Source organism: Lactuca virosa, chromosome 4, assembly GCF_052849685.1.
Source record: "Lactuca virosa cultivar CGN04683 chromosome 4, Lactuca_virosa_CGN04683_v6, whole genome shotgun sequence".
NCBI classification, from domain to species: domain Eukaryota; kingdom Viridiplantae; phylum Streptophyta; class Magnoliopsida; order Asterales; family Asteraceae; genus Lactuca; species Lactuca virosa.
Window position 1 is genome coordinate 125,117,033 of NC_136429.1, and position 72,089 is coordinate 125,189,121.

Here is a 72,089-nt window from a genome sequence, read left to right on the forward strand (position 1 = left end):
TATATACGAATAAAACTACATATACTATCTTTAAGCATGGAAAATACTTGTACATTTCGGTCATGGAACATTTACAGCTTACATCTCATTTATTAGAAAAATATCGGATTTTCTAGAACAAACATTATCATTTTACAATTGAACGGCTTACATCTCATTTATTAGAAAATATCAGATTTTCTGGAACAAACACCCTCATTTTACAAGTGAACGGCTTACATTTCATTTATTAGAAAATATCAGATTTTCTGGAAACAAACATGATATCTTTTCACGGAAAGGCTTACTATTTTTCATAACAAACTCTTATGAACTCACCAACTTAATTGTTGACACTTTTTCAAACAACCTGTATTCTCAGGAAATTAGTAAAACAGGTAACCACCAGCTTTTGAGGATGGGGCGCTAAGGCGTCAAACAAGTCTTTTATCATAATATTGTAATTGACTTTTTAAACATGTAACACTTACAATGATGTAACTTTTTCAATTATATATATGATGCTTATGTTTGCTTTCTTTACTATTACACAATTGTTATGATACAATACATGAAAGTCATCCACCTTCGGACGTTTCCGCCATCCTGGTTTGGGGGTGTGACATTTGCAGAATCTAAGAGAAAGAATGAAGCGTTAGAAGAGTAAGCTGAATCTGATCGTGAGAGATGGATTTCGGCCGCATGGTTCGATGATCAGATTTTGGAAGCTGCTGCTTAGGAGTTATGATAGATTAATAGATTACTTAGGAAATATTTAGAAACATAGTTTTTGTATTTGCATTGTAAGGACAAATTTTTCCGCTTATTATCAATAAAACTGAGTTTTTGGTTTATTTACTTTATGTTTCCTTGCAATGGCATTTATAAAAAAATTGATGGTTATATTTCTATTATTAGCAATGTTAAATGTGGATTGATTCTTAATTATATCATTGGTGGAAATGTCATAATCAACCAAGTAAAAAGGAATTCTCATCACCTAAGTTTTAGTTGGATAGAAACTTGGAGTCATACAATTCGAATTGTGTGATGTATGAGAATCCTGATCATTGGAAGATCATGACTAATTCGTTGATCACATGTTTATGTGAGTCAATTGAAGGACTAAACGATCTAGTACACATTGATGTGGACTATTCAGATTCACCACAAATGACGATAAGTCTATTCGTCATGATTTACTGATGGTTCAGTAAATATGGTTATGCTTATAAGATTAAATGTAATTCTGATTCTTTGAAAAGTTTCAAAGAGTAGTGGAACAAATATGAAGAATTTATTAGGAAGAAAGATAAAAGTTTCTCCAATATGAAAGGAAAGGAGAGTACTTTAGTATCATCTTTTTATGATCATCTTAATGGTTATGGAACTATATCACAAATGATCCTCAAATAATGTCTTAGTGCAATTGTTTTACTAAGAAGAGGAATCGAATATTGCTGAAATGGTTTAATCAAGAGATGAGTCATACTTCGTATGAAATCAAGTTTTAGAGTCATACTCTAGTAACTGCAAATCATATCTTGAAACTTATTTCAAACTAAGTAGGTTTATAACATGTCATAAAATGTGGAGTAATAATTTTTTTTACTCCGGCACATTTAAAATTGGTAGTTGTGATGTTTTGGTTAAAACAAAGGATAAACTAAGACCAATTATATGAAGTGTTCTCTTGTCAAGAATCCTTACTAATTTTTGAATATTTGTTTTGCTCGTTAAAGAATGTCCCTTGAAGAGATAAATCTTATATGTCAAGAAGTCAGTGGGAGCCTTATTGATCATGAAATGTTTCAGGAATCAATTGAGAATAAACCTTTTATTTATCACTAGCACACGACATAAGGTTGATAATCTATCGTGTTAAGTTGACATATTCTTGTTTCTGTGCATCTTTTTGTTGTGTTGGCAATGCTTATGAGTTCTATGGTTCTCATTCGACTGCAAAAGGCAAAGCACTGGTAGGCCCTCGTGCTACCAGTGGGCAATAAATTAACAACAAACAAGTTCAGTCCATGAAGGGAAAAACCTAAATTTGATTTTGGTTTTGTCCTCTACCTTATCTTATGATTGTAGGTTGGAATTGATAAATTCACATGAATAGTGTGACATCCCCATTTTCACGGCTAGAAAAGACCGCTTTGTTTATGCTTTATTTTGAAAATCAGAGTAACCTTTTAAAGAAAAGTGTTGCGGAATTTGTTCCCAGAAAAACATGATAAATACGTTATCAAAGCGTTTCCGAAGAAATGTATTTTTATTCATTTTAAAACATTGGTATGTCATCGTCAATACAAAAACATAAGCATAAACATAACTTACATTCATTATCACTACTGATTTATATCTCCTTAATCCCTCAGTGTAATGTAACCTCATATCGACACCTGTGATACAAATAAATTGAGTGGGTCAGGTTGGGAAACCTGGTCAGTACATAGGGTTTTCAACCCACAGTAATATAACTATTATGTTTAAATGTTTAATCATCAAACAATTAACCAAATTACCCATCCCCATTATCTTCTTTGTTCTTAAGGGTCTACCCTAAGAATCAACTATTCCTCGTTCATTCATTCCTAAGGAATAAACACGAAGTCCGTCATCGCCAGTGTTTATACAACAGGCACTAAGTCCATAGTTGCCAGGGTTTATACGACAGTCACTAAGTCCATAGTCGCAAGGGTTCATACAGCAGGCACTAAGTCCATAGTCGCCAGGGTTTATACAGTAGGCACTAAGTCCATAGTCGCCAAGGTTTATACAGCAGGCACTAAGTCCATAGTCATCAGGGTTTATACAGCAGGCACTAAATCCATATCTGCCAATGCTCGTTCGTAAAGCACTAATTCCATAGTTTCATTCATTGGGTACTAAGTCCATAGTTGCCAACGTTTATCTAATAGGTACTAAGTCCATAGCTACCATCGTGTATCTAACAGGCACTAAGTCCATAGCTGCCGATGTTATTTATTAGGCACTAAGTCTATTGCTGCCAATGTTCACTCATATCATCTTTCATCTCTCATCATTCATCTACACATGTTTTACCCTACATATTTGTAGATATAAAATACATATACAGTTTAAATTATTTAAAACATTCATAAAATCGTTCATCCAGCATAGATAACAAGTATACAGGTTATATGCACGCATAGCACATAATTTATATAAAAATACTTCATATCTATGCGTAAGATGAAAGTAACTATGTACTCACTTCTTAAAGTGACGACTCGAAAGTCGAGCAGCGCTTCGTTTCTTAACAATATGATTTCCTTCGACGAAACCTATTATTATTACCATTAGATTTTAGTCTAATATTTATTACGACTAATTATTAGTCTAGATTCGTCATTAACTCAGAGTCTACTTCATGATCTATCAAGTAAGGATCAGCTAGGCAGGACAGTTGGGAGGCAGGACCATTTCGGCATATAGCTTTTCTGAAATCCAACAATTAAACCCAACGTGACCATTCTAGACACCTCTCCCGTAAGTACTTCAATCAGTATCACAACTTTGAATCACTGATAAATCTTATTTATAGGTTCATAATAACGATATTATATTTATATATAAGCTATATTTAAAGTGTGGTAGGCGTATCTCACTTACAGCGAGTTTTTATTAAAAACCAGGCTTTGCTGGAGCAGCATGTCCGAGCGGTAAAGCTCTTTTTCTCGGAGCCGTCGGGCGCCCCGGAGCTTCCTTCTAGTGCTAGGGGTGGGTACCCTAGGCTTTGGTGGCGGGGGGGGGGGGGGGGGTGGGGGTGAGATAGTCTAGAGAGAGAGTAGAGAGAGAAAGTAGAAGTGGGAGGTGTGAAAAATGGAGGTTGCCTCGCAACCTATTTATAGGCGCGAGGCCTCGCACTATGTTGGGTGTAGTTCCAAAGTACGTTGCGCGTACACCGAAGTTCGTGCAACAAGCGTCGGTGAGCTGCTGGGGCGACGTGGCTCAATGTGGACCGAGGAAAGCGAGATCACTGGGCGTACCGAGCTCTGACGCGAGGCGTTCTCATACGCTGGGCGTCGGATGCGAACGCTGGGCATACGCGAGGCCAGGTGTCACGATCCGAAGCGAGGCTGTGGGCAGCAAGCATTGGCCTAGATCATGCCACGTCATCAACTTCGCAGATTCGCCTCCGGACTTCTAAAATTCGTAACTTTCGCATACGAGCTCCGTTTTCGACGTTCTTTATATCCACGCGTAGGCGGGACCGTAATCTACAACCTTAGATTAGACTCCGTCGGCTAATTTTGAATTTATTTTTAAAGTTATATTTTTAACATGCCGGGACAGGAATAGTCCATTAAAAATTCATAACTTCTTCATCCGACGTCCGTTTTCATCTGTCTTTTTATCGTTACGCTACTATTAACGAGATCTTCGATTCTCATTTAGGTTGTGTCGGCTAAAAATCGCTTGATCAAATATTCGAACTCCGGGTTGTGTACTGCTAAGACGAAACTTAGAAAAATCATATCTTCCTCATACGTAGTCAGATTTGGGCGTTCTCTTTATGCACTCTCTCGGTTTAAGGTATTCTACGACTTTCGTTTAGATTGCTAAGGCTAAAAAGCACTCTATCGTAAATTCACTACTTACGTCATGCAGTGTCATGCCGGTTTTGCCGTGAAACTTCGGCGGGCCATAACTTCTTCGTTATAACTCAGATTTCGGTGTTCTTTATATGTACGGAACCCTTGTGACATATGCTACAACTTTTATTAAGATTATTCATTCTAAATAACCTTCTATCAAAAAGTCATTTTCGACACTTATTGTCTCTAAATTTCCTAGCCCGGATCTACGGGCGTTACAATTATCTCCCCTTAGGATGATTAAGTCTCGGAATCATCAACGAGACAGGGCTTGTATAACGATTCCATATGTGTTCTCTTCATCCTAGGTAATAACCGTATCTTCTATGTTTCTTTGAACGAGTATCTAACTCCTGGATTCCTCGACTGCAGGCGGTGCTCGATCTTGTACCCGATTTCTATCTCATGTTAGACTCCAAATTATGACCTTCAAGTCACAATCTCGATCCTTATTAGATACTCCTTCTTCTTCTTAAGAAACTTAAGATAAATTGTTTGATTTCCACAATAGACCGATGGGTCACGTTCTAATGACCTCTCATCGTATGTTGCAACGCTTAGACTCAGGTCTCTTAGAGTCAAATTCCAAGACAGAATATACCTTCCTTCATGTCCTAATGTGATATAATCACCTTTTGGTATGTAGCACTTCTAGCTAGAAGTTTCTTACTTTAACAGTGATCGCGATACATCTACTGATCGCTTCGATTATCTTTCATTCCAATCTTCTGGCTTAACTCAAATGCTACATCGATCTTGGTTCTTTGAACCTAGTAACATACATATCTGAGTCGGACTCGATTTTATATGACCACTAGGGTCAAAATAACAATCATCTTCTTAGTCATCACTGAAATAATGGTGACGACATACATGAACAAAACGGAATCATCTACTGGCTTCTTGGTAACGTTGTGACTTTCCCTGATCCAAGCGTGAGTCATGTGCTTCCGGTAGTATAGGCCTCTACTACCATTCACACCTACTCATACTCGTCCCAAGTATTGTCACGCGGTTTTTCCAAGTCACCATACAAGAAAATCACATAACAACTTAACACACCAGATAACAAAACGAAGGTTTTATATTATTCCTTGAAAGAATTACATAGGTGTTCAAGTTCACCCTAGATTATGCCTCTAATAGGCTACATCATATGATACTCTTCCTTTGGCTACTTCATAACTCGATCTTCGGATATGAAGTCCTCATCCTCGATTCCTCGCGTTGTTATCTACTTCGTCGAGGATCATGTGGAATGCCCTTCGCCTTGGTGGTGTATCTGGCCTTGCTGCCTTGTTTTTCTTTGGGCAGTCTCTAGAAATATGCCCTTCTTTGTTACATCCGTAGCATGCCCTCTTGTTGGATGCGCACTTGCTGTCGTAATGCCCTGTCTTTCCACATTTGTAGCAAGTAACCTCCTCGCTACATTTCCCGAAGTGTTTCTTTTTACACTTCTCGCACCACTTAGCTTCACCACCTCTTCCTCCTCCAGACTTTAAGAATTTGCTCTCCTTGTTGGACTTTGAAGATCCTTCATACTTCCTCTTCTCACCAACTTCAGCTTTCTCCAGACCCTTTTCCCTTATTTGGGTCTCAATATTTTTGGCTGCCCAGACGGCGACTTTTAAAGTGGTTGCTTGTTTAACCATTGGACCAAAGTCTGCGGGTAATCCATTGGCAAACTTGTTGATCTTGGAGAGTTTAGTTGGATCTAGGTAAGGAACAAGCTTCATCTTCCTTGTAAAACTTGCAGCATAGTCGGTGGTTTGGATGCCATGAAATCCTTGTACTTGCATCCTCGTCCGTCGTTTCCTCCGTCTTGGATATTCCTTCTAACCATTGGCTGTTCAGCTTGACCAACGGTCCTACTGTAGTTTCCCTCCTCCGACTGCCCATCATTCAGCTCAGGCTGTTCAATAGGTATTGTAGGTTCGTCCCTATTTTCTTGCAACATTTGCATCATCTCTTCTCTTTTCTCAGCCAGCATAGCCCGGATCGTGGCTTGTACTCCAGCCATTGTGATTGGCTCAGGTCCAGCTGCTGCTACTGGTACTTTCTCAATTACTTGGGGTTGAGGTTGTTGATTCCTATTTCCGTTCGCGTTTTGAAATCCGCTTCGGGTTCTTGCCATTTCGATCTATACACCAAATCAGGCATTCAGTGCGTAATGAAGAGAATTAAGATAGGAAAGATTTTATTTATGATCGACGTGTAAATCTCCTTATCACTCTAAAAAGTTACATGCTAGTTCTAATACCGTAATTATACATTTAGAAATCTAAACACATAAAATTTCCAGATCCCGTTGGCAACAGACCATAGACCCGATCATACGATAGCATTATAAAAATCACAATTCATTTAGCACATAAAAGCATGTTAGGCATTTTCCCTAAATTAGCTAGTGCTTGTGTCTATTTACGTGTACTACCTAAAATATATTAGACACACTCCTCACGGTCATCGCTTAGCATTATAAGTTTAAGTCTAGAAATAAATCATTATTCCTAGTTCGCTTAAACTAATGCTCTGATACCAACTGTGACATCCCCATTTTCATGGCCAGAAAAGACCAATTTGTTTATGCTTTATTTTGAAAATCAGAGTAACCTTTTAAATAAAAGTGTTGCGGAATTTGTTCCCAGAAAAACATGATAAATACGTTATTAAAGTGTTTTCGAAGAAATGTATTTTTATTCATTTTAAAACATTGGGATGTCATCGTCAATACAAAAACATAAGCATAAACAGAACTTACATTCATTATCACTAGTGATTTATATCTCCTTAATCCCTCAGTGTAGTGTAACCTCATATCGACACCTGTGATACAAATAAACTGAGTGAGTCAGGTTGGGAAACCTGGTGAGTACATAGGGTTTTCAACCCACAATAATATAATTATTATGTTTAATCATCAAATAATTAACCAAATTACCCATCCCCATTATCTTCTTTGTTCTTAAGGGTCTACCCTAAGAATCAACTATTCCTCGTTCATTCATTCCTAAGGATTATCCTAAGGAATTGGCGTGAAGTCCATCGTCGCCAGGGTTTATACAAGATGCACTAAGTCCATAGTCGCCAGGGTTTATATGGCAGGCACTAAGTCCATAGTCGCCAGGATTTATACAGCAGGCACTAAGTCCATAGTCGCCAGGGTTTATACAGAAGGCACTAAGTCCATAGTCGTCAGGGTTTATACAGCAGGCACTAAGTCCATAGTCACCAAGGTTTATACAGCAGACACTAAATCCATAGCTGCCAATGCTTGTTCGTAAAGCACTAATTCCATAGTTGCATTCATTGGGTACTAAGTCCATAGCTACCAACGTTTATCTAATAGGTACTAAGTCCATAGCTACCATCGTTTATCTAACAGGCACTAAGTCCATAGCTGCCGATGTTATTTATTAGGAACTAAGTCTATAGCTGCCAATGTTCACTCATATCATCTTTCATCTCTCATCATTCATCTACCCATGTTTTACCCAACATATTCGTAGATATAAAATACATATGCAGTTTAAATTATTTAAAACATGTATAAAATCGTTCATCCAGCATAGATAGCAAGTAAACAGGTTATGTGCACACATAGCAAGTAATTTATATAAAATACTTTATATCTATGTGTAAGATGAAAGTAACTATGAACTCACTTGTTAAAGTGACGACTCGAAATTCGAGCAGCGCTTCGCTTCTTAACAATATGATTTCCTTCGACGAAACCTAGTATTATTTCCACTAGATTTTAGTCTAATATTTATTCCGACTAATTATTAGTCTAGATTCGTCATTAAGTCAGAGTTTACTTCATGATCTATCAAGTAAGGATCAGTCAGGCAGGATGGTTGGGAGGCAGGACCATTTCGGCATATAGCTTTTCTGAAATCCAACAACCAAACCCAACGTGACCATTCTAGACACCTCTCCCGTAAGTAGTTCAATCAGTATAACGACTTTGAATCACTGATAAATCTTATTTATAGGTTCATAATAACGATATTATATTAATATATAAGCTATATTTAAAGTATGGTAGGCGTATCTCACTTACAATGGGTTTTTATTAAAAACCGGGCTTCGCCAGTGCAGCGTTTCCGAGCCGAAAAACTCTTTTTCTCGGAGCCGTCGGGCGCCCCGAAGCTTCCTTCTAGTGCTAGGGGGTACCCTAGGCTTGCGGGGGGGGGGGGGGGGTTTGGGATAGTCTAGAGAAAGAGTAGAGAGAGAAAGTAGAAGTGGGAGGTGTGAAAAATGGAGGTTTCCTCGCAACCTTTTTATAGGCGCGAGGCCTCGCACTATGTTGGGTGTAGTTCCAAAGTACGATGCGCGTACACCGAAGTTCGTACAACAAGCGTCGGTGAGCTGTTGGGGAGACGTGGCTCAATGTGGACCGAGGAAAGAGAGATCGTTGGGCGTACCGAGCTCGGACACGGGGCGTACTCGTATGCTGGGCGTCGGATGTGAACGTTGGACATACGTGATGCCAGGTGTCACGATTCGAAGCGAGGCCGTGGGCAGCAAGCATTGGCCTAGATCATGCCACGTGATCAACTTCGCAGATTCGCCTCTGGACTTCTAAAATTTGTAACTTTCGCATACGAGCTCCGTTTTCGACGTTCTTTATATCCACGCGTAGGTGGGATCGTACTCTACAACCTTCGTTTAGGCTCCATCGGCTGATTTTGAATTTCTTTTTAAAGTAATATTTTTAACAGACCGGGACAGGAATAGTGCATTAAAAATTCATAACTTCTTCATCCGACGTGTGTTTTCGTCTGTCTTTTTATCGTTACGCTACTATTAACGAGATCTTCGATTCTCGTTTAGGTTGTGTCGTCTAAAAATTGCTCGATCTAATATTCAAACTCCGGGTTGTGTACTGCTAAGCCGAAACTTAGAAAAATCCTAACGTCCTCATACGAAGTCAGATTTGGGCGTTCTTTTTATGCACACTCTCGGTTTAACGTATTTACAACTTTCGTTTAGATTTCTAAGGCTAAAAAGCACTCTATCGTAAATTTACTATTTACGTCACGCAGTGTCGTGCCGGTTTTGCCGCGAAACTTCGGCGGGCCATAACTTCTTCGTTATAACTCGGATTTCGGTGTTCTTTATATGTACGGAACCCTTGTGACATATGGTATATCTTTTATTAAGATTAATCGATCTAAATAACCTTCTATCAAAAAGTCGTTTTCGACACTTATTGTCTCTAAATTGACTAGCCCGGATCTACGGGTGTTACAGATAGGAACGCATACACCATAAAATATAGGTAGGAAAAGGTTTCTCTCTACATGATTATGAGGGGACACTTTAGCTAGCAGATTTTAAAGATTTGATAAATATCATTATGATTAGTGGTTGTGATAGTTGCATTCTCAAATTTGCAATACGATTACGACATCCCTTTTCATAGTTCGAATTGTGAGAAATGGCAAGAAATAGTTTGAACGTTCAGGACTTATAGCTATAAGTTCTGAAATGGTTTAAACACACACATATTGTCACACCCCCAAACCGGAACGGCGGAAACGTTCGGGGGTAGAGGACGTCATGTCAAGTATCACAACACATGCATTATAGTAATCAAAGTAACAACAACCATTGTATTGATAATATAATATTTACATTGTGTTTAAAACATTACTTGAAATACATGAAAAGTATAACAAAAGGTAAGATGTAAAGCTTCGTCTTCACAACACCTGGAAGAGAGTACCTGTCTACTAACGACCCTGAGAATACAAGTGGTTTGAAAAAGTGTCAACATTAAAGTTGGTGAGTTCATGTGTATTTTTTTTATAGAAAGTATATCCTTTATTCTTTTAAAAAGTTCGCCAGTTCTTCCAGAAAATCCTATATTTTCTGCTGTATATAAATGATAAGTAAAACAACTCGTGATTGTTCCTTCTACGAGTACTTAGTGAATACAAGTCATATACATTTAGATCGAACAAATAGTCGATTGTGTGGTTCTGCCCTAAGTCCACAACCAAGCAAGGAACAGGAAATGAGGCGGAATCCACACATCCCACTATCTGTCGGATCTTCATGTATATAACCCTGATGTATTTACTAAGTACATTAAGTTTAATGATCCTTTAATTTGAAAACGTTCCCTTAAGAAAATCCTATATTTTCTTAATAAGTAATATGGCTGTAGTTAATCCTTCTGTAATCATTCAGTGAAACTAATTATATATAATACAGATCGATTAGACAGTTGAATGGGTGAATCTGCTTAAGCCCACAACCAAACAAGTAACAGGAAATGAGGCGGAAGTCACACATTCCACTGTCTACCGGATCTTTATTATATATAATCCTAATGTATTCATCAAGTAATTACATAATTAACATTAACGAATCTCCGGTAAAATGGCAATCATAATAGTTCCTTCTACAATTACTTAGTTTATACTAACTATATATAACCTAATATCGAACGGACAGTTGAATGGGTGAATCTGCCCTAAGTCCACAACTAAACAAGGAACAGGAGATGAGGCGGAAGTCACACATTCCACCGTCTATCGGATATTATTTATATATAATTTGAATGTATAAACTAAGGAATTATAGAATTAACCATAAAGGTCCTTTATGTAATATTAGTTTAATAAGAAGTATTAAACCTTTTGTAAATCAGTTTCTAGTTCCAGTAACTCTATTGTGAAACATTGATTTCAGAAAGTTCTATCGAAAACTGTTTATCTTCCAAAATAACGATGTAAACCATAGAAAATCCTATATTTTCTATAAAACTGATTTGTAGTCTTAAACGCTCCAAGACCGAGAAGCACAAGTATAATTACCATACTTAGCTTAATGATACCTAGTTTTGTTTATCAGTAATCCCATCTGAACATGTAATTACCCTGAAAGTTCGACGTGACGATACTACCCTCCTATGATCACTTAGTACACACGAGTTGTATAATACCGAGATCGAATAGACAGTTGAATGGGTGAAGCTGCCCTAAGCCCACAACGAAACAAGGAACAGGAAATGAGGCGGAAGTCACACATTCCACTGTCTATCGGACTTCAATTTTATCTAACCCTATTATATATACTGAAAAATCATATAGTTAGTATCCCTTGGGAAAGTTCAGGAAAATTATATCTTTATGTAAATAATTAGTTAATACTATTGTGAATATTCATTATAACCATACTAATACAAATTTAGTCCTGTATAGATCTATACACCAACTCGCGCTCCCCCTTATGAAGACTCTGGTTATAATTAAGATTCGAACGGGTGCCCTGAATGGTACATCTAGTGGTTCACAATCCTGTATTAATTATTTACATAAAATGTAAAACCTTTTTATAATTAACAAGTAATTTTGTGAAAAGATTTCCTTTTGTTTCATAAAGCATATTTATAAGTTCATTTCCATGTTTTAACCTTGACTTTTGTAAATTTGTTCCTATGATCCATAAACCATACCTATTATAGTTTATAAGTTGATTTCTATGACTTTAACAAGTTTCAAGTTTAAATACATTTTAACGATAAGAAAACATAATAAATAAGTTATGTTTTCAAACACAAGCAATCTTGTGTTTTACTTGTATTCCCCTGCCCCCTAAAACATTTTAAAAAGCTTGAAAATATGGGGGTATGAACTCACCTTATGTTGGAGATTTGATTGAAGATACGTTATAGAATATTTTGGTATGCCAAACGGAGTCCCAAGCACAATTGGATCCTAATTGGCATATATATATATATATATATATATATATATATATATATATATATATATATATATATATATATATATATATATATATATATATATATATATATATGTGTGTGTGTGTGTGTGTGTGTGTATAATTAGTGTATATAACAACTAATCATGCAAGGAAACACCCTTGAGGACTAGGAAACACTTGAACTAAGTGTTACAATCACATGTGATTGATCAAAGGGGGTCTAAGGCCACAACATGGAGTGTACAGCCAAGGGTGTACGGCCATGGAGTGTACGGCCGTACACTCATGGAAAAATGCAAAAGAGGGTGTTTGATCCATGGGGAAACTAGTGTGACGAATGTACAACCAAAGGAAGAAAAAGGCTTTGATTTTGGAGGGTTTTGAGGTGTGTACGGCCACACCAAGTGTGTACGGCTATACACACTCCAAGATGGTGAAATTTGGGTCTTGATTGAGGGGGATTCAAGGGTTCAAGAGTTCTAATGGATAGCAAGTACCTAGAAGTGTTTAAGGCTCATCGTTATGAACTAAACAAGGGTATACGGCCGTAGAAAGAGTGTACGGCCGTACACTCTTGATGATCATGAAGTTCATGTTGAAACATGAAGAATCAGGGCTTGGATCAAGTGGTATTTCAATTATAACAAGTTTAAGGATGAAACACTTACGTTTTTTAGGCTTTGGAGTGTTCTTAGACGAAGCTAGTTGAGAGAGAATGGAGTTGTTTGCGGCCAAAGAAGGAAGTAATGAAGAAAATGAAGTGATCTTATATATATAGGAGCTGGTGTACGACCACCTTGGGTGTACGGCCGTATACTCCTCCTGATGGAGTGTATGGCTCGAGTGTAACACGAAGAACTTAAGTTAACATAGCCCTATACCAAATCCTTAAGTTTACTAGGCTTAGAACACTCAACAGGCTCTAAACGATGCTAAAAGTTAGCAGAAATAAGTTTGGCTCTCGATTGATTGGTTGGGATCACAAGGCAAAAATTTTTGGGTTGTCACATTATCCCCCAGTTAGAGGGAATTTCGTCCCGAAATTTGAATTTTGAGTGACTACTACGAACTAGGAAAGAGGTAGGTACTTCGGTTCTATCTGATCTTCTGTTCTGATTGATGGAGAGTGTGCGAGTTTGGCTTATTTGACTATGTTTATTCAACTGGTAGGATGTCTACTCGTAGTTCTGGACAGCTTTGTCCTGAAGTTCATGGTAAGACTCATACTTGGTTCATCCATCATCGTCTCGTATATATACAAGTCGTATATAATTAAGATTAGTAAGATGGTCAGATGTGCGACTCTGCCCCAGGTCCACAACCAAACAAGGAACAGGAGATAGGGCGGAAACACACATCCTAGGTCTATAGAATCTTAATTATATACCATTCTCGCGTATACACTTAACATTGATAGGTTAACTGTATTTGTCCTTAGCCTCTGTGCTTGAACTTGACTTGCTGTATAAGTGGCATTCCTAGGAGATCTATTGGAAATACTTCGGAAGAAATGGAGACTTTCAGAATATCATCGGTGTCTCCCTTCAAGTTCCTTGTCTACGGAGTAAACTAGAAATACGTGCTACCCCTCGCATGGGTACTTCTAAGTGTTGAAACGAGAAACGATACGAAGGTTTAGGTCAAGTTTGTCGTTATAGATTGAAAAGATTTTGTTAGACGGTTGATTAAAGAGAAGGGTCTTTATGTAACACAAGAAATTAGTATAGTAAGGACCAAACCAATATATTTCGAAAGACAACATCAGAACTTCTTATCGTGACCACTGTTAAGTCGAACAAAACAACATACTATTCTATGTATGTGTTTTCAGTGCCCTCCAGTTTTATCCTTGTTATTATTACTGCAAACAATATGTACCGCATTAAGCGAGTACTAGCAGTATGAGTGTTCTGATATTTAAGACTGATTAATTTTCATAAGAAATTCCCTAGCAGATCTTTCTATAATCGCTTGATGTATACAAGTTATGTACCATTAAGATTGGAAAGACAGTTGACTAAGCAATTCTGCCCTAAATCCACAACCAAAAAAGGAACAGGAAATAAGGAGGAATTACTCACTCTAAGCCTACAAATCTTAATTATAAATTACCCTAATGTATACACTAAACCATCACAGCTAATCTGCAAAACGGTTCTTAGTTTCTTTTATGAATGATGTATTTTGTTCAGTTATTTATAATTATTTATAAAAAGTCTTAAGTTTTTTTTTAAAAAAATATTTTCACTGGGAAAACGTACCACTGTTAACTGGGGTTTCGGGACAGTCTCCCCTGCGGTAATCATCAGTACTCTTCCATCCTCGCCCGCATTCTTAATTATTGGACAATCTCTCTTGAAGTGTCCAATTTCACCGCACTAGTAACAAGTTGGGTTTACTCCAATATCGGGGACTTGGTTAAGGGGTTGTGCTGGTGCCCTACAGAAACGGGCAGTGTGCCCCTTCCTATTACAATTTCTACAGTGTAACTCTCGGCAGGCTCCATAATGATGGAAGTTACACTTATTGCATTTTGGGCGATTCCCTGCATATTGTCGTGCTGGCGTTGGCGTGTCAGGTGTTGTAACAGCATGAACAACTACAATTTGTTGTCTTTTCGAGGTCTCTTGTGTTGACAATCCTTTCTTCTTGCTCCCAGACTTTCTCTTGTTGTTGCCCTCTTTTGTTGGCTCGGGAACAGGGGTCATTATTCCTTGGCGAACCCCATGGTCCATGAGACTCTGCGCCAATTGTTTTGCGCTATCGAAAGTAGTTGATTTGCAGGCTAAAACACTTGCTTGAATCTGCGAAGGTAATCCCCAGATGTACCTCTCTATTTTCTTGCTCTCCGGGGTAACCATTTCAGGGCATAGTACCGCTAGGTCACTAAATCTATTAGTGTAGGCCATTATGTCTGAGCCCGTCATGGTGAGACCCCAAAGCTCTTCCTCTAGCTTTTGTATTTCGCCTCTCGGACAGTATTCTTTCATCATTATTCCAAGCCCATTGAATTAACCACTTCCAGTTCCATTGGCACCACTTGCGTGGATATGAGACATGGCGGTTGTTACGGCAGCAGTCACCGCAGCCTGGAACATAACAGGATCATACTGTGGAGGTGGTGTCATAGGATTTGTGGTTGCATTGTTATTACGCCTGATATTTCTACGAGGCGGCATCTTTCTGACATAAAGTTTAAACATGAAAGGTTGGTAAGATATTGGTAGTATAAATCGAATGATATAATACCAAAATATTGAGTGTATCATGTTTCCGAGAGTGTTTTGAAATCAATTCATAATAGAAGTCTATGTGAACATAAACTTATGAATTTTTCAATAATGAATACCCTTACTGAAGTTTCGTGACTGGATTTGCAAGTACTAGTTGGGATGAAATACGTGATAAACTTAACACCTGATGTGAGTAGTGTAATCACTAAATCACTAAGTTAAATTAGTTTCTTACTTATTAGTATGATGTATATGGTACTTTTTAGTTTGTTCCTAATAAGGTAAGGTTTGATAATGATTTCTCTAGGACTTTTCTCTTCGCTCGATCCTTTCTCGGAATTCTCCCTGAAAACCCTCTTTTGGTTCTGTCTCGACTCCTCTGTTGACTGATTGCGAGGTCTAGGTGTATCGGTTGTACGAGAATAGAAATGACTAAAGAATCTATGAGATTAATAAAACACTTTTATTAAAAATAGATTCTTACGAGAACGATCCTTACAAGGTTTTTCTATAATCACTTAGTGTATACAGATTATATATATTCCAAATCAAATAGAGCTTTGAATAAGTGATCCTATTCTAAAACCACATCCAAACAAGCAAAAGGAAGTACAGTGAAAATCACCGATTCTAAGTCTATAAAATCTCAATTATATATAACCTTATGTATATACTTAGTAATTATAACCTTACCAGTAAATATCCTTTAGTTTTCACACAAGTTATTTATAATACCTAAAAATACTCCTTTAGTATTCTATGTTTGATTCTAAGATTCCTTTGTGTATAGGGTTGGTAAGTTTTAGACTTGCTGCAACACCACTATCACTCCCAAACACATGTTGGTCATATCTCAAATAAATATAGTTGATCAGGTTATATTGATCCCAGATATGATTACATAACTGTCCAGGTTTGACTGTAGTGTCCAGCATCCAAATACTTTTGTTTCGTTCTTCTTGTGATACTTGTTTTAGTATATATATATATATATATATATATATATATATATATATATATATATATATATATATATATATATATATATATATATATATATATAATATTGTTATATTTTAAAGTGTAATTCTTGGTCAGAGTGTTTTAGTCCCATTATATTTATAGTTGTATATCTTTTATAGGTTGATATACTTAGTTCACTATAAACAATGCTCTGATACCAATCTGTCACACCTCCAAACCGGAACGGCAGAAACGTTCGGGGGTGGAGGTCGTCATGTCAAGTATCACAACACATGCATTATAGTAATCAAAGTAACAGCAACCATTGTATTGATAATATAATATTTACATTATGTTTAAAACATTACTTGAAACACATGAAAAGTTTAACAAAAGATAAGACGTAAAGCTTCGTCTTCCAAACACCTGGAAGAGAGTACTTGTCTACTAACGACCCTGAGAATACAAGTGGTTTGAAAAAGTGTCAACATTAAAGTTGGTGAGTTCATGTGTATTTTTTTTATAGAAAGTATATCCTTTATTCTTTTAAAAAGTTCGCCAGTTCTTCCAGAAAATCCTATATTTTCTGTTGTATATAAATGATAAGTAAAACAACTCGTGATTGTTCCTTCAACGAGTACTTAGTGAATACAAGTCATATACATTTAGATCGAACAAGTAGTCGATTGTGTGGTTCTGCCCTAAGTCCACAACCAAACAAGGAACAGGAAATGAGGCGGAATCCACACATCCCACTATCTGTCGGATCTTCATGTATATAACCCTGATGTATTTACTAAGTACATTAAGTTTAATGATCCTTTAATTTAAAAACGTTCCCTTAAGAAAATCCTATATTTTCTTAATAAGTAATATGGCTGTAGTTAATCCTTCTGTAATCATTCAGTAAATACTAATTATATATAATACAGATCGATTAGACAGTTGAATGGGTGAATCTGCTTAAGCCCACAACCAAACAAGTAACAGGAAATGAGGCGGAAGTCACACATTCCACTGTCTACCTGATCTTTATTATATATAATCCTAATGTATTCATCAACTAATTACATAATTAACATTAACGAATCTCCGGTAAAATGGCAATCACAATAGTTCCTTCTATAATTACTTAGTTTATACTAACTATATATAACTTAATATCGAACGGACAATTGAATGGGTGAATCTGCCGTAAGTCCACAACCAAACAAGCAACAGGAGATGAGGCGGAAGTCACACATTCCACTGTCTATCGAATATTATTTATATATAATTTGAACGTATAAACTAAGGAATTATAGAATTAACCATAAAGGCCCTTTATGTAATATTAGTTTAATAAGAAGTATTAAACCTTTTGTAAATAAGTTTCTAGTTCCACTAACTCTATTGTGAAACATTGATTTCGGAAAGTTCTATCGAAAACTGTTTATCTTCCAAAATAACGATGTAAACCATAGAAAATCCTATATTTTCTATAAAACCGATTTGTAGCCTTAAACGCTCCAAGACCGAGAAGCACAAGTATAATTACCATACTTAGCTTAATGATACCTAGTTTTGTTTATCAGTAATCCCATCTGAACATGTAATCACCCTGAAAGTTCGACGTGACGATAGTACCCTCCTATGATCACTTAGTACACACGAGTTCTATAATACCGAGATCGAATAGATACTTGAATGGGTGAATCTGCCCTAAGCCCACAGCCAAACAAGGAACAGGAAATGAGGTGGAAGTCACACATTCCACTGTCTATCAGACTTCAATTTTTTCTAACCCTATTGTATATACAGAGAAATCATATAGTTAGTATCCCTTGGGAAAGTTTAGGAAAAGTATATCTTTATGTAAATAATTAGTTAATATTATTGTGAATATTCATTATAACCATACTAATACAAAGTTAGTCTCATACAGATCTATACACCAACACACACTCTCCCTTATGAAGATTCTGGTTATAATTAAGATTCGAACGGGTAACCTGAAGGATACCCTGGTTATAGTTAATTTACATAAAATGTAAAACCTTTTTTAATTAACAAGTAATTTTGTGAAAAGATTTCCTTTTGTTTCATAAACCATATTTATAAGTTCATTTCCATGTTTTAACCTGGACTTTTGTAAATTAGTTCCTATGATCCATAAACCATACCTGTTATAGTTTATAAGTTGATTTCTATGACTTTAACAAGTTTTAAGTTTAAATACATTTTAACGATAAGAAAACATGATAAATAAGTTATGTTTTTAAACACAAGCAATCTTGTGTTTTACTTGTATTCCCCCCCCCCCTAAAACATTTTAAAAAGCTTGAAAATATGGGGGTATGAACTCACCTTATGTTGGAGATTTGATTGAAGATACAATATAGAATATTTGGTATGCGAAACGAAGTCCCGAGCACAATTGGATCCTAATTGGCATATATATGTGTATAATTAGTGTATATAACAACTAATCATGCAAGGAAACACCCTTAAGGACGAGGAAACACTTGAACTAATTGTTACAATCACATGTGATTGATCAAAAGGGGTCTAAGGCCACAACATGGAGTGTACGGCCAAGGGGTGTATGGCCATGGAGTGTACGACCGTACACTCATGGAAAACATGCAAAAGAGGGTGTTTGATCCATGGGGAAACTAGTGTGACGAATGTACAACCAAATGATGAACAAGGCTTTCATTTTGGAGGGTTTTGAGGTGTGTACGGCCACACTAAGTGTGTACGGCCGTACACATTCCAAGATGGTGAAATTTGGGTCTTCATTCAGGAGGATTCAAGGGCTCAAGAGTTCTAATGGATAGCATGTACCTAGAAGTGTTTAAGGCTGATGGTTATGAACTAAACAAGGGTATACAGCCATAGAAAGAGTGTACGTCCGTACACCCTTGATGATCATGAAGTTCATGTTGGAACATGAAGAATCAGGGCGTGGATCAAGTGGTCTTTCAAGTATAACAAGTTTAAGGATGAAACACTTATGTTTTTTAGGCTTTGGAGTGTTCTTGGATGAAGCTAGTTGAGAGAGAATGGAGTTGTTTGCGGCCAAAGAAGGAAGTAATGAAGAAAATGAAGTGATCTTATATATATAGGAGGTGGTGTACGGTCGTACACCCATGTGTACGGCCGTACACTCCTCCCGATGGAGTGTATGGCTCGAGTGTAACACGAAGAACTTAAGTTAACATAGCCCTACACCAAATCCTTAAGTGTACTAGCCTTAGGAAACTCAACAGGCTCTAGACGATGCTAAAAGTTAGCAGAAATGAGTCTGGCTCTCGATTCATTGGCTGGGTTCACAAGACAAAAAATTTTGGGTTGTCAGACATATGCTATCTAATGAAGGTGTATGAGCTCGAGAAGTCTAGTTGAAGACTTATCGAAGCATTACTTATCAGAAATTTACACTTTACTAAGAAAGTCAAAAAGTATTGTTTTATGGGTACATGTCAAAGCTAGTGGGAGCATAATTGTTATGCTAAGTGTTACAAGTTGGCAATACTATTTGTAGGAAACAAAGTTTTCAAATTTGCAAAATTGTAAAGTTTGGGAATTGTTTCACTACAAAAGGATTTAGGGGAGAAGGCACTTATACTTCATTTAAAATCTAAAAGTTTAGATTGAAGGATTTTAATGGAACTTAGTCATGAACATATATGAATATCGTGTTGACGTGATTCAACATAGGAAATTCGATATATGGAAATATTATAGCAAGAGACTGATCAAGTATCATGTCTTTATGTAAGACATTATGTATCGAATCCCATATGCTTCATATATAAGATTGATTATATATGCTATAATATTCACTTGTTCTGATTTTTCCAAATGCCTAGGGCATTGAGAGGAAAAAGGACTAGAACTTGGTGCGAAAAATGTTGTTAAACAACTGCTAAAGAACAGTCTAAGGTTCACTAAAGATTGGTTGCTTGTGGACAGTTGGAAGTATAAATTTGGAAGGACCATAGTGACATGTTTCAGATTGGGATAATTCTTGATCAGAATTGATAGTCATATGGGAATATGGAAATGTTTCCATAATGGGAGTTGATCATTAAAATCTAAATGTGAGTTAGAAACCTTAACACAAGGAAGGTGTTCAAGATATTACCTTGAATTTGAAACTTCATTACCATGAAACTGTTTTAAGTAATAAAGTTTCAATGGAGCATTTTGTGACATCGTTGGCGAAATCTCAGTGACTTTGACGCCACATCATCACAAAAGGATATTGCGTGCATGGTTAGACTCTAACACATTTAGTGGTAACAAGAATTTGGAATTCTTACACTTGTAATAAGGATTTGGGATTGTGAAATAAGCATCATTGGAAGTATGTCCAATTGATATGTTTACAAAGGAAAGACCATAGAGAGACATAGTATGCATGTTTATAATATGGCATGACTAATGTTTAATTCAAGTTTTTAGTTGATTACTCGAAACATTATACAATGAGTAAAGTCTAATTAATATGGTGATTAAGTAATAAGAGTATTATTTATATTCAACTGTTTTGAGACCATAGTTAATTAGGTTATTATTGTGTTTCACTTCGCATGTTTTACTTCCCGAATAATTGGATTATTCAAACATCCACAATCGATCATACTTTTGGAAGTAAGTAGTGAATTAAGATTGTCATGAATCAGACTGTAGATTGTCTAAGGGATTAGACATAGCAATGGTTTGTTGTAGTATTCACGAGTACTTTTGAAATGGGGATTTAAGTATTGGATTAACCCACGCTCAACGAATTACTTCATGGATTTATCTCGAGTAATTTTGAGACGATAATATCTTATATTCTTGAAACGGGGATATATGAGTTGTTGCTTACAAGTCAGTTGTGCAATGATAATACGTAAACGCAGCAATAATTTGATGTTATAAAACGTATTGTTGTATGCGATTTGATGAGTGAATAGTGCAAGCATATAAGTCGAATTTTATCCGTTCCTTTTTCCCTAACGGGAAAAGCAATATATGTGGGCCCCTCGATGATTTGATGATGACATCTTAAGCGCTTGGCCAAGCCTGGACTGGATTGATGTGTTCAGTTAGTAGTCTGATTACGGTCGTCATAAATCAGAAATCAAGAAACAAATTTTGGACAGTGAGAATAATTATAATCCATGTCTCATGTTCATACGATATCTTGTAGAACGGAGTAATATTTGATCACTTATCTAAGGACACGTTACTGAGTAGGTCAGACTTCGACAACGGCTTTTGGTAGCTTCAATTTGATGATCAATTTGGTAGTTATACTGGCAGTTATAGTTATTAGACTTATCCAAGTGGGAGACTGTTGGATTAGGTGTCTAAGCCAATAACTATAATTGGTATAAACTTGAATTGATATTAGCATAGTCCTTTTGGGTTGCCTTCAAACCTGGCAATTGAATAGGATAACTGTTAGAGAGAGAAGAATGATTTATTAATTTATTACTTGGTTAATAAATTTATTAGAAATCAAAATAAATGATTTATTAATGTGTTATGGAAATAATATATTAATTAGAAATCATATTGTTTAATTAATATTTAATCAAAAATTAATTTGGAATTAATTTCGAGATTAAAGGAATTAATTAATACTGCAGGGACTAAAGGTGACAATGTTCAATATTTGAGCATTGGGTAATTCTAGAACCTCCCTATAGTAAGGGGAATGGAAACTAGATGCTCCTAGGGTTTCCTTGGGCTCTAAGTGTGACTTGGATGCCTTAGGGAGGAAGTTAAAGGATTAGGGTTATCTTGGATATACCTGCCTTATCCGATACCTTCCTAACACCTATATAAACCCTCCTTAGGGTTAGATTTCGTCCATGCACACCTCAAAAGGCTTAGAGCCAAAATTCTTCTTCCCTTATCTCTCTCTATAGTATTGCATGGTTGCTTGAGTTTGTTTGTGAACCATTAGAGGCGCGACACTTGTAACGCTTGCTACCAAAGGTCTTTCAGGCAAGGATTCAAGATTGTTTACAATAACAATCTTAAAGGTATGTATTATAACCCTATTATTTGTTTATTATCCATAGCTCTAGGGTTTATACTTTGTTGTTCATTATTGTATGTTCAATTAGAGAAAACGTAGATCTTCAATTACGGTTGCGTGCACACATAGTATTGTATGTTATGCTCAAAACCCTTCAATTTTGGGAAAAATTACTTGAGCTCAGTCGATTTCATGCACCACACCCCTTTCTTTTATTAGAAATTCCTATAATTAATACAATTCTTTTTATGAAAAATATATCATACTCTCAGTTTGAGTTAAGACACATCTGAGAGTATGCCCGAATCCCTCAAACCAAGGCTCTGATACAAACTTGTAACGTCCCAAAACCCAGAACCAAAATTTTGTTTTTATATTAAATAAAACATCAACCAAACGCGTTTATGAAAACCATAAGAAAGTCATAGTGTATCCATAATTATCCAAAATAAATCAGAGTCAATAAAGCAGAAAATCAGGGTGTGTGCGATGCGATCATCCCGAGCCCTTACGCTTCGATCCAAAAGTACCTGAAACGTAAACTGAAAACCGTAAGGAAAAAGCTTAGTGAGTTCCCCAAAATACCCCCATACCATACATGCAGTGGGCCTTGCCCTACAACCATCACGCCCCGCCCGATATCGAGCCCCTCCGGGAATAGATCTGTTAGTAACATGCGATGGGCCCCACCCAACACACTCATCAGGCTTCGCCTGGCATTGGGCGTCGCCCGGTATAGATACAACACATAAAAGACATGAAAGAGTCATACAAACAACTAGCATACAAATGAAAATAATCCATGGGTCGGCATTGGTGTCGGCGACCCGCCAAACACTGGGAGGAGACTCACCTCAAACTGTTGAAAAATCAGATAAATGATCGAACTACAGATCCAGGAAATCTCCGCACTAAATATGATCAAATAATACCCTAATTAATAATTAGTTTATAAACCATAACCGAGAGCCCAAGTCCATAATCCCGACTATTAGGGTAAAACACTATTTTACCCCTCAAAGCTAAACCCATTCAATCAAAGCCCAAACCCTCAAAATGGACCAAAAAGCATCCTAGGCCTTCCGCACCTGACCCACAAATTGGAACAAAAAAGTATCCTAGGCCCTACGTACCTGACCTATACGCCCCGCGTACTCAAAAGATTTCCATCAGGCCGCATACCCAGTATGTGTAACATAATAAGAAGCAGTGTTGCAAAACTCGGTCTACTCGGGCGAGTACTCGGAATTGGCCCTCCACCCAGGCGAGTCATGTGAACTCAGCAAAAAAATCAGATTAAGTCAAACTCGGTCAAAAATTGGTCAACCTCGGTCAAAACTCGGTCAACATATCTCTAACTTGGGCCTACTTGGTATTATTTGGTCTTACTCGGGCCTACTCGGTCAACAAAGTCAAACTCAGCCAACTCGGTCAAACACAGTCAAAGGGTCAAATTTTTCATAAAAAGAGAAAAAATCAAGAATTTCAAGATTAATATGTATAATACACTTAATGATTTATTATTTAACACACACATGTGATTGTTACTACATTTATATATATATCTTAAATTTTTAGTAATTATTCATGAAGTGAGACAATTGTGTGTATTTCAGTTTTTATGAATTCACATGTATCTAATTTTGTTATATATTTCAATCAAATTAAGATTTTAACTTATGATTTTGACATATATAATTTTCCTAAAAAAATTTCTAAATGAATTACCGAATCCGAGTACTCCCCGAGTACCCCCGAGTACTCCCGAGTACTCGTTAGTCGATAGTCGGCCGAGCAAGTACCGAGTAGCGAGTTCTACAACCTTGCCAAGAAGTACGCCGGGCGTACTGGCCAGAGCCCAAATCCTTAACCAAAAGTCATAATCTCTTGATACCTTAACGTCTAAACCTCATATCTATGTTTAAATAAGGTATTAATAAATAAAGTTGGTAACTTTACCCATTTATACGTCTTAATGGGACCCAAAACTCGTTTTTGTCCATCTAGATCCATAATATGAGAACCAGCTCTAGCATGCTTCATCAACACCCATCAAAATTGTAACACCCGGTTCCTGTTGGAGAAGAAGAAGGAAGCTTGGAAGTTCAAGTAGAAGCTAGTAGATCCAGATGTTGTGACTCATTTTCAGCTTATTTGAGGAATTTAGGAGTTGAGACGAGTTGATTCTCGTACCGAGGACAGTTCAGACACTGCACGACATCGAGGTGAGTTACCTTCCAGTACAAGTGGGTCTAAGGCACCAAGGCCGGCCCACTAGTAGTTGGTTATAGTCGAGATAATTGTCTTTGTGATAATTGTCTGGTTTGCTACTACCTGATATGTTATATGTTAGCATGATATGTTATATGTGATAGTGGTAGTAGGAGGGGATTAGTCCCCGAAGTTCGGTTGTTAGGACCGAAGGGTAGGACAGCACCCCAGAATGGCTTGACATGGGTAGGTCAACACCCCAAAATGGCTTGACATGGGTAGGTCAGCACCCCAGAACGGCTTGACATGGTTAGGTCGGCACCCCAGAATGGTCGGACCGGGTAGATCGGGCACCCTAGAATTGCCCGGCAATATGTATGCTATGTGAATATATGGTATGTGGTATGATGGGGGAACACACTAAGCTGTGTGCTTACAGTTTTTAATTTTGTTTCAGGTACCTCTTCAGCGAAGGGGAAGGAGCCGGCCCGGTAGCTGCACATCACACGCACATCAGTTTTCCGCATTTTGCGATTCATGGGATTGTACTCTGATTTTTTTACTACTTGATGATATGATTTCGGAAACATAATTGCTATGGTTTATGGAATGTTATGTTATCAGCTACGTTTTGAGAAATGATTTGTATAAGTTATTTAATTTAAAATGAAATTTTTGGCTTGAAAATTTGGGATGTTACAAGTTCGTATCAGAGCCTTGGTTTGAGTGATTCGGACACACCTTCGGGGGTTTCTGGACTCAAATCGAGGGTTTGAAAGATTTTTCACAAAAAAAATGTTTTTCCAAAAGATAAAGTGAGAAGTTTTGAGAAAGAACGAGGTGTGTGATGTGCGCGACCGGACGAGCTCAAATAAGTTTTCCCCAAGATACCCATACATGTTATGTTATGATATGATATGATTATGAGAACTGCATGCTAGATTAGGACTAAGGATCTTGGAAGGATGCATTATATTCCTATGGCCTATGTATGAGAACTGCATGCTAGATTAGGGCTAAGGATCTAGGAAGATACCTGATATGCTTGATATATGTGCTTTTTGAGCTGCAAGATATTACTGATTAGTCAGTTGTATGATAGCTTGGATAGAGTATGTATGATTGGGTTACTCAATGCTCGAATGTTGTTGCTTTGTGCTAATAGGAGTTCTAACTATCTTTAGTTAACTAATAAATGAATACATCACATTACATATTGCGAGGATTGAATAATTTCAGAAGGTTAGGTTTAGCCCTATTTCACAGCTCTTGTCCGAGTCCAACCGTTGTAGGGTAGGACCCCTCATTCGAAGAATTATCTGATCTTAGTGACATGTAATGGTATTCGTTAGCTAGTTAGGTAAAGGTAGCATGAACTTCTTACACAGCTGATGGGGGAGAGTGGATTGGAGAGTTACCCTAGGGGTAAGCCTAGGATGAGATTAGCAAAGAGTGCAGCAGTAGTAGAAGGGACTTGGTGAAGTAGAAGCAATCCTTGAGGAAAGTACAGAAAGATGTGGAAGGTAGTATGGGCCCATACTACTGAAAGCAGAGGATCCGTACTCGAGTCAAGGAGGGCGGAGATGAAATCAGGGAACTGTAGAGTGTATGAGATCCCCCGAGGTTTATGTATGATTCTGACGATTATGTGTTTAGTTTCAGAATGGTGATGATCACACGTCATGGAGGGGGAGGTTCAGGATCAGGTTCGGGGGCAGGTTCCGAGCCAGTGGATGAGGGACTACGCAAGTTTATCACGTCTGAGATCACGAGAGGTATCCTTTAGTTGACCCCGGTGATTTTCGGGTCGATCAAGGAAGGGATCATTGAGCTGATGGAGGATCGCCTCAGAGCGTTCCGGAGTGACATGGCGTCTAGCCAGTCGCGTACGCACACACTGTCCTTTAAGGACTTCAGATGAGTGGCGCGCCGGATTTCCACGGGGTGAAGGACCCTATTATTTATAGGAGATGGATTGGAGACATTGAGTCTGCACAGTTGACGAGCTTCCGCCCAGAAGGGTCGAAGGTCCGCTATGCTGCGGCATGTTTGAGAGACAAGGCCAGGGATTGGTGGGAGTCAGTTGGTGACTCATTGGGAGCCTCAGCTATTGAGGCTATGACTTGGTCGGACTTTGTGCCCAGGTTTAGGGCCGAGTTTATGCCGGCCGTGGAGCTCCAGCGGCTGGCCTGGAAGTTCCTTGATATGAGGCAGACGACAGAGACAGTGGCGGAGATTACCGCCAAGTTCCGGGAGAGGGCCTTATTGGTGCCTCAGTATGCAAGAGATGAGGATATGCGGAGGACCCGCTATCACGACATGTTGAGATCCAATATCCGGAAGCATGTCAGCTTCTCAGCGTGTCCGACCCTAGATTCCATTATTGCCAGGGCGAGGGAGAGGAAGATTGATTTGGAGCACATCAGGAAGAGGAAGGCAGACACTGAGCAGGTTACTGGGGCTTCGGGGAAGAAGCCCAAGGGATCCGACACTAGGCCGAAGAACCAGTGGGGCCAGGGCCGCTGCAGGAAGTGAGGCAGGCCGCATGAGGGATCTTGTAGAGTGGGATTGTCTGGCTGCTACAAGTGCAGAAAGACGGGGCATTTCAGTCGGGACTGTACCGCCCCTGCGCCCACTGTTCAGACATCAGAGTTGCTATGTTTCCACAGCAACCAGCGAGGCCATAAAAAGGCCAACTGCCCGAGATTGACAGCAGCAACAGCGTCAGTGGTGGCGCTAGCACCAGCGACCCTGCGGATCACTGATGGCCGACAGGGCAAGTCAGAGGCTCCAGTGGTGAGGAGCTGAGCCTTGCAGTTGACTACCGAGGAGGCACGCGTCCCACGCGATGTGGTGACGGGTATGATTTCTTCTCCCTAGCTTTTATTTTATGTTGCTTATGATATTGATGTGCCATGTTATATGTGTTGTTTAGGATCGTTCCATGTGAACGGTATCCCAGTTCAGGTGTTGTTTGATTCGGGGGCTACCCGATCATTTGTCTCTCTTGCGCTTAGCAAGAGGTTCCCTGAGTCTTCGGGCATGTTGGATTGCCCCTAGAGGTCGAGATTGCGGACGATCGATCAGTGCGAGCATCAGAGGTTTTCAGGGATTGGGTTTTGAGGTTGTTTGAGGAGCGTTATTTGGTAGACTTGGTTCCAATCCCGTTGCGTGAGAACAAGGTGATTATAGGCATGGATTGGTTGAGCCGCAATGGGGTGGTGATAGATTGCGCGCATCAATTAGTGCGTGTCAGGACCCCAGGTGGGGGAGAGCTGGTGATTCATGGCGAGAGGCCACAGCGTGGACCAACATTATGTTCAGCAGTGAGGGCTAGGCGCTACCTTCAGCAGGGTTGCACTGGGTATGTCGCCTATGTTATGGATACCCTGGAGGCGGGCAAGGTGTCGGTGAGCGATGTACCCATGGTGCGAGATTATGCGGATGTATTCCCCGAGGAGCTGCCTGGGATACCTCTGGAGCGACAGGTGGGGTTCAGGATCGACCGAGTCCCTGGTGCGGCTCCGATAGCCAAGGCACCATATCGGTTGGCTCCTCCCAAGATGCAGGAGTTTTCTGTGCAGCTGTAGGAGCTGCTAGACAAGGGTTTTATAAGACCGACCAGTTCACCCTGGGGAGCCCCGCTACTGTTTGTGAAGAAGAAGGATGGTTCGCATCAGATGTGTATAGATTACCGGGAGCTGAACAAGGTAACGGTGAAGAACCGTTACCAACTCCCGAGGATTGATGATCTATTCGACCAGATGCAGGGAGCATCTTGGTTTTCCAAGATAGATTTGCGTTCAGGCTACCATCAGATGAGGTTCAGAGACGAGGATGTACAGAAGACTGCATTTCGGACTCGCTATGGCCACTACGAGTTCGTAGTGATGCCCCTCGGGCTCACCAATGCTCTTGCCGCGTTCATGGACCTCATGAACCGCGTATGCAGACGGGTGTTGGATTGGTATGTGATAGTTTTCATTGACGACATCTTGGTTTACTCCCAGATGCAGGAGCAACATGAGGAGCACTTGCGGGAGGTGTTGGATACCCTGAGGAGGGAGAGCTTGTATGCCAAGTTCTCCAAGTGCGAGTTCTGGTTGCGCGAGGTGCAGTTTCTTGGGCACCTTGTCAACCAGAACGGGATTTTAGTTGACCCGACCAAGGTGGAGGCCGTGATGAGATGGGAGGTTGCGAAGTCTCTATCTGAGATTCGGAGATTATTGGGATTGGCAGGCTATTACCGGAGATTCATTCAGGATTTCTCCAAGATAGTCGTACCCTTGAACCGACTGACGAAGAAAGCCATTGTATTTCACTGGGGGCCTAAGCAGCAGGCTGCATTTGAAACGCTGAGACGGAGATTGTGCGAGGCGCCAATCTTAGCCCTGCCAGAGGGCATGGATGATTTTGTGTTGTATTGCGACGCGTCCATCTCAGGTTTGGGCGCAGTGTTGATGCAGAGGGGGCATGTTATCGCCTACGCTTCGAGGCAGCTGAACCCTCATGAGGCGAACTATCTGGCGCATGACTTGGAGTTGGGGGCAGTTCTTTTCGCCCTCAAGATTTGGCGTCATTACCTCTATGGGGTCCGCTGTACCATTTACACGGACCATAAGAGTTTGAGGTACTTTATGGATGAGCCGAATCTGAACATGAGACATCGTCGATGGCTGGATGTGGTAAAGGATTATGATTGTGAGATCCTCTACCACCCGGGGAAGGCCAATGTCGTGGCCGATGCGCTTAGCCGCAAGACAGCACCGATCAGAGATATTTGCATGAGGATGACCGTGGTGACTCCGCTGTTGGAGCAGATTCGAGAGGCCCAGCAGGAGGCCGTGAAGGAGGAACATCGTAAGAGTGAGCGTACTGTGGGTCAGGTTTCCTCCTTCAATTACGACAACTATGGGTTGTTGACTCTACACCGTAGGGTGTAGGTCCCGTATCATGGAGGTGTGCGCCTGGTATTGATGGAGGAGGGGCACAAATCCAGGTTTTCTATCCATCCCGGAGCGACGAAGATGTACATGGATCTTCGTCTTGATTATTGGTGGCCCTGCACTAAGAGGGATGTAGCTTGGTTCGTTGAGAGGTGCCTGACCTGCAGGAAGGTCAAGGCCGAGCACCAGAGGCCTCACGGCAAGACCCAGCAGTTGGATATTCTGCTGTGGAAATGGGAAGATATCACTACGGATTTCATCACGAAACTTCCCAGGACCACGCGGGGAGTGGATTCAATTTGGGTCATCGTGGACCGGTTGGCTAAGAGCGCCCATTTCATTCTGATTCAGGAGAGCATTTCGGCCAAAAAATTGGCCGACATCTATATCAGAGAGGTAGTGGCTCGGCACGGGGTGCCCGTTTCGGTGATTTCCGACAGAGATGTGCGGTTCACTTCTATATTCTGTAAGAAGTTTCACGACGAGTTGGGTACTCGTCTGCACTTCGGCACTGCTTTTCACCTACAGACGGATGGTGTGACAACCCAAAATTTCTATCTTGTAAAGTGAATCAATTCAATCAAAAGTCAGACTTGTTTCTGTTATATTTTAGCATTGTTAAGAGTCTGTTTGAGAGTTTTAAGCCTAGTACACTCAAGGTTTGTGTGTTAGGATGTGTTAGCTCGGGTTCTTTGAGTTGAAATTGAGCCGGAAACTCCATCAAACGGGGTTCACGGCCACATCTAGACTCCTGGCCCTGAACAAGTCCCTAATATATATAAAAATGGTTCATTTTATTCACTTTTTCAAATCCTTCAACCCTAGCCGTGAACACTCCTCATTCTCTCTTAACTTCTTCAACCGTGAACACCACTCAAAGCTACTAACAAGTTAGTATCTCTTCCATTAGCTTGTTGTCCGTTAAATCACTTGATTTCATCCATGAAACAAGCACCAAATTGCAAGATCTTGAAGAGTTCACGACCGTGAACCCTTCATTGGGACGTAAACCCTTCATAGGATCTTGACATGGTCGTGAACCCTTCTTAGATGCAAGGTTAGGTCGTGATCACTTTATCCATGGCTGTGAACACCTCATGGAATCAAGGTTGGGCCGTGAACACATCTTCTGTTCATTGGCTGTGAACCCTCCTAAGTCCAAGAACATCACTTTGTTTGGCCGTGAACTCCTTTAGAACAATCATATATGATTGTAACACTTCATTCCAAGTGTATCCTAGTCCCTAAGGTTGTTCGCTATCAACATTAGTTGTTATATACACTAATTATATCCATATATGTGTCATTATATGCTTAATAGGATCTGTTTGTGCTCGGGGCTTCACCTGACACTTAGCTTCCTATATCGATCTTACATTCAAGTCACTCACTACAGGTGTGTTCATACCCCTAACTTATCTTTTAAATGATTTTAAATGCTTTATGGGGGGAATACAAGAAGAAAACATTATAGTTGTTATATCAATCACATGTGATTAATAACTATGAAACAAGTGGATTTTCTTATACTTCAAAACTGTGTTATCAAACAAATTGTTTCAACTCATTTTATAAACTCTTTTATATGCTAAACTCTTTATCAAACTCTTTTAAACTGATATATTGTCAAAATCATGTCTATATAGATATAGTTATATAAATAGGGTTGAAAGGGCTTAGGACTGATAACTCGCTTTATTTCCTGTTCCTTGTTTGGTTGTGGACTTAGGGTATCGGTTGTTTGTCCGAGTGTCATTTGAATCTTAGTTATATATTATGTATATGTGTATAGATATAAAAGTTCTTCATTCAGTTCAATACCTTTGGATAGCAAATGTGTGCAAACATGATCAGTCATTCAATCAACATTAGTAGTAAACTATAATAGGTATAGTTTAGAGGATTACTACTCACTATTTCTAGAACAATGAAACATATAAGAGTCAGTTTATACATGAGTCAGTTCAAACATACTATAATGAGAAACAGAAAGAACATACTAAACACTAGAACTGAGAGAACATACTAAACAGTAGAACAGAGAGAACATACTATACACTAGAACAGAGAGAACATACTATACACTAGAACAGAGAGAACATACTAAACAAATACAAGAATACTATAACATTAATGTGAGCCACTACTTCATGGCACTGCAATATACTGTTGTGTCACGTTTTGTAACAAGAGTCTCTAGGAGGGAGGGCGTGAGTTTGTGTATAGATCTATACGGGATTGACCATCCTACACCTTGCTACTACCTACAGTGGGACTTGCAGGTCTACGGTGAAGAATGTCATACCATTTCGACGTCTTTGATCTTCGTGTTTACTAGTAAATCAAGTATGGTTATAACCTCATCATAGTTTACCTTAATTAAACAAACTGGTTTAAAGGTATTAGTACATAGGTAGTTACTTATATACAATACTACAATACATCCTTATTTTCCCATTATATTCATATTGTGATCTTCTCACATAATCGGTAATGTAAACTATATTTTAGTAATGATAGTCATACTTGGGGAAAAACATTTACTTTTACAAAAGAACAAACATACAAAACAGTCGGGTCTTGGTAGAAGACTACATTAGTAGAAAATATAGGATTTTCTAGGAAGTATACAAACATTTACATCAAACACTTACAAACATTTACATCAAACATTTACAAACACGTTCATCAAACTTATACAAACAATGACACTAAAATACTTATGAACTCACCAGCTTAAATGCTGATCTACTCTTTCAAAATAACTTGTATTCTAAGGTGACCAGTAGACAGGTACCGATGACCAGGTTTTGAGAAGACGGAGCATGTTCAAGACTCGTCTTTTATTTTGATTCATATTTTGGTGTCTTTCAAACTATACATAGCACACTTGTATTAAATTATACTATTAATGCAATGGATGATGTTGTTTCTTGTTTTACTATCATGCATTGTTATGATACTGTACATGACGTCCTCCGCCCCCGAACGTTTCCGCCGTTCTGGTTTGGGGGTGTGACAGATTGGTATCAGAGCTTTGTTTATAGTGAATTGAGTATATCCACCTATAAAAGATATACAACTATAAACACAATGGGATTAAAACACTCTGACTAAGAGTTAATACTTTTAAAATAATATAATATTTTAGTAAAGTATACCTACAAGCATTCATACTAGGATCAGTGTCATACTAGAACAGAACAAAAGTATTGCGGTTGTTGGACAACACAAGTAGGCTTGGGAACATATAATCAGATGTAGGAGTGATATAGCCTGGTCAACTATATCTTTTCGAGATGTGATTAGCATGTGCCTAGGAATGGTTGTGGTGTTGCAACAAGTCTAAAAACTTACCAACACTAGTACAATGAAAACTTTAGAACAAAACATAAAACTTAAAATACTATGGGAGTATTTTGTGTTATATAATTACTTATGTGTAAAGTAAAAGGGTCTTTATTAGTATGTCAATAGTTGCTGAGTGGATACGCTAAGGTTATATGTGACTAAGGTGTCATAGACTTAGAATCTGTGATCTTTGCTTTACTTCCTGTTCCTTGTTTGGTTGTGGACTTAGAGTTAGGGTCACTTATTCGATGGTCTATTCTATCTTGGTTACATATGATTGGTATGCACTACGTAAATATTGGAGTAACTAGTAAGGATCATCTTATAATTATATATAGCAGTATGTCTATTAACTATCTCTTTTACCCCTATTCTCGCGTAGATATCATGGCGGGATTTCATCCTCATGGAGATCCGTACTTCCCCAAACATGGAAATGGTAGATGGATCGATGCAGAGCCAGAAGAGAATCATGAAATTCCATTGGATGATGACTTCGCAGAGAACTTCCTAGAGGATTCTGACCTAGAGCCAGAAGTCAATGATCTACGCATAGTAGCTCTGATCCCAAATCCTAACCCTCGTCCGACTTTTTCAAGGCCCGACGACTTTGTGGGCTAAGAACTTGGGAAGATGGAGTCAGGAAAAGGGTCAACCCATACCATACAACGGAGACAAAAGCTTCTATAACCTGAGCGAGGGAGGCTTAGCAAACAGAGTCCTACCTATTCTGGTTCGCAGGGTGGCTCGAAATGAGGAGCAGGGTAGGGCAGCTATCAACCGAGTCATGGAGGTTGATGCCAATGCGGGAGTTAATACAGTCCCCATTCTCCATCTAGAAGATGCTCATGGAAGGACTCTGGCCCACAATGAGACCCTTCAGAGAGAACTTACTGCAACCCAAGCTGAAGTCAGGGAACTTCGAGCATGTCAGGCAACGTTCGAAAGGCGTATGCGGGAAATGGAACGTCAAAAGGCAGAACGAAAGGCTCGTCTGAGCGGTTCTCGTCGCAAGTAGAGTCTACTCTACTTTGTCTTTTGGATATAACTAGGTCTATGTATAGACTCTAGTATGAATTTCCTGTTTATCTTAAAACCTTAGACTTTCAGTCTGTTAGATCTTTGTTCTGTCAAATTTTCTTATTCTGGTTTGATGTAAGACCGAACTCGTTACATCTTTAATGTCAATATTATTCACAGATATCTAATCTCATGGGAAATTGTTATCCGAATGCTTTCACCTTTTTATTGTTAGATCTCTATTACAATCATACTCTCATCTATTTTGTTGGTCTATGGTGAGTTAGTCCATGGTTCACTCTTATTGTAATCACTATTGAATTCTTACCGATATCTTCATATTTGTGATCTTATGGCTACAAGATGCCTCCTCGTAGATCGAACAGGCGCACTACTCCGATAACTCCAGCACAACAATGGGAGTGCTCGTATAAGGATTTCACCAACTGCAAGCCCAGGACCTTCAACGGGACTGGCAGAATCATTTTCCCCTCGCAATGGTTCGAGAAAACGGAGTCGATCTTCGAGATCTGCTCCTGTCCGGAAGGAAGCAAAGTTAAATTTACTGCCTGCACCTTCGCGGACAGAGCCCTCACGTGGTGGAATACCCATGTCAAGTCACTAACCCTAATAATGGCCAATGCTATGGGATGGGAAGCTCAAACTCCACTACCTTCGACAATGCTAAGCGATTGGCACAGCGGTGCCTCCATTTCAGGGGAATGTCTTAGCTTCAAACCCCACTACCTTCGACAATGCTAAGCGATTGGCACAGCGGCTCATTGATCATGGAGTCCACACCCCGACAACGACAACAACCCTGGTCATTCCAGAGCCCTCCAAAGCCGCTGACAACAAGCGGAAGTTGTGGGATAACAAGAAAAAGAACGCGGCGCAGAACTGTTCATGCCACGATAGCACCTACTGCTACTGCGCCGATGAAGCAGTATGCTGGGAGCTTGCCCAAGTGCAACAAGTGCAGCTTCCACCATAATGGACCCTACCGGGAAATGCATTGTGTTAACTGCAACAGGAAGGGGCACACTGCCCATTTTTGCAAGGATCTGGCAAGGCCAATCACCCAAGTCCTCGGCGTTGGTGTGGGCCAGGCTTGCTATGGATCTGGCGAGATGGGCCACTACAAGAGGAACTGCCCGAAGGCAGAGAATGCCGGAGGAGTGGGAAGAGTTTTGGCTATAGGCCACGAGGAAGCAGTAGCCGACCCTACAGTGGTCACTGGTACGTTTCTCCTTGACAACTCATATGTGTGCATACTGTTTGATAGTGGAGCGGAGAGCAGTTTCGTGAACCAGAAATTTGCTCACTTACTTAAACAACAATCACGTGCATTTAAAGAACCGTTCACTGTAGAAATGGCTAACGGAAAGACAGAGAGCACTAGCTGCATATACATAGGATGTACCCTAACTTTAGATAGCCATTCATTTCCAATCGACCTCATGCCGGTCTCGATTAAAAGTTTCGACGTCATTATCGGCATGGATTGGTTGAGTTCTCATCGTGTCGACATCATGTGTTATGAGAAAGTCGTTTGTCTTAATCTACCATCTAGTGAAACTCTAGTTATCTACGGCGACAAACCAGGCACGAACCTTCTTATCATCTCCAGCATACAAGCCCAAAAGTACTTACGAAAGGAGTATCACGCATTCCTTGCTCATGTTGTCGATATGAGCCAAGAGACGAAAGACATAAAGAACATCCCAGAAGTACGCGACTTTCCCGACATCTTTCCAGAAGAACTACCATGATTACCTCCACAACGTCAAGTCGAGTTCAGAATCGACTTAGTTCCAGGGGCTACCCCAGTAGCCAAATCGCCCTATCGTCTAGCACCAGCAGAGATGCAGGAACTATCCGGTAAACTTAACGAACTGCTCAGCAAGGGATTTATTAGGCCAAGCTTCTCACCCTAGGGAGCACCAGTCTTGTTCGTGAAGAAGAAAGACAGATCGTTTCGTATGTGCATTGACTACAGAGAACTAAACAAACTGACCGTCAAGAATTGTTACCCTCTACCTCGCATAGACGACTTGTTCGACCAACTGCAAGGGGCGAATTACTTTTTGAAGATTGATCTGAGATCCGGGTATCACCAGTTACGAGTGCTAGAAGAGGATGTTCAGAAGACAGCCTTCCGAACTCGTTATGGACACTACGAGTTTGTAGTGATGCCATTCGGATTGACCAATGCGCCTGCAGTATTCATGGACTTAATGAATAGGGTGTGCCGACCTTACTTGGATCAGTTCGTCATTGTATTCATTGACGAAATTCTTATCTACTCTCGTAGTAAGGAGGAGCATAGTCAACACTTACGTCAGATTCTAGAAACCCTACGAGCAAAGAAGCTTTTTGCGAAGTTCTCTAAATGAGAATTTTGGATCCGAAGAGTCGAATTCTTGGGTTACGTGGTTAGTGAAGAGGGAATTCACGTGGACCCTTCCAAAATAAAGGCCATTGAGAACTGGTCAGCTCCAAAGACGCCTACAGAAATTCATCAATTTCTAGGCCTCGCTGGCTACTATCGCAGGTTCATTCATAACTTCTCTAGGATTGCAAAACTGTTTACCACATTGACCCAGAAAGGCGTGGCCTTTGACTGGGAAGATAAACAAGAGAAGGCGTTTCAAACGCTAAAGCGAGCCTTGTGCAGCGTACCGATACTATCCCTCCCAGAAGGGATAGAAGACTTCGTGTTTATTGCGATGCATCCAACCAAGGGCTTGGCTGTGTTCTTATGCAACGAGGTAAGGTCATCGCCTATGCCTCAAGACAGCTAAAGACACACGAAGTCAACTACACCACACATGATCTTGAGTTAGGAGCAGTGGTTTTTGCTATGAAGATATGGAGACACTACCTGTATGGTACCCAAAGCACTATCTTTACAGAACACAAAAGCCTACAACATATATTCAACCAGAAGGAGCTCAATATGAGACAACGACGGTGGGACGAGCTACTCAGTGACTACGAATGCGAAATTCGTTATCATCCCGGCAAGGCCAACGTAGTAGCTGACGCCCTAAGTCGGAAATAATACTTTGGTTGTAGAGTCAAATCATTGACTATGACTATCCATTCACATTTGTCCACACAAATTAAGGAGGCTCAGCTAGAAGCCTTGAAACCTGAAAATGTGGCGGGTGAATCCATTAGAGGGATGGATAAGAACTTGGAAGTCAAGGCTGGCGGAGCCTTATATCTCATGGATCGGATCTGGACACCGAGGCACGGTGGTTTCAGAGACTTGGTCATGACCGAAGCGCACATCACTCGATATTCCGTCCACCCAGGTTCAGATAAGATGTATTTGGATCTTAAAAAGTTATACTGGTGGCCTGACATGAAAGCTGAGATTGCTACCTTTGTGAGCAAGTGTCTTACTTGCGCCAAGGTTAAGGTCGAATACCAGAAACCCTCAGGTTTACTGCAGCAACTGGAGATACCTGAATGGAAGTGGGAGCGGATCATAATGGACTTCATAACCAAGTTGCCCAAGACGACGGGTGGTCTCGATTCCATTTGGGTGATCGTAGACAGGTTAACAAAGTCCGCACACTTCCTGCCTATCAAAGAAACTGACAAGATGGAGAAACTAACAAGAACATACATTAGGGAGATTGTACGGCTGCATGGTGTCCCCATATCCATTTTCTCTGATAGAGATAGTAGATTCACTTCTAGGTTCTTGCAGTCGCTACAAAGTTCCCTGGGAACTAGATTGAACATGAGTACGGCCTATCATCAGCAAACCGACGGACAAAGTGAGAGAACTATTCAAACTTTGGAAGATATGTTGCGAGCCTGTGTGATAGACTTTCGGAAGGCATGGGATACTCATTTACCCTTGTCGAATTCTCCTACAATAACAGTTATCACACGAGCATAAAGGCTGCTCCATTTGAAGCCCTCTATGGCCGAAAGTGCAGATCCCCTCTGTGTTGGGCTGAGGTGGGTGACACTCAGTTAGCTAAAGGAGGAGTTCCTGATAGCATTCTCACAGGTCGATGACCGTGTCCTTTTGAAGGTCTCCCCCTGGAAGGGCTTGATACGCTTCGGAAAGCGTGGAAAGCTAAATCCAAGATACGTAGGGCCTTTCGAGATTATCGCTAGAATCGGCCCTGTAGCTTACAAACTCAAACTACCTCACAAATTTAGTAATGTACACCCTACTTTCCACGTATCGAACTTGAAAAAGTGTCTGTCCGACGAGACTCTTGTAATCCCACTCGACGAGATCGAGATCAACGACAACCTCAACTTTGTGGAAGAACCAGTAGAGATCATGGACCGAGAGGTCAAGCAAACGAAGCAAAGCCGTATCCCAATAGTGAAAGTTCGCTGGAATGCAACGCGAGGACCTGAATTCACTTGGGAGCGCGACGATCAAATGAAACTGAAATATCCTCATCTTTTTACTTAGTTATTTGTAATTGCTTAAACTCTAATTTCGGGACGAAATTCTCTCTAACGGGGGGATGATGTGACAACCCGAAATTTCTATCTTGTAAAGTCAATCAATTCAATAAAAAGTCAGACTTGTTTCTGTTATATTTTAGCATTGTTAAGAGTCTGTTTGAGAGTTTTAAGCCTAGTACACTCAAGGTTCGTGTGTTAGGATGTGTTAGCTCGGGTTCTATGAGTTGAAATTGAGCTGGAAACTCCATCAAAAGGGGTTCACGGCCACATCTAGACTCCTGGCCATGAACAAGTTCCCTATATATATATATATATATATATATATATATATATATATATATATATATATATATATATATATATATATATATATATATATATAGGGAACTTGTTCATGGCCAGGAGTCTAGATGTGGCCGTGAACCCCTCTTGATGGAGTTTCCAGCTCAATTTCAACTCATAGAACCCGAGCTAACACATCCTAACACACGAACCTTGAGTGTACTAGGCTTAAAACTCTCAAACAGACTCTTAACAATGCTAAAATATAACAGAAACAAGTCTGACTTTTTATTGAATTGATTGACTTTACAAGATAGAAATTTCGGGTTGTCACATCATCCCCCCGTTAGAGAGAATTTCGTCCCGAAATTAGAGTTTAAGCAATTACAAATAACTAAGTAAAAAGATGAGGATATTTCAGTTTCATTTGATCGTCGCGCTCCCAAGTGAATTCAAGTCCTCGCTTTGCATTCCAGCGAACTTTCACTATTGGGATACGGTTTTGCTTCGTTTGCTTGACCTCTCGGTCCATGATCTCTACTGGTTCTTCCACAAAGTTGAGGTTGTCGTTGATCTCGATCTCGTCGAGTGGGATTACAAGAGTCTCGTCGGACAGACACTTTTTCAAGTTCGATACGTGGAAAGTAGGGTGTACATTACTAAATTTGTGAGGTAGTTTGAGTTTGTAAGCTACAGGGCCGATTCTAGCGATAATCTCGAAAGGCCCTACGTATCTTGGATTTAGCTTTCCACGCTTTCCAAAGCGTATCAAGCCCTTCCAGGGGGAGACCTTCAAAAGGACACGGTCATCGACCTGTGAGAATGCTATCAGGAACTCCTCCTTTAGCTAACTGAGTGTCACCCACCTCAGCCCAACACAGAGGGGATCTGCACTTTCGGCCATAGAGGGCTTCAAATGGAGCAGCCTTTATGCTCGTGTGATAATTGTTATTGTAGGAGAATTCGACAAGGGTAAATGAGTATCCCATGCCTTCCGAAAGTCTATCACACAGGCTCGCAACATATCTTCCAAAGTTTGAATAGTTCTCTCACTTTGTCCGTCGGTTTGCTGATGATAGGCCGTACTCATGTTCAATCTAGTTCCCAGGGAACTTTGTAGCGACTGCAAGAACCTAGAAGTGAATCTACTATCTCTATCAGAGATAATGGATATATATATAAATGTATATATATATATATATATATATATATATATATATATATATATATATATATATATATAATGGCTCATTTTATTCACTTTTTCAAATCCTTCAACCTGTCACACCCCGAAACCAAAGGCGGAAACGTTCCGGGGCGGAGGACGTCATGCGTAGTATCACAACAGTTGTATCATAGTAAGCGTAGTAAACACAACCATTACATTATAATAAGAATATTTACATTGTTCAAAATCATGGTTTATACATATCAGTATATATAGCAAAGGTAAAAGACGTGACTTCAGGATGTTCCATCTTCTCCAAAAGTTGGCAAAAGTACCTGCCTATTGATGCCCTGAGAATACAAGCAGTTTTAAAATGTCAGCATAAAGCTCGTGAGTTCATAAGCAGTTAATTCTGGTGAAAGAAATGTTTCCTTGATTCTTTGAAAAGTTGTTTCCCAAGAAAATCCCATATTTTCTTATGAAAGAGGTTTGATTTCCCATTAGTTATATGATAAACCATCTGTTTATGAAAGGTTGAGTTATCTCAAGAAAATCCTATATTTTCCTGAAGGTTGATAGTTGATTATCCATACGCGAGTACATACCATACTCGGACAGCAGTTTTCTTTTCGAAGCTCTGGTTACACCCAGAGGAGTACATTGGCCGTATTTTCGAAGCTCTGGTTACACCCAGAGGAGTACATTGGCCGTATTTTCGAAGCTCTGGTTACACCCAGAGGAGTACATTGGCCGTATTTTCGAAGCTCTGGTTACACCCAGAGGAGTACATTGGCCGTATTTTCGAAGCTCAGGTTACACCCAGAGGAGTATATTAGAAAAGTAAATTCTCGTTACCTAAGTTGTGAGTGCCATAACCGTACTGAGACTGGATAAGGCGCGTAAATAGGCCAGTATCTTTTATGACTTTGTCACCCCTGAACCAAATGGTTCCGCTGTAGCTAGCAGCGAGGGTGTGGGATAGTCAGTCCCATATAGATCTATACACAATAGTCACGCTCTCCCTCCAAGAGATTCTGGTTATAAGTCGTAGTCCTCCACTCATGAATCCGGGGGAGTGTTACCGAGGACATGTCTCAAACTTAGCCTAACGAACTTACAAATAACAATGTTGAAAATCCTGTTTATAATTTACGTGAATCCTTTATGAAATAATACATATTATGATAAGGTTCACAAGTTCCTTGCTTTAGATTTGAAAACTGTTTCTACGAGTTGATTTCTAAATCGAGTGGTAAAACGGTTTTCTGTGTCTGAAAGCATACTGAACATGAAATTATTTTAAACAAAATAATATATTTGAGCACAAGTTTCCTTGTACTTTTTCTTGTATTCCCCACTGGAAACATGAAAAACTCGGAAAAGTATAGGGGTATGAACTCACAGTTTATCGTAGGATCCGAAAGCACAATTGGTTACGAGTGTTGAGTGTCAACCGATGTTTCGTACGCAAGTGGATCCTATTAACATATGATAACACATATGTGTGTTAGAATTAGGGTGTTTCATGGCTAAACATGACGGGAAATCACCCTAAAGACTTGGAAATGCTTGTCGGGACCCTATATGATCAAATAAGGGAGGTGTACGGCCATTTGAGTGGGTGTGCGGCCAGGGTGTGCGGCTAGGTTGTGTGTGTGGTTGCACACAGGAGTGTGCGGCCGTACAGAGGGTGTGTGCGGCCGTACACAGGAGTATGCGGCCGTACACTCCTCATTTGCGTCCGAAATGTCGATTTTGAGGTGTTTTGAGGTGTTCTTGTGCTAATACCAAGTCCTACTAGTATATGGAGGCCAAACTCTTCACTTTGGAGAGTCTTTAAGGCGTGTGCGGCCACCTTATGAAGGTGTGCGGCCGTACACCTTCAAAGGGTGAAGAACACGAAGAACAGAATGAGTTTTAGGCTTAGATTCAGGTGTCTTACCAAGATAACAAGCTGAAAGATGAAGTGGTTCGCGTTTTTGAGGCCTTTAGAGTGTTCTTGGGTGAACCTCTTAGAGAGAGAAAGTAGTAGAGTGCAGCCAAAGGAAAGGAATGAGTGAAGGGGTCTCCTTATATATATAAGGGACGAGTGTGCGGCTGGGGGATGGGTGTGCGGCCGCACACCCGTGTGTGCAGCCGTACACACCTCTCATGAGGGTGTATGGCCCGATTTTGCTTCTAAACGACATGTTGACTCATTCCTAATCTCATTCCCAACTCTACTGAAGCTTAGAACACTTAAACTAGCTCTTAAACGGCGTTAAAAGATGATAAAATCGAGTTTAATATTGCTATAAAGATCGATTGTATAGGATAAAAGTTTCGGGTTGTCACATCATCCCCCAGTTAGAGGGTATTTCGTCCCGAAATTCGAATATAGAATACAAATCATGGATTAGAAAAGAGATGCGGATACTTTTGTTTCATCTGATCTTCGCGTTCCCAAGTGTATTCAGGTCCCCGCTTGGCATTCCAGCGAACCTTCACTATCGGGATGCGACTTTGTTTCGTTCGTTTGATCTCTCTATCCATGATTTCGACTGGTTCTTCCACAAAGTTTAGATTCTCGTTGATTTCAATCTCATTGAGAGGAATAGTAAGAGTCTCGTCGGATAAGCACTTTTTAAGATTCGAGACGTGGAAGACAGGATGAATGTTGCTAAGCTCTTGAGCTAAACGGAGTTTGTATGCTACGAGACCGATCCTAGCAAGGATCTTGAATGGTCCTATGTATCTTGGATTTAGCTTTCCACGCTTCCCAAAGCGTATCATGCCTTTCCAGGGTGAGACTTTTAGCAGGACACGGTGTCCAACCTGGAACTCCAAGGGTTTTCGTCGTTTATCGGCGTAGCTCTTTTGTCTATTACGAGAGGCTTTCAGTCGTTCTCGGATTTGGACGATCTTTTCTGTGGTTTCTCGAATGATTTCTGGACCAGTGAGAGTGCTGTCGGGGACTTACCCCTTAGCTAGCTGTGTGTCGCCCACCTCAGCCCAGCACAGAGGGGATCTGCACTTGCGGCCATAGAGGGCTTCGAAAGGCGCAGCCTTGATGCTGGTATGGTAGCTGTTGTTGTAGGAGAACTCGACCAAGAGTAAATGGATATCCCATGACTTACCGAAATCGATGACACATGCTCTCAACATGTCTTCCAAGGTTTGTATGGTTCTCTCACTCTGCCCATCAGTTTGAGGATGATAAGCTGTACTCATGTCCAACTTAGTTCCAAGGGCCTTCTGCAGGGACTGCCAGAATCTCGAAGTGAACCTGCTATCTCGATCGGAGATAATGGACACAGGTACACCGTGCAGTCGAACTATCTCTTGGATGTAGATTCGTGTCAGTCTCTCCATTTTGAAGGTTTCTTTGATTGGCAGGAAGTGAGCGGATTTAGTCAGTCGGTCGACTATCACCCAAATGGCGTCGTACCCACTCCGAGATTTGGGTAGTTTGGTGATGAAATCCATAGTAATCCTCTCCCACTTCCATTCAGGAATTTCTGGCTGTTGGAGTAGACCTGAGGGTTTTTGATATTCGGTCTTTACTTTGGGGCAAGTCAGACACTTGCTCACGAATGTAGCGATCTCCGCTTTCATGTTTGGCCACCAATATAACTTCTTGAGATCGAGGTACATCTTGTCCGAACCTGGGTGAACGGAGTATCTAGTCTTGTGAGCTTCGTTCATTACAACCTCTCTGTAACCACCGAACTTTGGGGTCCAGATCCGGTCCACGAAATAATAGACTCCGTCTCCCTTGATCCCTAGGTTCTTTTCCATTCCCCTCAAGGCTTCACCCGACATGTTCTCTGGTTTTAAGGCTTCCAGCTGAGCCTCCTTGATTTGTGCGGATAAATGGGAATGGATAGTCATAGTCAGTGCCCTCACTCTACGACCTGAATACTCTTTTCGGCTGAGGGCATCTGCCACCACATTGGCCTTGCCGGGATGGTAGCGGATTTCGCACTCGTAATCGCTGAGTAGCTCGACCCAACGCCGTTGTCGCATGTTCAGCTCCTTTTGGTCGAAGATATGCTGCAGACTTTTATGGTCAGTGAAGATAGTGCACTTGGTTCCGTAGAGATAATGTCTCCATATCTTCAGTGCGAAGACCACTGCCCCCAATTCTAGGTCATGCGTTGTATAGTTAACTTCGTGTACTTTCAGCTGTCTCGAGGCGTAAGCAATAACTTTTCCCCGTTGCATGAGCGCACAGCCTAGGCCCTGATTGGATGCATCACAGTAGACAACGAAGTCCTCCGTCCCTTCAGGCAGAGACAGGACAGGTGCGCTGCATATGGCCCGCTTCAACGTTTGGAACCCAGTGTCTTCTTTTTCACTCCAACAAAAGGGTACGCCTTTCTGAGTTAGAGTGGTTAAGGGTTTGGCAATTCTAGAGAAATTCTGGATAAACCTGCGATAGTAGCCAGCGAGACCCAAGAATTGATGGATTTCTGTGGGTGTCTTCGGTGCTGACCAGTTCTCTATCGCTTTGATTTTGGAGGGGTCCACGTGTATGCCTTCTTCGCTTACCACGTGACCTAGGAAGGTTACTTTTCGAATCCATAATTCGCACTTGGAGAATTTTGCATATAACTTCTCCGTCCTTAAGGTTTCCAACACCGATCTCAAGTGTTGTCGATGATCTTCCTCACTTCTGGAATAGACAAGTATATCGTCGATGAACACGATGACGAACTTGTCCAAGAAAGGACGGCACACCCGGTTCATCAGGTCCATGAATACTGCTGGTGCGTTAGTTAGACCGAAGGGCATAACTACGAACTCGTAGTGACCATATCGAGTCCGAAATACTGTCTTAGGAACATTACTCTCATGGACTCGCAGTTGATGGTACCCTGATCTTAAATCTACTTTCGCGAAGTAGCTGGCTCCCTGAAGTTGATCGAAGAGGTCGTCGATTCGAGGAAGAGGGTAACGGTTTTTGACTGTGAGCTTGTTCAACTCCCGATAATCGATACACATCCGAAAGGATCCATCCTTCTTTTTCACGAACAAGATCGGGGCTCCCCAGGGTGAGGAACTCGGTCTGATGAATCCTTTGCTGAGCAGCTCATTGAGCTGACTAGATAGCTCCTGCATTTCTGCTGGTGCTAGGCGATATGGAGATTTAGCTACGGGAGTAGCTCCGGGGACTAAGTCGATGCGAAACTCGACGTGGCGTTCGGGAGGGATTCCCGGGAGATCTTCGGGAAAAACATCGGGAAAGTTGCAGACTTCGGGGATGCTCTCGAGGTCTTTAACCCCCTGCTTCTCGTTAATGACGTGGGCTAGGAATGCATGACACTCCTTCCGCAGGAGTTTCTGGGCTTTGATGCACAAAATGATGTGAAGGTTTGAACTGAGTTTATCGCCGTAGATCATGAGGGTTTCTCCGGAGAGAAGATTGAGACGGATAGCTTTTTCGTAACAAAGAATATCAGCACGATTGGGGCTCAACCAATCCATGCCGATGATGACATCAAAGCTTTTTATAGAGACTGGCATAAGATCGGTAGGGAATGAATGGTCGTTCAGAGCGAGGATACAACCCACGAATATGTCTTTAGTGCTCTCTTTCTCACCGTTAGCCAATTCGACGGTAAACGTTTTGGTTAAAGGTCGGGATTTATGTTAAAAAAAATGCTTGAATGCATGACTAACAAAACTTCTTTCAGCACCAGAATCGAAAAGAATGCATGCATAAGAGTTATTGAGGAGGAACGTACCCGTCACAATGGTAGGGTCAGCCACGGCTTCCTCTTGACCCATCGTTAGCACTCTCCCTGTGCCACCTGTTGTTGTTGCCTTGGGGCAGTTTCTCTTGAAATGCCCGACTTCCCCACAGCCATAACAGGCTTTACCGACACCTGCTCCATAGGCCTGGTCGGTTGGTTGGACTGGTGTCTTGCAGCTTTGAGCCATGTGACCCTTCTTGCCACAGTTGCTGCAGAGCGTTTCACGGCATGGGCTGGGGATGCGGTGATGATAGTTGCATTTGCTGCACCAGGGGAGGGTACCAGTATATCTACTGGTAGGTGCTTGAGTGGCAGGAGCAGCGGCAGGAGTAGTAGCAGCGTGGACTGCTACCGCGTGTTGCTTCTTTGAGGGTTCCTGCAAAGATTGGCCCTTTTTCTGTCTCCAGAACTTTCTTTTCTCTCCACTCCCTTTAGCCGGTTTGGGAGTGGCTGTCAAAGGTGTTTGGCCTAGCAGCCAGGACATTTCCTTTGGTTGGTTGGGTCAGCCCCCAAATGTATCTTTCAACCTTCTTGCTTTCCGGGGTGACCATTCCCGGGCAAAGAAGCGCTAGGTCTTCAAACCTAGAAGTGTAGGTAGCAATGTCGGAACCCTTCATCTTTAGGTTCCAGAGTTCGTGCTCTAATTTCTGCATTTCGCCCTGAGGGCAGTACTCAGCTATCATGAGTTCCTTTAAGTTCTCCCAACCCATAGCGTTTGCTATTGGCAGGGTTAGGGACTTGACCCGGCCATTCCACCAGGTCAATGCTTTGTTGGCGAAAGTGCAAGCGGCAAATTTCACCTTGTTAGCTTCGGAACAAGAGCAGATTTCGAAGATGGACTCAATTTTCTCGATCCATTGAGTCAGGGCAATGACTCCTCCCTTGCCGTCGAAAGATGTGGGTTTTGCGTTCATGAAGTCTTTATAGGAGCACTCCTTCTGGTGTCCCTGACCACCTTCATGATTTTGGGGATGAGTACCACCTAACGGGATCGAATTGAGGGGGCGGTGGTGGTGGTGGTGGTGGAGTGTCGTTGTCCCTTCTGATAGGTCTTCTTCGGGGAGGCATCCTGTTCTAAAAAGAATTAGGAAGAAGAGGATGGTAAGTCCTCTGAATCGAACCAAGAGATATAAAGCAAGATGCATCTCAATATGATGGTTAGAGTGTTCTACTAAGAGATAAGAAAAGAAAGGTTACTATGCAAGTAAGTTATCGCTAAGAAACGAATAGGTAGCAACACTAGGAATGAATTTCTACAAGGTATTCGGCTCTGACTAAAATACTCCTATAGTATTTTAAGTTATATGGATACCGGGTAAGTTTTAGGCTTGTTGCAACACCAAAGTCACTCCCAAGCACATGTTGGTCATGTCTCAAATGAATATAGTTGATCAAGCTATATTGACCCTAGACATGATTACATAACTGCCCAGGTTTAACCGCAGTGTTCAACATCCAAAATACTTTTGTTTTATTCTACTTAAGACACGGATTCTGGTACTCGGGTATACTTGTATACTTTTTGTAAAAATTCTTATATTTTAGAAGTATACTTTTAGTTCAGAGCACTATAGCCCCTTAGTGTTTATAGTTATTTACCATGTAAGGTTCGGTATACTTAGTTCACTATAAACAATAGCTCTGATACCAATCTGTCACACCCCGAAACCGAAGGCGGAAACGTTCCGGGGCGGAGGACGTCGTGCGTAGTATCACAACAGTTGTATCGTAGTAAGCATAGTAAACACAACCATTACATTATAATAAGAATATTTACATTGTTCAAAATCATGGTTTATACATATCAGTATATATAGCAAAGGTAAAAGATGTGACTTCAGGATGTTCCATCTTCTCCAAAAGTTGGCAAAAGTACCTACCTATTGATGCCCTGAGAATACAAGCAGTTTTAAAATATCAGCATAAAGCTGGTGAGTTCATAAGCAGTTAATTCTGGTGAAAGAAATGTTTCCTTGATTCTTTGAAAAGTTGTTTCCCAAGAAAATCTCATATTTTCTTATGAAAGAGGTTTGATTTCCCATTAGTTATATGATAAACCATCTGTTTATGAAAGGTTGAGTTATCTCAAGAAAATCCTATATTTTCCTAAAGGTTGATAGTTGATTATCCATACGCGAGTACATACCATACTCGGACATCAGTTTTCTTTTCGAAGCTCTGGTTACACCCAGAGGAGTACATTGGCCGTATTTTCGAAGCTCTGGTTACACCCAGAGGAGTATATTGGCCGTATTTTCGAAGCTCTGGTTACACCCAGAGGGGTACATTGGCCGTATTTTCGAAGCTCTGGTTACACCCAGAGGAGTACATTGGCCGTATTTTCGAAGCTCTGGTTACACCTAGAGGAGTACATTGGCCGTATTTTCGAAGCTCTGGTTACACCCAGAGGAGTACATTGGCCGTATTTTCGAAGCTCTGGTTACACCCAGAGGAGTATATTAGAAAAGTAAATTCTCGTTACCTAAGTTGTGAGTGCCATAACCGTACTGAGACTGGATAAGGCGCGTAAATGGGCCAGTATCTTTTATGACTTTGTCACCCCTAAACCAAATGGTTCCGCTGTAGCTAGCAGCGAGGGTGTGGGATAGTCAGTCCCATATAGATCTATACACAATAGTCACGCTCTTCCTCCAAGAGATTCTGGTTATAAGTCGTAGTCCTCCACTCATGAATCCGGGGGAGTGTTACCGAGGACATGTCTCAAACTTAGCCTAACAAACTTACAAATAACAATGTTGAAAATCCTGTTTATAATTTACGTGAATCCTTTATGAAATAATACATCTTATGATAAGGTTCACAAGTTCCTTGCTTTAGATTTGAAAACTGTTTCTACGAGTTGATTCCTAAATCGAGTGGTAAAACGGTTTTCTGTGTCTGAAAGCATACTGAACATGAAATTATTTTAAACAAAATAATATATTTGAGCACAAGTTTCCTTGTACTTTTTCTTGTATTCCCCCCTGGAAACATGAAAAACTCGGAAAAGTATAGGGGTATGAACTCACAGTTTATCGTAGGATCCGAAAGCACAATTGGTTACGAGTGTTGAGTGTCAACCGATGTTTCGTATGCAAGTGGATCCTATTAACATATGATAACACATATGTGTGTTAGAATTAGGGTGTTTCATGGCTAAACATGACGGGAAATCACCCTAAAGACTTGGAAATGCTTGTCGGGACCCTATATGATCAAATAAGGGAGGTGTACGGCCATTTGAGTGGGTGTGCGGCCAGGGTGTGCGGCTAGGTTGTGTGTGTGGTTGCACACATGAGTGTGCGGCCGTACAGAGGGTGTGTGCGGCCGTACACAGGAGTATCCGGCCGTACACTCCTCATTTGCGTCCGAAATGTCGATTTTGAGGTGTTTTGAGGTGTTCTTGTGCTAATACCAAGTCCTACTAGTATATGGAGGCCAAACTCTTCACTTTGGAGAGTCTTTAAGGCGTGTGCGGCCAACTTATGAAGGTGTGCGGCCGTACACCTTCAAAGGGTGAAGAACACGAAGAACAGAATGAGTTTTAGGCTTAGATTCAGGTGTCTTACCAAGATAACAAGCTGAAAGATGAAGTGGTTCGCGTTTTTGAGGCCTTTAGAGTGTTCTTGGGTGAAGTTCTTAGAGAGAGAAAGTAGTAGAGTGCAGCCAAAGGAAAGGAATGAGTGAAGGGGTCTCCTTATATATATAAGGGACGAGTGTGCGGCTGGGGGATGGGTGTGCGGCCGCACACCCGTGTGTGCAGCCGTACACACCTCTCATGAGGGTGTATGGCCCAATTTTGCTTCTAAACGACATGTTGACTCATTCCTAATCTCATTCCCAACTCTAGTCAAGCTTAGAACACTTAAACTAGCTCTTAAACGGCGTTAAAAGATGATAAAATCGAGTTTAATATTGCTATAAAGATCTATTGTATAGGATAAAAGTTTCGGGTTGTCACACAACCCTAGCCGTGAACACTCCTCATTCTCTCTCAACTTCTTCAACCGTGAACACCACTCAAAGCTACGTACAAGTGAGTATCTCTTCCATTAGCTTGTTGTCCATTACATCACTTGATTTCATCCATGAAACAAGCACCAAATTGTAAGATCTTGAAGAGTTCACGACCGTGAATCCTTCATTGGGCCGTAAACCCTTCATAGGATCTTGACATGGTCGTGAACCCTTCTTAGATGTAAGGTTAGGCCGTGATCACATCATCCATGGCCGTGAACACCTCATGGAATCAAGGTTGGGCCGTGAACACATCATGTGTTCATTGGCCGTGAACCCTCCTAAGGCCGTGAACATCACTTTGTTTGGCCGTGAACTCCTTTAGAACAATCATATATGATTGTAACACTTCATTCCAAGTGTTTCCAAGTGCCTAAGGTTGTTCCCTATCAATATTAGTTGTTATATACACTAATTATATCCATATATGTGTCATTATATGCTTAATCGGATCTGTTTGTGCTCGGGACTTCACCTGACACTTAGCTTCCTATATCGATCTTACATCCGAATCACTCACTACAGGTGTGTTCATACCCCTAACTTATCTTTTAAATGATTTTAAATGTTTTATGGGGGGATACAAGTAGAAAACATTATAGTTATTATATCAATCACATGTGATTAATAACTATCAAACAAGTGGATTTTCTTATACTTCAAAACTGTGTTATCAAACAAATTGTTTCAACTCATTTTATAAACTCTTTTATATGCTAAACTCTTTATCAAACTCTTTTAAACTTATATATTGTCAAAATCATGTCTATATAGATATAGTTATATAAATAGGGTTGAAAGGGCTTAGGACTGATAACTCGCTTTATTTCCTGTTCCTTGTTTGGTTGTGGACTTAGGGTATCGGTTGTTTGTCCGAGTGTCGTTTGAATCTTAGTTATATATTATGTATATGTGTATAGATATAAAATTTCTTCACTCAGTTCAATACCTTTGGATAGAAAAGGTGTGCAAACATGATCAGTCATTCAAACAACATTACTAGTAAACTATAATAGGTATAGTTTAGAGGATTACTACTCACTATTTCTAGAACAATGAAACATATAAGAGTCAGTTCATACATGAGTCAGTTAAAACATACTATAATGAGAAACAGAAAGAACATACAAAACACCAGAACAGAGAGAACATATTAAACACTAGAACAGAGAGAACATACTATACACCAGAACAGAGAGAACATACTATACACGAGAACATACTATACAAAAACAAGAATAATATAACATTAATGTGAGCCACTACTTCATGGCACGGCGATATACTGTTGTGTCACATTTTGTAACCAGAGTCTCCTGGAGGGAGAGCGTGAGTTTATGTATAGATATATACGGGATTGACCATCCTACACCTTGTTTCTAGCTACAGTGGGACCTGCAGGTCTACGGGTGATGAATGTCATACCATTTTGACGTCTTTGATCGTCGTGTTTACTAGTCAATCAAGTATGGTTATAACTTTATCACATTTTACCTTAATTAAACAAACTGGTTTAAAGGTAGTTAGTACATAGGTAGTTACTTATATACAATACTACAATACATCCTTATTTTCCCTATACATTCATATTGTGATCTTCTCACATAATCGGTAATGTAAACTATATTTTGGTAATGATAGTCATACTTGGGGAAAAACATTTACTTTTACAAAAGAACAAACATACAAAACAGTCGGGTCTTGGTAGAAGACTACTTTAGTAGAAAATATAGGATTTTCTAGGAAGTATACAAACATTTACATCAAACACTTACAAACATTTACGTCAAACATTTACAAACACTTTCATCAAAATTATACAGACAATGACACTAAAATACTTATGAACTCACCAGCTTAAATGCTGATCTACTCTTTCAAAATAACTTGTATTCTCAGGTCACCAGTAGACATGTACCGATGACCAGGTTTTGAGAAGACGGAGCATGTTCAATACTCATCTTTTATTTTGATTCATATTTTGGTGTCTTTCAAACTATACAGAACACACTTGTATTAAATTATACTATTAATGCAATGGATGATGTTGTTGCTTGTTTTACTATTATGCATTGTTATGATACTGTACATGACGTCCTCCGCCCCCGAACGTTTCCGCCGTTCTGGTTTGGGGGTGTGACAGATGGTCAGAGCAAGCGGACCATCCAGACGCTAGAGGATATGTTGCGGGCGTTCGTATTGGACTTCGGTGGTAGCTGGGATACCTACCTTCGTCTGGCAGAGTTTTCCTATAATAATAGCTACCACGCGAGTATTGACCGTCCTCCCTTTGAGATGTTGTATGGGAGGAAGTGCAGGACCCCGATATGCTGGGGTGAGGTTGGCCAGAGGGTCATGGGGAGTATCGAAGTGGTACTTAAGACTATGGAGAGGATCCAGCAGGTGTGGAGCAGGCTTCAGACAGCTCAGAGTCGGCAGAAAAGTTATGCTGACAGGCGACGTTCGGACTTGGAGTTCCAGGTCGGGGATATGGTGCTTCTGAAGGTGTCACCTTGGAAAGGTGTCATTCGGTTCAGGAAACGGAGCAAGTTGGGCCCCAGGTACATTGTACCTTTCAGGGTTGTAGCCCGGGTGGGCAAGGTGACATATAGGCTGGACCTGCCACCCGAACTCGGTCAGATTCACAGTACTTTTCACGTCTCCCAGTTGCGGAAGTGCCTGGTGGACGACGCGGCAGTGGTACCCTTGGAGGATGTTCAAGTGGATTACAACCTGAACTACATCGAGCGGCCAGTGGCGATCCTCGACAGGAAGTCGAAGGATCTGAGGAACAAGAGGGTGGAGTTGGTGAAGGTGCAATGGCAGCACCGCAAGGGCTCAGAATGGACTTGGGAGCCGGAGGACGAGATGAGGGAACACTACCCCGAGCTTTTTTCGGATTCAGCAGCAGACTTCGAGGACGAAGTCTAAAATAAGTTGGGGAGATTTGTAACACCCGGTTCCTGTTGGAGAAGAAGAAGGAAGCTTGGAAGTTCAAGTGGAAGCTAGTAGATCCAGAGGTTGTGACTCATTTCCATCTTATTTGAGGAATTCAGGAGTTGAGACGAGTTGATTCTCATACCAAGGACAGTTCAGACACTGCACGACATCGAGGTGAGTTACCTTCCACTAGAAGTGGGTCTAAGGCACCAAGGCCGGCCCACTAGTAGTTGATTATAGTCGAGATAATTGTCTTTGTGATAATTGTCTGGTTTGCTACTACCTGATATGTTATATGTTAGCATGATATGTTATATGTGATAGTGGCAGTAGGAGGTGATTAGTCCCCGAAGTTCGGTTGTTAGGACTGAAGGGTAGTTCAGCACCCTAGAATGGCTTGACATGGGTAGGTCAGCACCCCAGAATGGCTTGACATGGGTAGGTCAGCACCCCAGAACGGCTTGACATGGGTAGGTCATCACCCCAGAATGGCCGGACCGGGTAGGTCGGGCACCCAGAATTGCCTGACAATATGTATGCTATGTGATTGTATGGTATGTGGTATGATGGGGGAAGAGCCGGCGCGGTAGCTGCACATCACATGCACATCAGTTTTCCACATTTTGCGATTCATGGGATTGTACTCTGATTTTATTACTACTTGATGATATGATTTCGGAAACATAATTTCTATGGTTTATGGAATGTTATGTTCTCAGCTATGTTTTGAGAAATGATTTTTATAAGTTATTTAATTTAAAATGAAATTTTTGGCTTGAAAATTTGGGATGTTACAAAAATGAGTTTTTTATGCACTAATAACATTTGAAATGCTAAGATATAACATTCTAAGCTCTTGGAGTAGCTCATAGTCATAATGATGACTCAAGGGATCAAAATATGCTCATAACAAGCCATGGAATAGATCTAACACATAGACACATCAAGATATAAAAGCTTTATACATCCAATTGCTAGCAAGATTGATGAAGACTCTGGATCCAGGAGCTCTACTCCAACCAAGGCTTGAGCACCAAGCTCCTTCTTCTTTAAAGTGAGCAAAAACACCAAAAGTTAACCATCAAAGCTCAAGAAAACTAAAAAACAAGCTAGGGTTTCGTGGGGTATCTTTAGTGGGAAGGAGGATGATGAGGGAAAGGGTCTAAGGAAAGGGTCTTGAGTCCATAATGATGCTTAAATAGGGTTCAAACCCTAACCATGTATGCCCTGCCTACTAGGAGTACGCCTATCGTATGCTCCCTTGCGTTAAAGTTTCGCTTTTCACCCCTTGGGACCAAATTGCAAACATTTTGCATAATAAAGGATCAAAAGAGAAATAACTTGAATCGGATGTTACATGTATTAAGCATTAAATTCATGTCCGAACTATTCTTTTAAGTTGTGCGTGAGTGTATGAACTAATAATTTACATTGTGAATTATAAACCAGTTAGTATAATTAAACTATAGATTTTGATTTTTTTTCGACATATGATCTTTTGAGCTTGCTAAAGTGTAAGAGCTCCAGATTTGATGGAGTTAGGAGGAAACAAAACTGTGAATAACATTTATTAAGTTATAAATAAATAGTGGATGAGTGTTTGGACTACTATTTTAAACTGTGAATTATAATCGAATTAATATATTGAATTTGTGAATTCTGATTTTGTTTATCCATATATGATGTTTGGAGCTTACAAAAGTGTACGAACTCCAGATTTGACGGTGTTAGGACGAAGCAAAAATGTATTGTATTAAACTATGAATTTTGGGTATTAAATTGATAATATATTACATTAAGTTGTAAATGTATTGTATTAATAGTAAATATAATATTGGAACTTTAAATATGTCTGGGTTGAATCATAAAAATAATGCTTGTATGCCATTTTTCACTAAAAAGGGATTAAAATAATGTTTACATCAAATATATCAAAATGACTTTTTTTTTTTGCCTTTTTTACTAAATAAAAAATAAACAAGTGGTATCAAAATAATAAATACAATAGATATAACACTTTTTTAAATGATGACACATCATGTCAGAGGGTGCTGGTGGGATAATAGTTGGTGGTGGCGACAACGGTGGAGACAGCGATTGGTGGCCGCCACCTATCACCAGCACCAACTATCATACGCCGTCATTTTATAAATACTCATACTAACGGTTTACTACACATACATTCACAAACTAATAAAATTTTTTACACACAATTCATAAATTAATACAAAATTAAAAAAACATGTATATAATTTACACAACAACAATGAATTTATACATTTAAAAAGAATTATTACAAAACATTTATACATGTATCATTCACATTTAAACAAATAAAAAATTTATACATTCACATTTAAACACACAAAAATTTATACATTCATATAGAATTCACAGTTTAATAAGAAAACTACTTATAAAAAATGCATAAACAACTTAAAACTTATAAAAAACAATACATTTACGTTTTAAAAACTTACAGGTCCGATGAGAAAACATAACATCTCATTTGAAAAATTGGATGTATGTAGTGAATTATTAAAAGTACTTTTTTTTTTTAGTACAAAATGAAAAAGACGTCATTTTCACATTTCAACTAGCGCACATTCACAGTTAAAATACTATATTTACAGTTTAACAAAAAAGTTAATTTAATCTTTTTTAGTTTATCATGAAATTTATACAAAACTTACAACTTTATACATTACATTACTAACTTAATATAGTATATTCACAGTTCAATACATTAAATTCAAAATTTAAATACACGTCATTAACAACTAATTCTCCGATCTAAATGGCATTTGGTAGCAATGACGACAGATGGTGGTGACCACCTACCACCACCACCTCTAACAACTACCACATGTAGTCATTTCAATGCTAGTACTAATGATTTAATACACACTTTCATATTTTAGTAAAACAATTTACATAGAATTCATAAATTAATACAAAATTAAAATACATGTATAAAATTTATACAACACCAATAAGTTTATACATTAAAAAAAATTACAACAAAACATTCATACATGTATCATTCACATTTAAACACAAAAAATTATACATTCATACATAATTCACAAGTCAATAAGAAAACTATATATAAAAAGATGCATCTACAACTTAAAACTTCAAAAAAAAAAAAAAAACCATACATTTACTACTTAAAAGCTTACAAATATAATGAGAAATCATAACCTTTTGATTTGAAAAAAATAGATCGTATATGATAAATTATTGAAAGCCTGTTTTTTATTTTTTTAGTAAAAAATGGAAAAAACATCATTTTCACATTTCAACTAACGCAAATTCACAGTTAAAATACTATATTCATACTTTATTAAACATATTAATTGCTCAGTTTATCATCAAATTTATATAAAATTTACAACTTAATACAATACATCAACAACTTAATATAGTCCATTTACATTTTAAATAAGCTACGTTAACAACTAATTCTCAGGATTACGGTTGGTGGTGACGACGGTGGTTCGTGGCCGTCACCTACCACCACCACCACCAACAACTACCATATATCGTCATTTTAATACTATTACTGATGATTTAATACACTCATTCATCGTTTAATAAAACAATTTACATACAATTCATAAATTAATACAAAATTAAAATACATGTATAAAATTTATACAACACCAATAAATTTATACATTCATAAAAAATTAGTACAAAATATCCATACATGTATATTCACATTTAAACAAAAAAAAATGATACATTCATCCATTTTTCACAGTTTAATACCAAAACTATACATAAAAATAATGAATCTACAACTTAACACTTAGAAAAATCATACATTTACTACTAAAAAACTTATTGATCTGATGAGAAATCATAACCTTTCATTTGAAAAAAATGGATGTATCTGATGAATTATTTGTTGGATCAGGTGTCTAAGCCCATAACTATAATTGGTATGAACTTGACCTCAGCGTAGCATGTTCCATTTGGGTTGCCTTCACCAGAACAATTTGATAGGATGAATATTTGAGAAATATGTTATTTGTGATTTATTAATATATTACAAGTATAATATATTAATATGAAATCATAATATTTAATTAGTATTGATCAAGAATTAATTTGGAATTAATTTAGTGATCAAAAGAGACTAATTAAATTAACGGCGACTGATTATGTAAATCAGTGATATATAGTGTTTGGGCTATTGATCCATGTTGTGCTAAGTTTATGTAAGTATCCATAAGAGTTAACCCACATGAGATATGGATATTAACCCAAGTGTATGGATTAGGGTTTACCCATGACTGTTGGAATCCTACAACTATATATGAGTTACCCCTTAGACAAAATCAGTTACACCTATGTATTCTAAGAGAATCATAACCATTTTGGAGTGTATAACTTCTCTCTCAAGTCCTCTTTTGGTCATGGTGTTTGTGAACCATTTGAGGCATCACACTTTAGGTGCTAAGCTCTTGAAAGGCCAAGAACTACAACTACATCAAGTGGTATTCAACTAACTATGAGTTTTGTATTGTATATCCTCTATTGTATGCTAGTTAGGATGTATTCTTCGGAAAATTGAAATTACATGTATAATTAGAGAAAACATAGATCCAAATCATCTAGGGTTGAATGTGCACCATAGGAGTGTTATAGTGCTTAAAACCCAACAGTGGTATCGGAGTCATGGGTAGTTTTCTGTTATATAGTTGCACTTGTGAATTGTTCAAAGCTGGAAAAATGAAAATCTACATTCTGTCAGCATGGACTCGCCGAGTCCACTCTTGAACTCGACGAGTCCATAAACTGGCTCGACGAGTCAGACAGTCTGTTGGCAGATTTTCGGGATTTTTGGCCTGGATTGGATTGGGATCACTACCACAAACTGTTTTGCATCATAAAATCTGTTTTTTCTGCTATGGTAGTGATTATTTTCATCCAATCAAAAGATAATTGTCAAAATTTTAAGATAATAATTGGTTTTTATGATAAACAAAATTACTTGTAAATTGTTGATTTGATATTATCTTGTTTTATGAGTTTGGTTAGATCAATCCTAGATTATATGAAAATTTTATTTGTTAAAATTGATCTAAATGTTTTTTTAATGACTTCCATAACTTGTCCTCAAGTTATGGAACATGAAAAGTCTCATCCATTAAAATGACATTAAACTCATAAGTTATGGAAATGAAAAGTTTTCAAGAGTTACAAAACTTGCCCTCAAGTTTTGGTATTTGAAAAGTCTCAAATTTTGAAAACATTAACTCTTGTAATTGAAAGGTTTCAAAAGATGCAACTCTAAGGTTCATAACTTAAAAATTAATTAAATAGTTTTAATTTTGAATTTTTAGTAACCTAGATCCTTTGAATAGTTCAATTACACCTTATGGACTTTATTAAATTAATGAAAGTGTTTAATTAAAAGAGAAGTTTAATAATTCCATTGTAACATGGTTTAAGATTAATTAAATTAAGAGTATATTTATTAATAGATTAAACCACCAAGTATCTTAAATGTGTAAAATACACCCTTATACTATATAAAATTAAAAGTTTAATATATTATATATGTATAAGTAAAAGGTCAGTCGTACCGTTAGTAGGCCTCATTCACAAAGTCGGTCTATAAGGGGGTATAAGGTTACTGCCTATAAAATGGCGGTTTAATGTGTGTCCACTCTCACCCACCGCTTCCTTGACTGGTGAAGGGTCGTTAGCCGAACGGGTAGGATAGGACATTAATTATCATTAAAATTATAATGAAAATACCAAGTAAATAAATACTTATAAATTCCCAATCTTAGTTACTTAGGAAAAATGTGAATTTGGTGCTAACCCATTAAATTGCACTTTACACCTTGTTAAGTCGTTAGTGGAGCGTGTGTGGTTAACCGGCACACTAATTTGGGACTGACAATGTGTGGCAAAGGGTAGCTTGGTGTTAATCATGGATCAATGGAGCGTTTGTGGTTAACCGACACATTGATTGGATGATTTGTAACATTAAGTGTACCAAGGTAATTTGCATGGTTACTCTCACCTTGTTTGTGATCCTCGGTATCCCAGTCACAAAACTGAAGGGCATAATCGAGATTAAACATGCCAATGAAAAAGTTCAATGAATCTCAAAGGATATAGGAATTTCAATTTATTTAAAACCTAAAGTTCATTTTCGTTGTTTATGGTGGAAATTGGTAAATCGTTATTTACCTACCTTCAAATATTTTTCAATTGGATTACGGCACCCCTCTTCCGAATTGTAGAATATTTTGTTGGGTCCTAGCCTTAATATTTCATTTTGGGTGTTATATTAAGGACTTAAATCAACTAAACTTGAATTTCTCCCTTGTAGATGTCCAGTTCAGGCAACTATGGTCTTCCTGAATCTTTTGGAAAAAGCTTTCCTCGTGAAGATAATGTTCCCAAAAATCATGTTTCACTTCCTCCACCTCCTCCAATTATTCTCCCTAACCCACAAGTTCAAAGACTTGAAAATTTCAAGGTCACTCAAGCCCTATTGGCTAGCAAACACCAAGATGGAAGGTATATGTGTGCACATGTCTTGGAGATGAAGTCACACATTGATAGGCTGGGAATGTTAGGAGTCGTTGTGTCAAGGAAGTTGGTTGTTGACTTGGTTCTTCAATCACTTCCTAAGTCATATGGTGAGTTCATTAAAGATTACTATATGACAGACCGTGACATTTCCCTTATCGATCTTACCTATTTGCTAATTGCTGCTGAATCAACAATGATTTGGTGCACTAGTAATGTAAATTTGATTGGAAGATCTACTTCCCAAACTTCCATGGACATTGACAATGGAAACACTGGAAGTCTAGAAAATATTTCTCTTTCCAAGGGAAAGGGAATGGCTAATTCTGAGATTGTCCCGTGTACCATTCCAAAAGAATTTATTTGCTTCTATTGCCAAGAGAAGGGGAATTGGTTGCGAGGCTGTCGTGTCTACCTGAAGGATCACAAGGATGGTAAAGTCAAAATGTATGAGTCTGCTTCAGGTAAGTGAACTATCTAACTCTACTAAGTTCCTATTTGTAGATTCTTAATACATGATGTGATAAGATTACATTTTCATGTTTTGACGGATCAAAGGAAGATTAAAGGAAAAGCATGTTGAGTCTGATCGCGAAGAGATGGAATTCGATCGCATGGTTCGATGATTAGATTTTTGAGCTGATGCTAGGAGTTATGATAAATTGCTTAGGAATATGTAGTGACTTAGTTTTCATTTGTAATTGCATTGTAAGGAAAAGTTTTTCCGCATTTTATAAATAAATAAAATTTTGGTTTTTTCTTATATTGATAATCTCCTTGCAATGGCATTTGTGAAAATTGATGTTTGTATGTTTCTATTTTTAACAATATGGATTTGATTCTTTCGTTTGTGGTAGTGTCATTATTTACCAAATAAGGAAAGATTCTCATCACCCAAATTTCAATTGGATAGAAACTTGGAATCATGCAAATTGTATTGTGTGATGAATGAGAACTTTCGTTTTTGGATCATCCAAGTGGGAGACTGTTGGATCAGGTGTCTAAGCTCATAACTATATTTGGTATGAACTCGACCCGAGAGTAGCATGATCCATTTGGGTTGCCTTCACCAGAACAATCTGATAGGATGGATATTTGAGAAAGAGGTTATTTGGGATTTATTAATATATTACAAGTATAATATATTAATATGAAATCATAATATTTAATTAGTATTGATCAAGAATTAATTTGGAATTAATTTAGTGATCAAAAGAGACTAATTAAATTAACGGGGACTGATTATGTAAATCAGTGATATATAGTGTTTTGGCTATTGATCCATGTTGGGCTAAGTTTATGTAAGTATCCGTAAGAGTTAACCCACATGAGATATGGATCATAGCCCAAGTGTATGGATTAGGGTTTACCCATGACTCTTGGAATCCTACAATTATATATGAGTTACCCCTTATCCAAAATCGGTTACACCTATGTATTCTAAGAGAATCATAGCCATTTTGGCGTGTATAACCTCTCTCTCAAGTCCTCCTTTGTTCATGGTGTTTGTGAAGCATTTGAGGCATCACACTTGAGGTGCTAAGCTCTGGAAAGGCCAAAAACTACAACTACATCAAGAGGTATTCATCTAACTATGAGTTTTGTATTGTATATCCTCTATTGTATGCTAGTTAGGATGTATGCATTGGAAAATTGAAATGGCATGTATAATTAGAGAAAACATAGATCCAAAACATCTAGGGTTGCATGTGCACCATAGGTGTGTTATAGTGCTTAAAACCCAACATTATTAAAATCTTGTTTTGTTTTAGTGAAAATGAAAAAAAAAACATCATTTTTACATTTCAACTAACTGTGACATCCCCAAAATCACGGCCAGAAAAGACCGGTTTCATTTATGCTTTTAAAATAGTTTCAGAGTAAATCCATTGATTTAAAAGAGTTGCGGAATTTGTTCCCAAAACAAAATATGATAAAATAAAGTTTATCAAAGCATTTCATCGAGAGATGCATTTTCATTATATAACAATATTCGGGATGTCATGTTCCGATAAACAGACCAAAAGCATAAACAACAAAAGATACACCATACAACAGTTACATATAACAACTGGTCTAATATCAAAAGATCTTGATAAGTCATCCAACTTATGCTCTCGCGCCACTACCTGTAATACAACAAAACTGAGTGGGTCAGGCTTGGGAGCATGGTGAGCATATAGGGTTTTCAACCCACAATAAATAATTATATTTAATTTCACCAACCAATAATAACCCGATTACCCATTCCCGTTATCCTCACATTACATCCCTAAAACAGCATCTATCTCAAGGGACCTAATCTAGGATTTTTCATCGGGACGGACATTACTGCAAGGGGTTTCCTCAACAATAGATGTCCTAAAGGAAACCATGAGGGGGATAGAGTACACCGGTGAACACATCGTTCACAACACCTACAGTTTATGAGCCTGCTAGCGTTCCACATGACTGTCTAGAAAGTGTCCGTGGTCATTATCCATACTCCGCTGGATAACTAGATCAACAACAACAACATCGAGGCCTGTCATCTGTTTATCACACATGAACTATCTACCCATGTTCTACCCAACATATTAGTAGATAAAAATATATATTTTTATACATAGTTTAAAACCTGTATAGCATTCTCATTCAATACATATTCCAAACAACAGATGAGACACAAACACATAACACGTATTTCATAGAGAATAAATCATATCTATGAGATAGAAGAAAGTGAATATACATTCACACATATGAACATATACACATAACACGTATTTCGTATCAAATACTTCAAAGTATGTGTTAGAAGAAAGTAACTACACACTCACTTGATCAGAAGATGATTGGACAGCACTACGACTTGTAGAAGTAGTATTCTTCGGTAGATCTGGAAGATCTTCACAAAAATTGGCTTCTCGCTGGCAGAGCTTCGGCTTGGGAATTGCACTTCTCGGGATCTTCGGGGCTTCGGGACTTGCTTCGGGTCTCGGGATAATACCGGGGCTTCGGGGATATTTCTTTGCACGTAAATCGAGGCAGTAAGGGTAAGAGAAGGGTGAATTAGCAACCTTGGCCGGCTGCCCCTTCAAATCTATTTATAGGGCAAATTTTTGATTTGCCACGTCGTGGACAGTGTTTCCACGTCGTGGTCTTGAACATCATTCCATGCGTCATCGTCCACTTGCTTTGTCAGGCTCCAGAAGGCGTCAGAAGCCATGCCACGTCGTGGCCACTGTTTCCACGTCGTGGTCTCTGACAGTTTTGGGGTTTCGCGCCCCGAACTTCAGAAATTCATAACTTTCGCATACGAACTCCGTTTTCGACGTTCTTTATATCGACGCGTAGGTGAGATTATGCCCTACAACTCTAGTTTAGACTCCGTTGGCTAATTTTGAAATTAATTTTAATATATTATTAATATATTATTTTTAGTAGGCCGGGACACGAAACTCCGTTCGAAATTCATAACTCCTTCATCTGAACTCCGTTTTCGTCTGTCTTTTTATCGTTGGACTACTATGAATGAGATCTTCAATTCTCATTTAGAAAGTTTTAGCTAAATATCACTCGATATCAATCTCGAGTTTCGGGCTGCATACTGCTAAGCTGAAACTTAGAAAAATCATAACTTCCTCATACGAAGTCAGATTTGGGCATTCTTTTTATGCACGCTCTTGGTTTAACGTATTCTACGACTTTCGTTTAGATTACTAAGGCTAGATATCGCTCTATCTTAAATTCATATTTTACGTCATTCAGCGTCGTGTCGGTTCTGTCGTGAAACTTCGACAGATCATAACTTCTTCGTTATAACTCGGATTTCGGCATTCTTTATATATCTGGAAACCTCGTCACGACCACTACGTTTTCGTGTATCAATATTGGGTTTATCTATCATTTCATTTTCAGGCTTATTTTTATCCTTAATTCATTTAAGCCACACAATTAAGCAATTAAGCATAAAACACATAATACTCAAATAATACATTGTTATTATTTCAGAATGGGTTACAAAGGTTAACCTAGACTATCACATCATCATTAATGCCTGGCCCAGAAACACGGGCGTTACACTTCTCTCCACCTTAAAATGATTCCGTCCCCGGAATCACACATCAACAAACAAATGCGGATGGCGACTCATCATGTCACTCTCCGTCTCCCAGGTGAGATTTAGCCCATTCGTATGTTTCCAACGGACAAGCACTAACTCGACCATCTTGCGTCGCAACTTCTTAGTCTTTTGGTCAACGATTGCCTCTGGTTCTTCAATTAACCTCTTGTTCTCATCAATTTTTAATTCCGATATTGGAATCATGTCGGGAACTTCTCCCGTGAACTTCCTCAAATAACACACATGGAAAGTGTTATGAATTGCATTCAGTTCTTCGGGTAATTCTAGCTTGTAAGCTTGGTTCCCAATCCTCTGAAGAACTTTAAACGGTCCAATAAACCTTGGACTTAACTTTCCTCATTTACCAAATCTTATAAGTCCCTTCCACGTCGAGACTTTAAGCAAAACCGAATCTCCAACTTCAAAAGTCATCGGTCTTCGCTTTTTGTCAGCATAGCTCTTTTGACGATCCTGAGCTGCTAACATTCTCTCCCTAATTATTTTCAACTTTTCAGCAGTCTGATGGACTATCTCAGGTCCCATAAACTGCTTTTCTCCAGCCTCAAGCCAACAAGACGGCGTACGACACTTCTTTCCGTACAAAGCTTGATAAGTTCCATCTTTATGCTCGAGTGGAAACTATTATTGTAGGAAAATTCTACCAAAGGTAAATGTTCATCCTAGTTACCTTGGAATTCTAGGGTACATGCTCTCAGCATATCTTCAAGCGTTTGTATCGTTCGTTCGCTCTGACCATCAGTCTGTGGATGGTAAGCTGTACTCAAACACAACTTGGTACCCAATTCCTCTTGTAGACTTCTCCAAAATCAGGAGGTGAAACGGCTGTCACGATATGACACAATCGTTAACGGAACACCATGAAGCCTCACAATTTCCTTCACGTAAGAATTCGCAAGCTTATCCATAGACCATTTCTCATTGGCTGCTATGAAGTGCGCACTCTTATTGAAGCGATCAACGACCACCCAAATCATGTCGTGACCATTCTTTGTTGTGGGCAGTTTAGTAACAAAATCCAAAGCAATGTCTTCCCATTTACCCATAGGCACAGGTAACGATTCTAAACTCCCGTATGGTTTCTGATGTTGTGCCTTGACCCGCGCACATGTCACACACTGCGCCACGTACTTTGCAATATCAAGCTTCATCGCCGGCCACCAGTAATAGGGTTTCAGGTCCCTATACATTTTAGTGCTGCCAGTATGAATTGAGTACATGGTTTTGTGAGCTTCTTCCATCAGAAGATATCTTATCCCCCCTGACTTAGGTACCCAAATACGACCTTGGAATACCTTCAGTCCATGACCGTTTGTACCAAACACCAACTTTTTGCCCAAACGTTCTCCCTTTCGGTCATTCTTCTCAGAAGCTTCCTCTTGAGCTTTCTTTATACTTTCCACAATGGTCGAGACAACTTATATTCTCAACGCTCTTGGCCTTTTTCTCTCAAGATTGACTTTCCAACTGAGAGCATCAGCGTCAACATTTGCTTTACCGGGATGGTAAAGTATCTCACAGTCGTAGTCCTTAAGTAATTCTAGCCAACGTCGTTGCCTCATATTTAATTCTTTCTGATTAAAGAGATATTGTAGACTCTTATGATCAGTTAAAAGTTTGCACTTCGAGCCATAGAGGTAATGTCTCCATATCTTCAGTGCAAAGACTACCGCTGCCAACTCCATATCATGGGTGGGGTAGTTCTTTTCGTGCTCCTTCAGCTGTCGAGACGCATATGTTATCACCTTTTCTCTTTGGGTCAAAACACAACCCAACCCAACACCAGACGCATCGCTATAGACAGCGAAGTCTTCGACTGCATCGGGTAGAGAAAGAATCGGTGCCTAACATAACTTCTTCTTTAGCAGCTCGAATGCTTCTTTGTGTTTATCACTTCGAGCATAAGTAGCTCCTTTGTGAGTCAAAGCTGTTAATGGAGTAGCGATCGAAGAAAAGCCTTGGATAAACCTTCGGTAATATCCAGCTAATCCAAGAAAGCTTCAGATCTCCGTGGGACATTTCGGTTGTTCCCACTTCATCACAGCTTCAATCTTTGCTGGGTCAACCATTATCCCTTCTTGGTTGACCACGTGACCCAAGAATTGGACTTCTCGAATCCAAAAATCACATTTGGAGAACTTTGCATACAACTTCTCCTTCTTCAAGACTTCCAACACTTCTCGCAAGTGTCTGCCATGCTCCTCTTGGCTTTCCGAGTAAATCAGAATGTCGTCTATGAACACTATCACAGATTTATCAAGGAACGGATTACAAACCCTGTTCATTAAATCCATGAATGCTGCGGGAGCATTGGTTAGTCCAAACGACATAACCAAGAACTCGTAGTTTCCATATCGCGTTCTGAATGCAGTCTTCTCTATATCCTGCTCTCTTACTTTCAGCTGATGATATCCTGACCTCAGGTCGATCTTTGAAAAATAACTTGAACCTTGTAGTTGATCGAACAGGTCATCAATCCTTGGCAACGGATATCTATTCTTTATTGTTGCCTTGTTCAGCTCTCTGTAATTGATGCACATTCTCATACTTCCATCTTTCTTCTTCACGAATAACACCGGAGCTCCCCAGGGTGATGAACTAGGTCTAATGAAACCTTTATCCAATAACTCGTGAAGTTGCATCATCAGCTCCTTCATCTCCGTCGGTGCTAATTGATAAGGTGCCTTTGCTATTGGTGTCGTCCCTGGTAACAAGTCTATTCTGAACTCCACTTGTCTATCAGGCGGTAATCCGGGAAGATCTTCGGGAAATACTTCCGGATAATCACACACGACAGGAATGCTCTACATCCCCTTTTTCTCTTTCTTTGCGTAAATCACGAATGCCAAATATGATGTACATCCTTTGGCCAAACACTTTCTGGCTTTCATTAGCGAAATGATTCCAGAATTTACTCTGCGTTTGTCCCCATACACCATAAATGACTCTTTCCCTAGCGGGTTTACTTTTACAATCTTCTTCTTGCATAAAATCTCGGAATCGTTGGCGTTAAGCCAATCCATCCCCAACACGATGTCGAAACCATTTAACTCAATAGGCAATAATTCCTCGTGGAACTTATTCCCATTCAAATCAATTAAGATGTTTTTCATATGATGGCTAATAGGTACAAACTTGCCACTAGCAACTTCGACTAATAAAGCATTATCTAGTCTATCGACAGGCAAAGCTAGTTTTCCACCAAATTAATGCGAATTAAAGGAGTAGTTGGCTCCAGAATCAAATAAAATTTGGGTAGGCAATTTGTTTACGAGAAAGGTACCTGAAGCGACATCAGCTTCATCTTTCGCAGCTTCCAGTGTGATCTGGAAGGCTCTCGCTTTCGGCTTTGGCGGAATGTTGGGTCTTCCTGTCTCCTTCTTTTTCGGGCAGTCCCTAGACATGTGTCCCTCCTCACCACAACCATAGCAAACTTTCTTGGTGAGAGTGCATTCATTGGCATAGTGTCCTGGCTTTCCACATTTAAAACATGTGGCCACTACCTCACATTTTCCATGATGCTTCTTCTTACATTTGTCGCACCATTTCGCTTCGCCTCCTCCTCCTCTCGAACCAGATTTCGAGAATTTACTTTTCTTGTTGGACCCTGAAGGTCCATCGAACTTCCTTTTCTCACCAACCTCTATTCTTTCCAGACCCTTTTCCTTCTGCTGGGCCTCCACATTCTTAGCTGCTCGAACAGCTGTTTTCAGAGTGGTTGCCATCTTGACTGTCGGGCCAAAGTCGGCAGGCAGTCCATTAGCGAACCTCTCAATCTTGGAGAGTTCCGTTGGTACTAGGTACGGAAATAACTTCATTTTCTCAGTGAATGCAGTAGCATAGTCGTCTATGCTCATTCTCCCCTTCTTCAAGTTTTGGAACTCGTTGTTCAGATCAATCAGATCTATCTCTGAACAATATTGCACCCTTAGTTGTTCCAAGAACTCCTCCCATGACATTTTCAGGGCTTCTCCTCGTGGCATAGTATCTGCCAACAACTTCCACCAGCTCAAGACTCCGGTCTTCAGTTGTCTAACTGCAAAGATAGTCTTCTGTTTGTTGCTACAGTCGCAACTTTCAAACACCATCTCCATTTCGGAGATCCAGTCCGTAATCTCAACAGGCTTTGGGCTTTCAGAAAGACTTGGCGGCTTGGCGCCCAAGAAATTTTTGTACATTCGCCCATCCTTGTTGTTTCCCCTTTCCGGGTCATTCCTTCGTTCTTATTGAGTCCCAACTTGACTCACAGCGCGACTATTGTTTCCTTCCTCCGATTGTTCGGGAATCAGTTCGGGTTCCTCAATGGGTATGATAGGTTCGTCCCTATTTTCATGCAACATCTGCCGCATTTCTTCCTTTTGTTCGGCTAACATAGCCCGAATCATGGCTTGCACTCCAGCCATGGTGACTGGTTCTGGTGCAGCAGCTACAACAGGTGCTTGCTCAATCACTGGTGGTTGATTCCTGTTTTCATCTGTGTTTCCCACGCCACTTCTGGTTCTTACCATTTTTGATCTACACACCAATTAAGGTGAATTTAGATCCTCAATCACGATAGATAATCAAATCATCCTTATCACTCCGAAACGTTTACATGATAGTTCTAATACCGTAGTCATACGCTTAGAATCCTAAACACATAAGCTCCAGATCCGGTTGGCATCAAACAATAGATCCGAACAAATAATATCATATATGGCAAACATATAACATTTAGCACATAAAAGCATTTTAGGCAACTTTCCTAAAATAAACTAGTGTTCGTGTCTAAAATATAACAGATACTATCTCAAAATCTTCACTTAGAATTCTAAGTTTTATCTAGAAATCCTACAAATTCCTAGTTCGCTTAAACTAATGCTCTGATACCAACTGTGACATCCCCAAAATCACGGCCAGAAAAGACCGGTTTCATTTATGCTTTTAAAATAGTTTCAGAGTAAATCCATTGATTTAAAAGAATTGCGGAATTTGTTCCCAAAACAAAATATGATAAAATAAAGTTTATCAAAGCATTTCATCGAGAGATGCATTTTCATTATATAAAAATATTTGGGATGTCATGTTCCGATAAACAGACCAAAAGCATAAACAATGAAAGCAACAGTTACATATAACAAATGGTCTAATATCAAAAGATCTTGATAAGTCATCCAACTTATGCTCTCGCGCCACTACCTGTAATACAACAAAACTGAGTGGGTCAGGCTTGGGAGCCTGGTAAGCATATAGGGTTTTCAACCCACAATAAATAATTATATTTAATTTCACCAACCAACAATAACCCGATTACCCATTTCCGTTATCCTCACTTTACGTCCCTAAAACAACATCTATCTCAAGGGACCTAATCTAGGATTTTTCATCGGGACGGACATTACTGCAAGGGGTTTCCTCAACAATAGATGTCCTAAAGGCAACCATGAGGGGGATAGAGTACACCGGTGAACACATCATTCCGAACACCTACAGGTTATGAGCCTGCTAGCGTTCCAAAGGACTGTCTAGAAAGTGTCCGTGGTCATTATCCATACTCTGCTGGATAACTAGATCAACAACAACAACATCGAGGCCTGTCATATGTTTATCACACATCAACTATCTACCCATGTTCTACCCAACATATTAGTAGATAAAAATATATATTTTTATACATAGTTTAAAACCTGTATAGCATTCTCATTCAATACATATTCCAAACAACAGATGAGACACATACACATAACACGTATTTCATAGAGAATAAATCATATCTATGAGATAGAAGAAAGTGAATATACATTCACACATATAAACATATACACATAAAACGTATTTTGTATCAAATACTTCAAATTATGTGTTAGAAGAAATTAACTACACACTCACTTGATCATAAGATGATCGGATAGCACTACGGCTTGTAGAAGTAGTATTCTTCGGTGGATCTGGAAGATCTTCACAAAAATTGGCTTCTCGCTGGCAGAGCTTCGGCTCGAGAATTGCACTTCTCGGGATCTTCGAGGCTTCGAGACTTGCTTCGGGTCTCGGTATAATACCGGGGCTTCGGGGGTATTTCTTTGCACGTAAATCGAGGTAATATGGGTGAGAGAAGGTTGAATTAGCAACCTTGGCCGGCTTCCCCTTCAAATCTATTTATAGGGCAAAATTTTCATTTGCCACGTCGTGGACAGTGTTTCTGATGGGTTTTGAGCATTCTAACACTCCTATGGTGTACATGCAACCCTTGAAACCTTGGATCTATGTTTGACTAAGATACATGCAAATAATTATTTTTCCAAGGTTCTTATCCTAACTAGCATGGCATGGGGTACTTGAATCAAATAAAACTAGTAGAATTACTTACCTTGTAGTAGTAGTTGATTGCTTGGAGTTTGAGAGACTAGCACCAATAATGTGGATGCCTCAAATGGAAGTCACAAATCACCACAAACTTGGAAACTTGAGAGAATAGTCACAAACTTCTTGAAATCGGCCCTCTTAGTTTACACACATCAACTAATGTTATTTCAAGAACCAAAGCCTCCTTTATATAGTGTGGTGGATTAGGGTTACATCCATGTAAACCCTAATACCCATGTCTTTTCATTTCCATGAGATCCATGGGTTAAAGCTCCATGGAGTATCCATGGACTTTCCATGCAAGCCGAGGCCATTCCAAATAAGCATTAGCCCACACTATATAAATACAAGAGCCCATATTTAATTTGTCATACTTTTGATTTCTAAATTAATTATAGATCAACACTAATTAAATATTATGATTTTATATTAATATATTAGAACTTATAATATATTAATAAATCATAATTTATACTATTCTCAAAAGATTATCCGTAAATTGTTCGGGTGAAGTGCAACCCAAATGGACCATGCCGGGTCGGGTCAAGTACATACCAAATATAGTTATGGACTTAGACACTATCTCCAACAGTCTCCCACTTGGATAAGTCTAATAACTATAGTTGCAAGTATGACTTCAGGAACCGATCAGCAATCGTAGCTCTTAAAACTCTATTGAACTATGAAGCGCCATTTTAGATAAGTGATCATATAATCCTCTGTTCTAGATATCAGCCGGATAAATACATGGAACATGGTCTTGCTTATTGTCCAACATTTGTTTCCCGATTTCCGATTTGTTTGACATAGAACTTAACTGAACACATCAATTTAGTTCTGACCGGGCCCGGTACATAGGTCAAAACAAAATCATCGAGGGGCCCAGATATCGCTTCTAATTCTAGAAGGAACAGATAAACTTCGACTCATATGTTTGCTCTACTACTTGTTGAATTACACACAAAAGCACGGTTTATAACATCGAGTTACCAATGCGTTTTCGTGCAATCAATGCATAACCAACTCATAGGCAACAAATCATATCTCTAGGTTTGAAGACTTATATGATATTACTGTCTCACGATCACTCGAGATAAATTCCATGAAGTGATACAAGTGAGCGTGGGTTGAATCCAATACTCAGAACTTATGAGCACTCATGAGGGTTGTAGCCCAGCTTTGTCTAACATCTTAGACCTCTACAAGCCAACCCATGATAGTCTTGATTCATATCTACTTCCAACATATGACCGACTGTGGAGAGTTTGAATAATATGATATAAACCATAACATAATTATTCTAGAAGTCAAAACATGCAAAAAGAAATAATAGTAAACGATTGACAAGAGATAGCAACACTTTACTCATAAATAACAGCTTTTATTTATCATCAAATGTCAATTACATTTTACAAATTTCAAGATTATCTAACTACTAAAACTAATATCATCCTTCAGCCCTATGCTCCGAGCATGCTGGAGATGCTTAGCCCGATTCAGTCCCTTCGTGAGGGGATCTGTTGGGTTCTCATCCGATGATACCCTCTTTGCCACGAGGATTCCTTCTTCTATTCGATGTCTGATGAAGTGATATTTTCTGTCAATGTGTCTGGATCTCCCATGATCTCTTGGTTCCTTGTCTAAGGCAACCGCACTATTGCTGTCACAGAAAATCTCCATTGGCTCCTTTATAGCTGGTACAACTCCAAGGTCTCCGATGAAGTTCTTTAGCGATATAGCCTCCTTTGCTGCCTCGCTTGCTGCTATATACTCTGATTCACAAGTGGAATCGGCCACTGTCTCCTGCTTGGAACTTTTCCAAGTAATTGCCCCTCCTTTTAGAGTAAAGACCCAGCCCGACTGAGAGCGGAAATTATCCCTGTCAGTCTGAAAGCTAGCATCACTGTACCCTACAACTCTCAAGTCCTCACTGCCACCGAAGGTAAGGACCCAGTCCTTAGTCCTCCGTGGGTACTTGAGGATATTCTTTACCGCAGTCCAGTGTGCCTTGCCAGGGTTCCCCTGATACCTTCTAACCGTGCTCAAAGAAAAGGCTACATCAGGTCGAGTACACGTCATAGCATACATGATCGATCCTACAGCTGAAGCATAAGGTATTCGACTCATTTCTGCTATCTCAGCCTCAGTACTAGGGCTTTGTGTCTTACTCAATCTGGCGTTACTCTGGATGGGTAACTCTCCTTTCTTGGAGTTATGCATGTTGAACCTTTTCAACACTTTGTCCACATAGGTGCTTTGACTAAGTCCAATTAGTCTTTTACTCCTGTTTCTCAAAATCCTTATCCCTAGGATATAGGCAGCTTCTCCAAGGTCCTTCATAGCGAAACACTTCCCAAGCCAGGACTTTACTTCCTGCAGGGTTGGGATGTC